Genomic DNA, 72089 nt, shown 5'->3' on the forward strand with positions numbered 1-72089 from the left:
GTAGTGTCAGCTACTTTTGTCATTTGTCTTTTTGATGCTCTTCAAGGGTTGAAGGAGTATAATCAAATTCATATTTGAGCATGGAGATTGGGTGGTATTGAGTTCATAGTATTGGCTCATGGCGCAAAGGGTTCTTGGAGCCATGGCGCACATTGTGGCACACGCCTTTGCTAAGGACGGTGCTAATGCATAAAAATAATTTATATAGTTATATAATTAGTATTTTCATAGAGAATAATATAAACAAGTACATTTTATTTCTCATAAATCATAAATAATACTTAGACTTTTATTAAATTTCTGCACTTCTAAACTAATAATAATAGCATAGATATACTAGTACTGTAGTATTAGAAATTAAATATCCTCAAACTAATTAGCAATAATAATATAATAATTTTAACAATAATAAACAATTAAAACTTGGTAATTTACTAGTACTTACTAATTAAAATAGATAACAAAATATACAAGTAGAAAATAGATCAAGAAGAAAAGAGAAGAAAAAAAAAGACAAAAACTAAGAGTGTGTTTGGTTGGGGTGAGAAATGGAGGAATAAGAGAACTGAAAGTAAAAATAGATGTATAAGAGATAATTTTATGTTTTGTTAGGAGAAAGAGATGGAGGTGAAGTAAAACCGGCCCGATATATATATGAAACTCCTCCCGAGTTCAATTTTGTTTTCATCCAAAATTGGGCGAAAAAGTGAAAGTATAAGGCCAATAAGACAAAAGAAAGTACAATTTTTATTTTTATTTATTCTATTATCCATATATATATAATTTTCCTCCAATTCTTTTCTTCTCTTCGCTGATAAGACGTTGTAATTGTTAGAAAAAAGGTAACAAAATCAAAGAAAAACTACTGCATCAAAGTCAACAATCAAGTAAATAATCTTGTTCCTTCTTCCCACCGCCGACACTAAATGAATTTGTGAGATTTATTATATTCTTGGTAATATCATATCGTATATGCTACTATAATTGGAGTGTATATGCATGTTTTAGATGGATGACACGGATAACTGAACGGATCTAGAGACTTATGGCATCATATAGAAGCATCTGTTATGATGACTTGAAAGAGAGTACTCAGCTGAGAATGTTGAAGAATTGTTCAATCTTCGTCATGTAATGTAATTGAAAGAGTATGTATGCGATTATTGGAGGAACCTGATGAAAAGCATGCATTCTTGAGGAAGTTGATGAAGTTGATTTTATTATAAAGTTTGTTTCTCATCGAATTAATTTTGATATTCAATATAAGTGTGGTATTTTGTTCTTTAACCGATCGTGTTCTATTCTAGTTCCTATCATAAAATTTGTTTTGCGATTGTACGTACAGTGAATATGGTATGGTATATAAAGAAAGCAAGCTGTTGTAAATGAATCGAAAAGGGACAGAATGAACTGGTCATGTAATTGACAAAGAAGATGTGAAAAAATCGCCCAAAAACATTAAAAAATGAATTTTTCATGTCATCTATAATTTATTTTGAAAAAGTTTAGAAGAAAATAATTTGATTTTTTTATGCTTTTTGACATAGAAATAACTGGTGTGGTTGATGCGTTGAAACAAGATAATTAATGCTATAGCTGAACAAGGTTTATTGATTGCCTAAAGATAAGTATCACTTGCAGAAAAATATGAAATTTAATATTGTTTGATGTACATCTCTTTGTATATGTTTCTAATAATCGTAATGCATTGTGTCATGTCTATTATAAGACCATCATTTGTCATGCATTCTTTCTTGTTAGAAATGTATGTAGATTCTCTCTCAAATTCATTGCATTATACTTGATTAGCATGGAATATCATAGTGCTATATACATTATAGATTGGTTTAGAATCGATCAGACTAAAAGGTTCACGTTTCTGAGTGCAGTATGCATTTGCACAAGCAAGTACTGAGAGACATTGGTTATTCATGTGATAATGTTTCTCCACAAACACACGACGCTTAGAGTTTCACATGGTTCCATGGATGAAAACTTGATTGTGAAAATGAATGTGGATTCAAAATAATGTTTCCTGAAATCAAATTAGCCACTATTTCTATTTTATAGTACGTTGTGCATAATCATAAAACTTTTGATAACTAAAAAGCAAAACAAAAAAAAACAATGGATCAAACAGTGTACTCTTTCCACAATAAGCAATTTTAGAGGCATTGGTTCATACCTATATTATGAACATAATTGAGATTGCACCAAAAAGAGGCAGTTTCATAATGAAAAGACAATAGTTACAATAATTCATCGTCAAGTCAGCGCCCTATTTGAGATTTTTACATTTCTCAACTTTCTGACCCTGTCGACATAACTAAATCTCTGGATTTTGTCGAAGCTTAATCTTTGTATGGCACTAGATTTTCTTGCGACAATCTAGAGGAGCAAAAGCCGAGAGAAGATCCAAGACAATCATAGTCTGAGGAAAAGGGGGAGAAGCCAAATAATGAGGACTAAGAATAAGAGAAGTGAAAGAATCGTGTAGGTGGAAAGTCAAGTTGTTAACTGATGTGGTCGAGGTTTTGTTGCTAAGGAATAAATCGGAATTTTACCACGACGGACTTTTACACCAGGTGAAATATTGTTTCCGCAAAAAATGTGTAATAATCAAGGAGGGGTCCTGTCAATGAATAGTAGTCTTGCATTAAAAAATTAGTATTTTGGTATTTATAGTGGTATGGGAGATTGTATGGTGTGATAGGTTTTATGTGCTTATGGTGTGCCTCCTATACATCCAATTACCTCTTTTGACCTTATAATTTATATATTTTTTTTACTAATGTATATCATACAGCCTCCCACTCTCGGACGGAATATGCACTTCGTGGTAGAATATTTTGTGCGAGAGTAACGTCAAAAAAGACTAACAACAAGTAATAAATGGGAGTGGGTGGGTGGTTGGGGGCTATTAATTGCACTTCCTCCACCTACTTACATGTATTTTGCTTTCTTACATTTGGCTTCAATCTATTTGCAATTCCATTTCCAAACTTCTCTCCACCATGGCTAGTAAAGGTAATTTCCTTAGTTAAATTTTGCTCCTCGTTTCATTTGGTGCATGTGCTTTGCATTTTACTTGGTGAAAAATGTGGGGTGGAGAGGGAGATTGTGAGAGTGACCGACGGACGACGGCATTTCCTACGGAGGGGAGAGCGCGACGAAGGTGGGGGGAGGCGCGAGGTGGGACGTCGAGCCGGGGGGGGGGGGGACGCCCCGTCGCCGGCTCGAGGCGGGGCCTCGAGGTGGTGGCAGGGGGCGCCTCCCCCAGCTCGAGGCCGTGCCTCGAGCTGGGCGGAGGAGGCCGTCTCCCCAGCTCGAGGCCGTGCCTCGAGCTGGGGGGGCGAGGCCCCCCTTCCAACTCGAGGCAGTGCCTCGAGCTGGGCGGAGGGAGCTCCCCCTCCAGCTCGAGGCAGCGCCTCGAGCTGGGGGCAGGGGGCGCCTCCCCCAGCTCGAGGCCGTGCCTCGAGCTGGGCGGAGGGAGCCCCCCCTCCAGCTCGAGGCATCACCTCGAGCTGGGCGGAGGATGCCCCCCCTTCAGCTCGAGGCAACGCCTCGAGCTGGGGGCAGGGGGCGCCTCCCCCAGCTTGAGGCCATGTCTCGAGCTAGGAAGACGAGGCCGCCCCCTTCCCAGCCCGCGGCCGCGCCTCGAGCTGGGGGGGCGCGGTTCCCCCTCTCGCTCGCGGCCGTGCCTCGGGCTGGGGTCCCCAGGCGGAGGACTTCGCCTCTAGTGATTTGGCGTCGGGATTTTTTAGGGGGGAGAATTCGAACTTTATTCCGCCTACTGAAAAAGTTTGGGATGATCTTCCTCCGTATTTAGAAGGCTACTCCTCTGACCATATTGCCGCAATTATGAGTTTGCCTAAGTGTCCCTCTTTTGATTCAGGTGAGAATTTAGAGGATTTGTCCGATTTTGAATTGGAATCGACGGATTTTAGGCGTAGCGACCAGTGTGATGACATAGCGTCAGATGGAGCGCCTGGCTCCGAGCGATGTGAGACTGACGATGATGTCGTCAGTGAGGATGAGGAGACTGAAAGCGAAGGGGAGGAAGTTGAAAGCGATAGTGAGGCGGAGATTACCCAAGTGTCCGCCCGGCGGAGCGTAGTTATGGCATTGGGAGTTGACGGGAGACGTTCGGGCGCTGCTGGTCGCCGCGTTCCTCGATGTCGCACGGTGGACATTGGTGCTTGCGACAGTGTTTTGACTAGAGAACAGTTAGCCGGCCTTCGTGTGACTTATAGGGTACCCTCTGCGCATAAGTTTATTCTTCCCTCTCGGGGTCGAAGGATCAGGGATCCTCCTGCTGGGTGTTTTACTGTTTACACTGCCTATTTTGATAACGGATTTTCCATTCCTCCTCATCCCCTCCTTGTCAAGGTGATTCGGAGTTACGGTGTTTGTATTAGCCAACTTACGCCGAATTCGTTTATGTGTTTCGAGGGTTGGCGACGTCGTCTATTAGAGTTGGGGCTTCCGATAACACTAGAAAGTTTTCATGCTGTATGGACCGTCCGCTGAGTGGCGGAAGTGTCTGACTCTTCTGACGATGGGCGGTATTTTTACTTCACTCCGCAGAAGGCTTGTAGGTTTTTGGCCGGGTTTGTCTCTTCCAAGGGGCCTTGGAAGGAAAAATTTTTCTACGTTAGAGATGATGGTCGGGGCTTAGCCTCAGAGTGGAGTAGCTCGCCTATCAAGATCACTCACCGTAAGGAGTTTGGGAAATTGCGTCAGGGGTTTATGGCGGCGGGGTTGTTTAGCTGCTTGGTGGACATCGCCCACTATTCTCCTTCTGGTATTTTTTGTAATTGTTGTACGGCGTTTAAGTTTGTCCGCAATATTTCTTTATGCATTTTGTCTTTTTATGAACTTGGTTCGGGTTTTCTTACGCTAAATTTATTGTGTTTCAGGTAAGAAACTCGAGATCGACGCCGTGCGTGCCCGAAAGGCGGCGGTTAGGGAGCAAAAAAGACGTGATCAAGAATCGGCACCGCCACAGGTGGGGAGTTCCGTGTCCGCCGCACCTCATGGGGCCTCGACTGGCAGCGTCCATTCTGGTTCACTCCCAACTCCTACGGTTGGTCCTTCCCCCCCTCCAAAGAGGCAGAGAGGTGCCGTTTCAGCGGCAGAAGGCGACGCTCGTGATGCGGGCATGAGCAAGGCGGGAGGTTCGTCGTCTTACTGGAGCCGCACCCAAGGCGTCGTGCGTGATGAGGATTTAAGTCAGGTGGCGGATCTCTCAGAGGAGCAGATGGATGAGTTGCTAGCTGAGAACATGGCTCGGGTTTGTGTTGTGTGTTTTTCCCAAGTAATTCGTGTGACATTGTAGTTTTGACTGTTTTACTTTAACTTTGCAGGCTTTGGTTGTGTCAACGGCCGCTGCGCATCGACGAGCCACCCGACTGGCGGAGATACGACGTTTGGAGGCTGTTTTGGAGCAGCGAGAGGGCGACTTTTCCAAACTTAAGGAGGAGAGGGATGAGGCGTTGGGGCATGTGGCCTCTTGGGAGCGTCGCTTTGAGCGGGAGGTCTCCAGCGGGAAGAAATTTTTGGCCTCAGCCTCCGGTGTTGCTTTTGTTTCTAAGACTCAAGAGGAGGCGGTCTCAAAGTTCCAGGAATCGGAGGAGTTCGAGACGATCCTGACTGATAGGGCCGCTCCGATCTATGATGATGCCATTCGGAGGTGCCGCCGGGTCCTTCGTCAGACCCTTCGCGAGAAGGGCCGAATTGTTGAGGACGACATTAGACTACTTGATCCCGACGTGTCCGAGGGTGAAGACGAGGTGGTAGAAGTTGCCGATGGTTGAGCCCCCCAAGTTCTAGAGCTTCATAGTTTCGTAGTTTTCCTAGTGATATGTAATCGGATTCTTCTGTTTTGTATGACTTTAACTTCTTGCATGTAAGCGACATATGGTATTCAAGTTGGCCGCTTTCGCCTCGTATGAGGCATTTTTGTACGTGGGCGGTTCTAATTCACGGTTATAGTATTGTATGTAATCGTCTTTCAAGTTATCCGTGCTCTATATTTCCTGGTTGAGTTTTGTCTTCTTTTTTGCAAAGTTTTTTGCTTGGGTGTTGTCTCAAGGGATCATTTTGCTCGAGTCCTGGAGTTGGATTTCTGCCAACTTCATTTAGGGAGGGCAAAATTTTTCCGGGACAACATCGTTGGGGGATGGTCTCTGGTGGACTTTCGTTTAGGGCGCCCGGGGCAAGTACTGCCTCAAGGGGGCCTCACGAAATCCTTAGTCCCCTTGTCGAAAAGACTAACTACGGCAGGAAAATTAACTTCATTACTAGAGTACGAATTACAAGAGTTTCGCGAGGGGCTACTAGGGGGGGGGGAGGAACATTACACTTCGACTTCGCCCTCTATTACAACTTGTTCAAAAAGTTTCTCTATCTACCCTGACAACTTAACAGTAATACTTCTTCAGATTTTTTATATTCCATGTGCGAGGGATATTTTTTCCATCGAGCTGTTGCAACTTGTAAGTCCCCGCATTCACCATCTCTATAACTTTGTACGGGCCTTCCCATTTGGGATCCAGCTTTCCAATGGGGCCCGAGGCCTCGGCTTTTCGCAGTACCAGCTCTCCTACTTGGAAGTTTCTTGGTTTGACTCTCGCGTTATATGCTCTTGCCATTCGAGTCCTGTACATAGCTGCCCGGACTGCGGCTTTCTCTCTGACTTCCTTGACGAAATCTAAGTTCATTCTCAACCCTTGCTCGTTGCAGTTTGGGTTGTAATATTTCACTCGCCAACTAAGCTCTCCTATTTCTGCAGGCACTACGGCGTCTGTTCCATACGTCAGGTTGAAAGGGGATTCTCCTGTTGGGTTCCTCGACGTCGTTCGATATGCCCATAAGACACTTGGGAGCTCGTCCACCCATGCTCCCTTTGCATTGCCTAGACGCGTCTTCAAATGTTGAAGTATCGTCCGATTTATGACTTCTGTCTGTCCATTCGCTTGGGGATTGCTAACTGACGTGAAGAATTGTTTAATCCCCAATCCCTTGCACCAATCCTTAAGTTTGTTTCCAGAAAATTGAGTTCCATTGTCGAAAATTATGCTGCGGGGGATGCCGAAGCGGCATATGATGTTCTTCCACAGAAACTTAATCACTTCCTTCTCTGATATTTTGGCCAACGGCTCGGCCTCAACCCACTTAGTGAAATAGTCTACTGCGACGATTAGGAACTTCCTTTGCCCCGCAGCTTGCGGAAAAGGCCCGACTAGGTCCATGCCCCATTGGTCGAAAGGGCAGGGGCTTTCCAGGGGGCGCATCGGTGCTGCCGGCTGGTGATAAATGTTTCCATGTTCTTGGCACGCCCGGCATCGCCTAACTAGTTCATGTGCGTCGGAGAGCATTGTTGGCCAAAAGAAACCTTGCCTGAGGGCTTTCCTGCTAGGGCTTTTCCTCCGAGGTGGTTCCCGCAAATTCCCTCGTGTATCTCTCGTAGGACATAATTTCCCTCCTCAGGAGTTAGGCATTTTAAGAGGGGCTGTGAGAAACCACGTTTGTATAACTCTCCGTCCATCATGACAAAGCGGGATGCTTTTCCTCTTAAGGCCTTCGCCTCCTTTTGGTTTTCTGGCATGGCTCCCTTAGTTAGGAAATCGACGATCTCTCCCTTCCAGCTGAGAGGTGTTGGTCGCACATGATCTCCTCTTTCTCCTCTATCGCGGCTCTTTCTGAAGAGAGAAAGGTGATTTTTCTGTTTTGAATGGCCGCCATCGAACTTGCTAGTTTAGCTAGTTGGTCAACTACGGCGTTTTCCGTCCTCGACACCTGAATAACCGAGGCTTCCTCAAACTTTTCGAGTAGATTTTTTGCTTTCTGTGAATACTTAGCCATCTTTTCATCCCGGGTCTCGAACAAGCCTTGGATTTGGTTGACCACCAACTGTGAGTCGCTATAAATGACAATCTTCCTTGCTCCTGCGGCTAAAGCCAACTCACCTCCTGCTAAGAGCGCCTCGTATTCCGCTTCATTGTTAGATGAGGGATATTCCAGTTTTATCGCATACTCAAACTTATCTCCTTCGGGACTCTCCAACACTATTCCAGCCCCGCTCCTCGTCAATGTTGATGATCCATCGACATGTAGACTCCAAGAAGGCGTAGAGATACCTGCCTCATCATATGCCAACTCTACAATGAAGTCAGCTAGCGTCTGTGCCTTAATGGCTGGTCTTGGCTGGAATTCGACACCAAACTCACTTAGCTCCACAGCCCACTTGACCATTCTTCCGGAGACCTCTGGACTTGCAAGCACTTGCTTTAGGGGGTGATTTGTCAGTACCACTACTTGGTGTGACTGAAAATACGGCCTCAGTTTTCTGGCTGCTGTGATCAAAGAGAGGGCTAGTTTTTCAATTTGGGAGTACCTGGATTCGGCCCCTTGCAGCATCCTGCTAACATAGTACACGGGGTGGTGCTCTCTGTTTTCCTGTTGGACCAAGACCGAGCTAACTGCGTTTCCAGAAATTGCCAAGTAAAGGTAGAGGGTCTCTCCGGTTCTAGCTTTTGTCAATAGAGGCGGCGAAGATAAATACCTCTTCAGCGCATCAAATGCTTCTTGGCTAGATTTGTCCCACTCAAATTTTGCCGCACCGCGAAGTATTTTGAAGAAGTGTAGTCCCTTATCCGCAGACCGCGAGATGAATCTATTTAGGGAAGCCAGTTTTCCGGCGAGCTTTTGCACCTCTTTGATTAACTTGGGAGGGCGCATATTCATGATAGCGCTGATTTTCTCGGGGTTCGCCTCTATACCTCTCTCGGAGATCATGTAACCGAGGAATTTTCCCCCTCGCACCCCAAAAGTACACTTGGCGGGATTCAACTTCATGCCAAAAGCTCTTAGGATTTGGAAACACTCTTTCAGATCTTTGACGTGATCTTGTTCTTTGACACTCTTAACCAGCATGTCGTCTATGTATACCTCCATGTTCCGACCTATCTGGTTTTTGAACATGTCGTTGACGAGCCGTTGATACGTTGCTCCGGCATGACATTGTAACAGAAGATACCTTGGTCAGTGACAAAGCTCGTCTTCTCTTGATCTTCGGGCGCCAACGAAATTTGGTTGTATCCTTGATATGCGTCAAGAAAACTTAACATTTCACACCCGGAGGTTGACTCAACCAGCAAATCGATGCGCGGTAGGGGGAATGGGTCCTTTGGGCATGCCTTATTCAGATTGGTGAAGTCAATGCAGAGACGCCACTTTCCGTTTGGCTTCGGGACCAGGACGACGTTAGCCAACCACTCCGGATATTGCACCGGGCGTATGTGCTTCGCTTCCAACAGTTTATCCACCTCTTTTTGTATTGCTTGACTTCTCTCCAGTCCGAAAATCCTTTTCTTTTACTTCACGAGTTTTGCTTCAGGGTTTACGTTGAGCTGGTGAGTGATGACGTTGGGTGGGATTCCATAGAAATCCGTCATTCTCCATGCGAACACTTCCTCATTTTCAACCAAAAATCGCGTTAAACTCTCTTCAGTAGGCAGACACATTTCCGTGCCTATCTTTACGGTCTTCTCACCATCTACGGAGAGATGGATCACTTTCAGCTCTTCCACGGCCTCGACTCTCTTTTCCCCACAAGGTGCGCCCACGTACTCCTCTGGGGGGTTCGTTGTCCCTTGTCTCCCGTCGGTCATTTTCTTCTTCATTTTTTCATCAGTCGCCTCATCCGTCTTCTCACGAGATCTTTTAAGTGTATTCATATAGCACTCCCTCGCCATTCTTTCGTCCCCTATCGCTTCCCCCACGCCGTCAGGAGTGGGGAATTTCAGCTTCAGGTGGTAGGTAGATGCTATTGCTCGGAAGAGGTTCAGGCTCGGTCTTCCCAAGATGACGTTGTAAGCGGATGGGGCTTTCACCACGAGGAACTTCACTAATTTCGTGGATCTTTTTGGAAGAGAACCGAGGGATAGTGGCAGCATCACCTCCCCCATTGGTTGGATCATGTCCCCGCTAAAACCCGTGAGAGGAGTATTGACCTTCCGAAGTTTTGCATTATCAATCCCTAACTGGACATATGCATCGTAGAATATAATATCAGCGGAACTTCCACTATCCACCAAGATTTTCTTGACCCAGAAGTTAGATATTGTGGCGGAGATGACCAGGGCGTCATTGTTCTGATTCCTCGTAGGGTCTAAGTCCTGTTGACCGAATGAGATCTCATCCTCTTGCAGCGATCTGATGGTGTGAACTTGGATAGGGGTTTGCGCGTGACTCCCCCTAGCTGCTCGAGTGAGGGCCCTCCTAGCATTGGCCGAGTCGCCCCCAGCGGGGCCACCCGAAATCACGGCGATGACCCCTGCTGTGGGGAGGTTGTCGCCGTTCCCGGCTTGTTTGGGGGTTGAGTCCCGGGGTTGGTGCTTCGGTTCCTGATTGACATATTCTTTTAAGTATCCTCTTTTAATCAACTTTTCGATCTCATTTTTTAGATGGTGGCACTCCTCCGTGGTGTGGCCTCTGTCTCGGTGGAAACGACAGTATCTGTCGGATTTGAGCCTCTTAGGATTGTCCTTCATCTTTTTCGGCCATTGATTGATCAATCCCTGCCGCTCGACTACGACTAATATCTCTCCTCTGGGGGTATTCAAAGGGGTGTAGCGGGCGAAACCAGCTGGAGGTACATGTTTGCGTTCCTCCTTCTTCTTCGGCTCTTTCTCTTCTTCCCGACTCTTCCTCTTGTTGTTGAAGGAAGGATCCATCGCGTTCGACTCCTCTATTCGGATGTATTTCTGTGAACGCACAATCAAGTCCTCCATAGTGCTAGGGGGTTTACCGGCTATAGATTCCTTGAATCTTCCCGGTTGCAAATTCTGCTGCACGATACTAGCTAACAACTCTTGATTGACGTGAGGGACCTCATGAACTGCATCTACGAATCTTTGCATGAAGTCTCTCAGGGTCTCGCCTTCCCTCTGGCGAACAGTGAACAGGTACGCCGCTGTTTTCGGGATCTTTTTGTTCATTGAGAAATGGTGCAAAAAACGCTGAACCAACTGCTCGAGGTTGGAAATAGTTCCAGCGGGCAGTTGGTTGAACCAAGCCAACGCACGCTTCGAAAGTGTAGTGCGAAAGACTTTACAGTACGCGGCATCACTCAGATCATACCAGTCAATCTTGGCATAGAACTTGTCTAAGTGTTCTTGGGGGTCTCCTGCCCCGTCATATTCCGGTAGATTCGACACCTTGAGACCGGCTGGGAGCGCCTCGGCTAGAATATGGGAGGCAAATGGGCTTCGTCTCGGAGGCGCCACAGCCAAAGGCAAGTAGGAATCTTCGGCTCCCCGCGTTGGTGGGGGGGCGGAAGATTCTCGGTGAGGGAGATTCCGGTCGTGAGTTTGTACTACTTCTGGTCTAGAAATCCGACTGTTTACTTCCTCTCGCCTCTGCTCCTCCTCCTCGGGAGCCGAGGATAGTTCTCGACTTCTGCGAGGGGAAGGAGGGGGCGGGTTCACTGGTTGTTGCGCCACAAATTGGGCCACGGCTTGAGCCGCAGCTCGCGTGGACGCATCTCGAATCAAGGCTAGCAAAGCCTCCTGTGTTAGCTGAATCATCGGCTCCTGGGGGGGGGACCTCTGAGGGGAGTACTCCCGTTGGAGGTACAGCTGGAGATTTCTGCTGGGACGAGGGGACTCCCCCATTGAAGGGTATCTGCTGGTGAGTTAAGGGGATCGCCTCCTGAGGAACTGACTGTTCACCAGGGGGGTTCTGCTCCATTCCGTTTGCCTGGGCTTCTTGGATGGCGTCTAGATCGTGCACGTCACGAGCTCGGGACCTGGTCTGCATGCTCAACGTCGAGGTAAATTTTCCCACAGACGGCGCCAATGATGTGGTCGAGGTTTTGTTGCTAAGGAATAAATCGGAATTTTACCACGACGGACTTTTACACCAGTTGAAATATTGTTTTCGCAAAAAATGTGTAATAATCAAGGAGGGGTCCTGTCAATGAAGAGTAGTCTTGCATTAAAAAATTAGTATTTTGGTATTTATAGTGGTATGGGAGATTGTATGGTGTGATAGGTTTTATGTGCTTATGGTGTGCCTCCTATACATCCAATTACCTCTTTTGACCTTATAATTTATATATTTTTTTTACTAATGTATATCATTAACAAAAGACTTTCAATACAAAAATGTAAGGGTAATTTAGAAAAATTAAAAAACGAAAGAAATCTATCTAGCAATTCATGCTTTTATATAGATTATAGATAGAATACTAATAATAATAATAACAATAATAATAATAATAACAACAATAAAAATAACAATAATAATAATAAACAAAATAATAATATATATACATTTGGGCACATATCTCCTGAATATTTTTTCATACCTTCTTTCTTTTTTGAATTCTTACCATCAACTTAAATTAACGAATCAATCTAGGAAAAATTAGAGCTTATTATGAAGGGGCTCCTCTTGTCAATGATTGATAATGATTCAACCTAATAGAATCAATTGTAACATGAAATAAATGACAATCCATCAAAAGAAAGTTCATTAAACATAAGCATACACAAGATTTGTGCAATATTATATGTAGAAACAAGCTTGTTGTCTTTGTCAAAATGGAGTGACTTTCATTTTTATTATATTATAAATAGACAAATAGAATTGAACATGTCTAAGATGGCGAAATAAAACCTTATTTAAAACGATAAATTGAAAAGAGTCAAGAAATCGCTCACATTTATATGAGGTTACTATACCTAAGACCACCACCATTCAAGAATAGACCATTGTACTTAAAAATAACATCACTCTTGTCGTACTATATCTAACATAAAGTTTATTAATACAATTTGAATTTTCTTGTATATTCTTAATGACTCGCACCTCCCAAATTTATTAGTATCTTCTACATTTTAAAACAACTCTGAATAAGGTTTCATTTCATATACAAATAATTCTATATGTTCGTTTGAATTAGCTATTCTCATTGTTGTCAGTACGGGGGAGTACTCTTCTTGATTGAAACAATCAACTAATACTAAATTGTAAGCAACAAATAAAATAACTAACTTGAATAGAATAACTAGTAGTTAATGAACCAACAACAGAACCACCGACCACCTAGTTATCTAATTGAAAGATTAGGTTAAAAAAAACCAACTACACAAGTCTATCATTACAAATAAGGGTAAATTGCAATCTACCTACCTGTGTTACAGAATATAGGCAAACAACCGCCTTATGAAAAATAATATAACAATTTACCCTCTTGTATTTTTTAAAATGTAGCAATTTACCTTCTTAGGCATAAAGGTAAATTGCTTTATTTTTTAAAATTCAGGGAACAAATTGCATTTATTTTTCATATAGAGATAATTTGTTCATTTTTAATATCGCAGAAAAATAAATAACATTAAACCCTTACAAGCGTCGGCATGGAATAAATATTGTACATGAATAACAATAGATTTGTTATGTGTATGTATTATATAAAAGTGTGATGCATATTATTACATACTGATTTTAGATAAATGCCAAATATGAGTAATATCATGATCGACTAAAACTGATTTTAAATACAAATCATCAAACATTGCTATCAACATAGCCGAGTTTTAAAATTAATTTTCAGAGCTCTAACGCTATAACCAAACTCGGCATTATTAAGTTTTTCTTTAGCAATCAATTTCTTCATCTTAGTGTTTTATATGTTTTTTTGGACACATTTACTATATTTTTACAATTGCTTACGAATTATATTAAAATCTCAATTCTTCATTAGTAGTTTGAGACTTTTATCGAATTTCGAAGTTTATCTTTCATTGTTTTTGGAAACATTTTATCATTAACAATTTAATTTATGATTCTGCTATTTCATATACAAAAGTATAAAAATGTCATGGCCCTTTCTTGCATAACTTATTAAATAACTCCACAGAATTGTACAGTATTTTATTTTTTTTCCCATATAATCAAACAGATTAATTTCAAGAAGTCCAACACGAGAAAGAAAGAAAAGACAAGTTTAGGAGTATTATCGACAAAAAATGATATCATTGTATCACTAAACAATATTTGTGAATATAAAAATGATACTCTTTATTTGTCAAAATCCCAATTTTGCCTAAAAATTTAATTCTCTGAAAGTTACAATATTGTTATAATTATTTATTTATTTCACTATATTTGAATTAGTTCCCTACTTTGGGGTCCCCAAGCGCAAGACTAAGAGCAGCACATACTTGTTACAATTGTACTCTTTTATATCTCATTGATGCATTTTTATCTTTTTTTTTGGAAAAGTGATCAAAATATTATAAGGTTGACATCCAACAAAACCAATGTTAATGACAGAAAGCTTGAAGGAAATATCCTTTGTTCTACTACTAAAACCAAACCAATTAACACTTCCACAAAAACAAAAAATTAATATAAAGATGGCTCACATTAGCTTTTATTTTCAAAATTATCCTATCCCATCACTTATTAAATTCATCTCATTTTGAACTGAATTCAAGTAAGATTGAAACTAATATTTCTTCATATTTTTCTCTTTATAGGAAATTAAAATATACAGAATTTATATGTACTTTTAAAAAAGAATCATAATAAATATGCACATTCTTCAAAAGAAATTTATGTAGTCTTGCTTAGAAAAATATATTCAAATGATTAAATTAAAAACTTGAAAATGGACAACAGAGTTTACATAATTTAATAAGCTCCAAAAAGGACTTACTAAAAAAATTGAAGTATATTAACACCGATAAAAATACATTTTACTAAAACAGAATAATAATAATAACAATAATAAAAATAATAATAATAATAATAATAACAATGAAATCAAAATATAAAATCATATCGACATTAATTTACATTACTATTCATATAAACAATAATATTGCAAAATTAGTTAATCTGAAGCAAAATGGATTATACTTTGACGAGGAGAAAAATAAATATAACCATAGATAATAAATATAGACACGAATTGATTAATAACCACGGTTGCACAGTTAATTCTACTTACTGCTGTACAAGATGGCCACAGCCAGAGTGCTTGCATATTAACAAGATTTACACAAAAAAATCACTGGGCTAGAGGGCCAGAAGAGAAGTTTAAACCGCAAAATATAACAGCAAAAAAGAATTACCAACAGATTAATTCCCAAGATCAAGTGTTGCAGGACCAACTAGACTATATTGGTGAGTGGAAGTGTTACCAGGACACATGATTACTGGCGACAGAGTTCAAAATGGTCGTCGTCTACAAGCCTGAGGCAGGATCTAATTAGTCTGAACAAAATATGATTAGGCTTATGATATGTGTTGACCTTGATAAATTCCACGTAGGTGAGGATCTTCCGGTTGTTGACCTGAGTTTGGCTCCGATTGCATGGTTCCACAAATCTGGTTGTCAGCTTGTTCTGCAGATCTGAGGTTTGAAGTTTCTTTTAGTGTCAGTTTAGAGAAGGTGGGATATTTGCATCGTACACACGCATATGCAGATCCTTTAAAATAGCTAGTTATATGCAATCTTATGGCAACACATGTGACAAGTTTCAAAAAGAATTGAGATCTTGTAAAAAATTCAATTTTGACATTTTTTGACTACCAAGACCCATTTTCCAAGAACATTTCCCCCAAAGACTATGAATGACAAACTGAATCCAACTTGCTTAGCAAAGAGTCGAAAAGGCATGGGTGCCTAAAGAATTAGCAAGAGAGTGATCTCTTGCAAGGTACACTCACAAGAATAGATCCTTGAGATGAGAAACAGCATCTTGTAATGCATGTATAGCCATCTTCTTCACCTGTTTCAAGTTATGCAACCATAGGAGCATTAGTGCGTTACTAGACTTTTTAATCCAACAAGGCAAGAGCTGCTGCAAGTGAAATACACAAAGTTTATTAAATTACATTCACCGATACTCGTGATAAAACATTCTAGACACAATTACTACCGTGTGTTTGGTTGCATATACAATATTAAAACCGGCACAACTCAAAACCAAAAGTTTTCAAGAAGAAGTTTCCAACTCAAGTATCAGCAAAAGTTCACTCTCTGATTAGGCCTTAGATTACTGAATCTAAAACTTTGATGGAGATCTAACAATTGAGAAAAGTTTAGAGACACAATGGGGGCAGGCAAACACAGTACATACCTGCCCACTTCCAGGGGGTAAAAGGCAGTCCAGATTGATCAATAAAGACACCAAGATAAAAGTCCACATCAATTCACTTAGACTGCTCATCAGAAAATGATAGTTTCTCACTGTCATCATTAGAAAATTCAGAAAAGACATCTTTGAGGAAGCCTTTGAATCTCTACAAACCATGCAAGTCATTTCACTATTATGATAGTTTGGCACTTGCTCGACAAGTATAGGTCAATAGGATAAAGTGGGTGAACCTCTAGAAACCAGCAAGTTGTTTCGCAATTATGATTGTCGGCACTTGGTGGGCAAGGATAGGTCAAGACTCAAGAGGATGGATTGGGATGATGATGATGACAATGATAATAATAATAAACAAATAAAAAAATAAAATTAGTTTAACTCATAAATTCTCATCAATCAATATGTAGACCGATTACTAAGCTGAATAAACAAGGTAGCCAATACGCAAGATTTTACTAATTTGACACTCAACAAAATCTGATCACCAGTTTCAGTTAGTTTCACTGGCATAGGCCACTAAAAATTTCTAATCTAGCTTCCACAGATTGACCTACAAAGAAAGCAATACCCAGAAAGAGGAAATATCCTAACAATCAAACCAAAGGCATATGTACCTCCAATTTGTCCTCCTTAGCTCTGTGGTTTTGGGGAAGAGTACGAAACCCCTCAGTCAAGCGAATGCACTCTCCAAGATTTTCCGGGGAAACAAAGTCAAGAGCAACTTTTATACAAGACTGCAAATTGCAAAGGGAACATCAATCAGGAACATTGGTGCCACAATATTAAGAATTATAACAAGGAATGTGAGATCAAATTTAACTAACACCAGATTGGTTTAAGGAAAAAGTTGGTAGAAACCTACAGATTCTCAGGTAACTGGTAAATAACAAATACACAACTGAGCAAGGATAAAAGTAAGAAATCTTTAATAGATCTGAATTTCATCAATAACTGCACTACAGACTTTTCTATCCTTCAAGAGCTTTTGGTAAAATGAAGTATCACTAACTGTAGTTTTAACAGAGGCTTGGCGAAAATAAAAGATTAACAGGCAAATAAGTTCGGCATTAAGACTTGCAGTTCCCAAGGGAGTAAATTTGGATAGGAAATCCAACTAATAGGCCGAACTAGAAATAATTCAAAAGCCAGATACGCATTAATGATATGTAGTCAATATCAATATAATATTGCAACAAGCTAAAATTTCCAAAGGTTGATGTACCTTAAGATTTCTGACTTGATGAGGACATCCAGCAGGAATGAAAACAGCCTCTCCAAGTTTTTGCACAAAGGTCCATGGTTCAACTCCTACATAAATTTTACAACAGAACGTAACTAAAACAATGACAAGGAACAAAAAAAGCACTAGCCAGGGAAGCCCAACAGTACTAACCAAATTCCTCCTTGAGTTTTGCTTTATGATATGAGGTCAAGTACAAACTCTGATCATGAATTGGGTGTACAACCTGCATAAAAACATTTTACAGGGTACAGACAATAAATTACAAAAGAACTAAATAGTCTTAGCCCACATTTGACCATGAAATTTATTACCATAAAGGGGAAAAAAGAAACAAGCACTACTTTGCCCATATACCAGTGCAAAGAATTATTCGTCACTCAAAGAGATGACCAAAGAAGGCGGCCACCCAAGTTGCTACATTTTGACCAAACAAATGTGAACAAAGAGCTTTATTAGGTAAGTGAGCATGCATCAATGGGAGAAAAGAACATCAACCGATAGGGTCTTCAACTACAATCACTCCAACCAATAAGCCCAACCAAACCACAATATAATTGGTGGTTGAAGGTCCTATAGGTGGTCTAGGGTTAATTCGAGAAGTATAGATGACAGCAAACCACATTCAGCTTCAATAAATGAAATCTAAACATTTATGCTTATAACGCATCTCACATAAGACTAATTAATTAGTCCTTATGTAGTATAATTTTGTTGTCTTATCAAAAAATTTAAACCTCAAGTACCAAGACTAGTTCTTATGCCTAATGAATTAGTTACACGTTGAATGACACTGGATATATTTAGAGTGGGAGACCTATGAACTCAGTTCCGCTGATAGTTTAGTATTTTGTATAGCATGAGTGATAGATTTGTGACCTTTGGACTTGCATCTAATGCTAAAAACTTGAATAATGTTAGTTGTGGAGTTATTAACTTCATATGATATTTTACCGGGCTCTATGTTAAATGCTCTAACTATGATTAATTTGTAAAATCTATTGAATACAATTATAAACGAGAAGACAATGAATACAATAGAATTTGAAATAATTAAACATTTAATTCATGATCTAATAAAAGATATAGGAAACCTGAATCATAACACAGAAAAATGACTCCAACCACCGAAAGACCAAATGTTCTACACAGCAAGGGCCACTTCTTGTTGGATTGGACTATTAAGGTGCTTTGGGCCAAAGTTGGGTTGGGAAAAATTAGCAAAATCAGCACAGCACACGCGTATCCTCCTATTAACCAGCAAAGAAAATGAGAAGCTTAAATGTAGAACAAAGAGAAGAAAAGTGCATGCTTCTCCGTGTAATAGCATTTTGCACCTGACTACATTTGTGTTTAGTCTTCCACCTCTCAAGACGAAAATGAGCCAAATTAAATAATGGACTTTAAACTACCAAAAGAGCAACTAAAATATTCAGCAGAACTAATAAGCCAAAATGATTACTTCGCAGGTCAGCGAAATGCGCAATGAACAAATGGATATGACAGAACATAAAATTAAAACAAACATAAGTACAGACTAAATCAGCTGTTAAAACATAAATATGCAGCTCAGCCAACCATATATCCTGGGTTAACAGGAAAGCCGGGATTCAGGTCATGTAATGGAACTCCATAATCTGTGGGATAAGAAGCATAACCTAATGAATAACATATCATTATTTCTGTTTTGGTTACTTCTTCAACTAAGAAAATCACGCAAATCCAAACTCAGTAACATTTATTTAAAATAATCCAATTCAGAGAACATCACATACGCTCACTCTTCAAATGTAAAAAGAAGCTATAAGTTTGTCCCACAATAAAGCAACAGTTGTTTGGTTGTACTTTACTATTATAAGTTTGCTCTTACCTGCTCCACCGGACAACCATGGATATGCCTGAATTCTTTATGGTGTCTTCTAAGATATTCCTCAAGTTTACGGACATCCTCCCGACGGAAAATATCCCAAATGGCACCTCCCTCTACTATATCTGGTACAAATGCAGGACACCTAAAATTAGTCTGACCAGGAAAAACTGACCCGCCTGGTGCACGTGATCCTTGAGCAATTTAACATGAGAAGAAATTACCTTTTTCTGCCCCAATGTTGATTTCCTCTGCATTCCTCACTTCTCGAAGGTTTTGTGAGCCAGTTGCAATATGTGCTGACTTCCCATTCAATGCATTACTTAATTTTTTACTTCTACCGCATCTATTGCCCTTTGTCCTCTTCACAATTCCAACCATCACATCACTGCCATCCTTATTCTGAGATGCCAATCCAGAAGCTTCATTTGATTCCTTAATATTGTTATCAAGCAAAAGGCTGTCTTCAACGTTTATGAGCAGAGAGTCAGTATCTTCCACCTTGGGCTCATCATCATTCACCTTAGTTTTAGCATTTGTACTCTGGTCACCAGAAGACTGAGATTGTTCATTTCTACCTTTAGCAGCAGCAGCAGCAGGAAGCAATACTTCAACAAGCGATGAGCCTGGAGACTCCAAGTTCAGGCAGGCATTAGATTCCTGCATGGCTATCCCGGTCTCTTTGTGATTTGCATTGACATTACAGAAAAGTTCTCTCTGATCTTGTATCGCGTGCTTTTCCTTTAATTTTTCAATTTTTGAAAGTTCACGTTTCTCAGGAGCCACATCAGCAGTGTGCAACAAAATATTCACCTAAATAGTTTGATAAATCCACTCATATTAAAAATATTCAAACTGCAAGTTATTAACTAGCCGTGTAAACAGCACAGAACAAAAAATTAAAAAAGAAAAACTAAGAGCCCTATATCTAGATGTGTCATTCCAATACCGTGCCAGAAAAACTGTTCTCCCCTTTCTATTTGATGATAACCTAAGATTTTTAGAAGAGGGATGACCATCTTGAAAGTTGATATGATAATATCTGTATATTTAAGGAGAGAAAATAAAAAAGAATAATTAATATATTACAAACAGGCGAAAGGGACTACAAGGAAGAAAATTTGTCAAAGATTATGCTCCCTCCGACAGATATGAAAGCTTCTTGCAATGTTCTTCACATTTTGTGCTCGTTGCCAAACCAGCAATCAACTAAAAGCTACTTTTTTTATCTGTCCCATTCCCAACTAAGACCATTTTTCGAATCTTTTTTCCAAATACTCATTTTTTCACAGCCAAAGGACAGGTTTGTTTCATGTCCAATAACATTATTCAATATAATGCAGTATGGACCCACAGATCAAGGGCCCCAGATCTAATTCTATTCTAATTTTATTAATTGTTTTCTGAAGGAAATCATGCCTAGAAAATTATTCTTCAGAATCTCATGGGTGCTTGCCAAACAGAAGTGAAGAGAAAAGGAAAGTGCAGGTGTGACAGGCATTATGCTCGTAATCAAAACAGCATGCTCTTCAGACAATTTCTTAAGGAAAAAACAGCCAAAATAAAAGAAAGGTTTGCCTGTAAATTGTTTGGGATTACACTGCATATCAAGATGGTGATTCCCAACCAATGGTTGTGGGCCCTGTGATATTTAATATGCCTTCATTAAATATTACACACACCCACTGCATATCAACCCAGTGTAACCTGTAAATTATGCAGTGTAATCCCAACCAAGCAGGATTCCACAAGAAAAAAGAAAGGCACATCAAGATTTAAGGGGATAAGAATATCAGAGCCATAGGTTAGGAGCATACAAAATGATATTAATTTTCAGGAGACGTAATATTCTTTGCCAGCAATAACTCTGTACCAGGTAACATGCCACAAAATATTGAAGTAACCTAATAAGCTTCTTTACACTAAACTGAATTACTCCCAACCAAGCTACCTAAATTACTTGGTATAATAATGGACCTCAAGATGCTATTTTCCATCAAGTTACTATACAATTTGGTAATTTGAATGGTGATTTTGACATTTGTGCATATATCTTCCAGTGCAATACTTAGTTCAAGACAATTAACTAAGCAATTTATTAATATTGAAATATCCCTTACCGCATCTGAAATATCACAGTGAAGCTTAGTTACAGAATCCCCACGTCCAAGCTCTTCAGCAAATCCATATGCTATATATGTTTTAGGCCCAAGGTCCGGTTTCAGCATTTCAGTTGACAATTTTGAAGCCAAATTCAGAATTCCAGAACGTGGGTGTGTATACTCTTTATAGGGCAAGGCACTAAGAAATTCTGCTCCATGGCGTGGCAATCGCTTCTCAAATAAGGTGGATGGCGGCCAATCCTTCAACTTAAGCATTTCAGGCCAGGAGTTTTTATAGTTGCGACCGTCTGAGTAACCCGTAAAAAATTTCCGAATATTTATATCAACCTACAAATTCACATTAAAATTGAAATTTTTTTGTGATATTTCCAACAGGTTGTCATCTACATAGAACCACAATAAAGTATGGAGACAATGAAAATGGAAAACATTCATCTGCATGGCCAAATGATAGATCTAAGTTGCAGTCTAGTTGATGAGACATCATAATCTACAAATTTTTTCTACTGGCAAAACCATCATAGCTGTTAAAGAAATAACAATTCACTGAAACTCTATATAATGAAAAGAAAATTCATCAATGATTAGCCGAAGGAACAGGAGAAAGCATTAAATTCATAACACATTAACAATACAAAAAAAGGGAACCTTATTTGGCCAACAGCTTATGATGAAATATCTTTCAGTGCCAAATTAAAAAAACAATTATTATTTTTAAAAAAAAAAAAGGGAAAGGAAAGGAACAACTTTTCAGTGCCAGATTTCTAGGATTTCATGAACTCTACTCCATTAGGAAGTAACTGCCAAAACAACAGACTTTTTAAGTTAATTACTTATTTTTCTTATGGAAGGTAAAGAGAAATAAGGGTAGCTGCTCTTCTCATTTCCATTTCCACTGAAGAAAATCACCAAAGGTAAAGGTGATCTCACACAACTTGCTTTTCCTTTTTGAGGATGCAAATAGTACCAAGAACAGTAACTTGATAAAATAGAGCTGAGAAGGATGTGTATTAGCTAGCACTGGAACTATGATAAGACCATTTATGAGCACGCAATGATTAAATCAAGGAAAAATAACAGCAGCGAAGAGGAGTAAAAAAAGAGAGAATCAGCAGATAAGAGAATGCTTAATCCTCACCGGGCTAGAGTAAAACCAAACAAACAAATTCAATTCACAGAATTTATCAAGTGTATTGGACAAATAGGAATAACCATAGAATTAAATATTGAAAGGATTTAGGCTACAAAAATATTACAAAACAGTATAACACTATCAGATTGTTTATGACAACCTGTATTGAAACAAGTAATAGTGTTTTGAATAGCAAAAATCCAGCTCAGGAAACAATTTCGTGTTCGGACGTTGTTCATAACCAAACAGATAGTGCTTCAGTACAAAATTAGTAGGGAGTTGAAAATAGAGGCCACATTGTAGTACAAGAAAGAGCTTGAGGCTTTTGTCAAGATTAGCATCTAGGCAAGGGCAATTCTCAGTGGATAAAGTGAAACCAATGCAAAGTATCTCAATAAAGACAAAATATAAAAAAATTGGGGTTGCAAGTTACATAAAAAGTTTCATTTCAGATAGAATTTTCCTTTCAATTGATAAGCCAGGCCTAAGCAATATCAATTGCTAAGGAACAAAAATTATCAACATTTACCTACAACCTTCTGGTATAGCATTACAAATTTACAAGAAAGAAGAGAGGAAATCAGAATAAACGAATTATCAGGGATTGGATTCTTTTGTTGATATTTGTGCTTTTTGGTCAAGTAATATTCCTAGAAACTAACATTAGATGCCAACAAGTTATCATTATAAAAAGTCTTTATTTGATTCAACATCCTATATACAACTTCTTGCTTTTCTCATATTTTTGTTGTGTTTTCAAGTAGATTTTGTCATTAGGTACTCCAGGAGCTGCATTGTCCACAAACATTAAACTCATTCATTTAAGGAATATTAAGGATTTCTGTATTGAAAAACGTAAGTGAAGAGTATAATCATCTTAATGCTGCAAAGCTAGTAAACACCATTCCCAACCAAGCCTACAGGAAAATATATCAACACACCTTTAGGATAAACCCCAAGTGGTTTCTTATAAGTGCTTACCTCACATGAGTCAAGGCAATCTACTGCTGTCACCATCAAGTCAGAGGAACCCCTTTTAATTGAAATCTTACGGAATGCACGCCACATTACCATTGGATCCCAACTCAATCCAGATGTGAGTTTGAGAACATCACGTACAACAATTGGCTCTCCCATAATCCAATGTCTCTGGAAGTGCTCCAGTTTCCCTGGCTGGATTTCACTTGCCAAAGGACAGTACAAGTCATTGTCACCAGAACTTCGGTAGGAAGCCTTGCGCAGTTGCCCATCCCAAACACTACCACCGTCATTAGATTCCGAACAAGGACATCGACCAGAAATATGAGATACTTCAGCAGGTCCACAGGCAACAACTAAATTTTCAGCCTTCTCCTTCAACTCTGACACCCAGCTTTCACCAAAAAAACACTTGAGCTCCAACTTACCATGTCCACACCCACCCCTTTCCTCTGGCGGACAAGGAATCTCACCTAATTCTGTCACTTTCCACTCAGGCAATGGCATCTCCTCAGTGCTACAATTCGACTTACTGGATGAAATTAAAGTTCTTCCCCTTTTGGAAGTCACAGAAGGTTCTGTTCCATGTAAGTAGTGTTCACCTCTATCAATATACTGGATTATTACCTCCTGGTCACACCCTCTCAAACAGCCTTCTCGAATCTCCTTGCAGCAAGTGATGCAGAGATCATACGAACATTTTGGACAACTTCGATGAAAATCAACTATAGAGGTCCTGCAGCTATTGCTGCACAAGAAGAAGTGGCATCATTTATTCAAGGACAGTACTAGACTTACTATTAATCCACACGGATAAGAAGCTTACCAATATACACGCTCATTAGGAGAAAAGTCAATTTTCTCTATCTTTAGATCTGATAGAGCTGATCCTGCATGAATGCAAATTATGCCGATAAGGCTAACAATAGAAAAGGTTTATTAATGTACCATAGAGACAATATGAAAGGAGCCAAATCAACTCTCTATAAAGCATTTCTCCATCAACCAAAATAAATCCCATTACATGAATACAATGAAATATGTGCAAAGTTACCACGAATCTTAGCTTCAATATCTTTTTCCGTGATCTGATCATGATTAAAATCTTCAAGAAAAGGCAGGAGGAAACTAAGGAGATACTTAAAGAAACGTATCTTTTCTCTGTTATCTTTTGGATCACCAGAAAACTCACTCTGCATCAACCGTCAGAAAAGTGTTGAGGGAAAACATTTAATCAAAAGTTAAGAATTAGCACATAGCATGAAGACCATAAACACAACCTCAAGAAGATTAACTCTTTGTAAACAAGCTTTACAGTTGCAATTTTGACGACAACATGGGCACGCCTCCGTTAGAGCTTCTTCTGATAGTTCAGGATACCTATAATGAGCACGCCAACAAGAAAAGTAATGAAGTCTCGAATAATAGCAGGTTTAGATGCTTGATAACATCTGCAACAGTAGCTACAACTTCAAACCAATTTAATCCCTTACAAGTTCTAGAAAAGCACTCAAACCGGATAATCACTTTGCACCCACTCAGTGTTGGTGCCCTCTCCTTGTTCCACGGTATAACATATAATAAACCCAAAGGTAGGAGTAGACTTGTAGAAACCAAAACAAGGAAACAAAAGTTTTTACAGTATGCTATTAAATTAGGTCCATCAATGTCTTTGAACTTAATTTGAGAGGGAATCGATGAAATTTGATGATGCTTAAAAGCATTCATGTTAGCCAATATTTCACCATTAAGTTTAGAAGTGCTTTATTGCATTAGACAAAGTAATGATGATGTTGCCTTTAAAAATGATAAAAGCTAGAGTCTCTTAGATATTGATAGGTATAAAGAATGTACCACGCCTCAATGCAAGGAAAACAGTAGCGCCTACGGCGGCATTGGCTGCACCTCACAACTTTCCTATCACTCCTCATGCATTGATGACACATCTGGTAAGGGTCACTGGGATCCTGTTTGTTTCAAGTAAATTTATTTCAATTCCAAACCTTAAAAGTTAAAAAACAAACCCAAAGAGCACAGAGTACAAGCATACATCACTGGTATACTTCCGTTTGGTGAGAACTCCTGGTCCATCCATCGGTTGTGGAGATTTTCTTTTCCTTAGATTGTACCATGAGCCATCATCAGAACTATGTTCATCTGTTCCAGCTCTCTTACTGTGCACTATCTTCTTTTCTTGTGTTCTATGATCTTCGCCCTTCTTCCTATATAAAACCGACCCAGCAGTGACAGTTCTCCCAGGTGTCTTCACTTGTCTATCCGTCAATTCAATTTCTGAATCACCATCAGAATGACTCTCTTCGTTTTCAGTTTTCTTCATCAGCAGGATTGTCTTCTCCCGCACTTTTATGCCTTTACTCTTAATCTCCTCTTTACCGGACTCCATCACATTGTTCTTCGCCCGTTTCTTCACCACTTGAAACCCAAAGTCATCTTCTTCACTTTTTTCTTCTTCCCTTTTCACTTGCATTTTCTTCCCCCGCAATACGCCGCCCTTTTTCTTCAGCAAAGCCCCAGCCTTTCCATCTTTTTTACCAAGTTTCACCGCAAGAACATCATCACCCTCATCTGAAGATTCTGAACTGCCATCAATACCGCTCCCATCCTCCTCAGAAAAGTCTGATTCCTCCTTTCTTGCTGCACCACTTCTTTGTACTGACTCCAGCCTCTTCTCCTCTTCCACATCCTCTCCACTCTCATTCCCCGCAACACTCGACCCTGCCACTTCTGTCCTCGTCCTCAACCCCTTCCTTTTCCCCGTTTTCACTACACCTACATTATCCCCATCCTCTGACTCCGCATCAACTTCCTCCCCTCCCTCATCCCCATCTAAATTCTTCACATTCTTACCATCCTTCTCCTTACTCCGCAACCTCTTCTCCTGAAACACACCCCTTTTCTCCTCACCGCCTTTAGGAGGCCCCTTTGCCACAACCCTAGTAGCACGGGCAGAAGCAAAGGCCTTCCTTTTAGAATTCTTGCTGGTACTAGAAAGCAAATACCGATGCCTCTCGCAGTAGGGCTGATCCCCAACCCTCAGCCCGCGGCACCGCCACTGTTTCCCGTCACTCCTCCGGCACCGGACGCCATCCGGCGGCGTCTTCTCTCGCTCCCCGGTCATGCAGTTGGCGCCTTGCTGGGAAGTTGGTGGTAAACTCGTTGAGCGTTTTAGAGGGAAAATCAAAGGAATTTCAATTTCACTACTACATACATATTTTAACACAACATATATATATATATATATATGTGTGTGTTTGTGTGTGTGTGCAGAGGTGAGATTTTGGCTTTTCATTCCCCCGCCCATGGTTTTGATGAAAATTTCTGGGGGAAATCAAAGGGTTTTTTTTGACATTTGAAATTTGAAATTTGTTAAATATTCACATTTCTACTATATTACATATCCCTAAACTAATAATTATTAGTTTATAATTTGAGTTTAAAAAATTAAACTAATATATTTTAATTTTAATCAAAAAAGTAATTAGCATTATAAGTAATTGTAACTTTAAAAATTAAAAATTAAGTAATATATGACAGATAATAAACTATTTCAAAGGTAAAAATATATTATTAATTTTTTAAACTTAAATTATAAACTAATAAATCTAAATATTTTTTAGATAAAAATGAAAAATTACATCTCTATTTTCTAATATATATCATTTACAAGAATTAGACAAAATGTACGAATTTATTCATTTTTTTATTTGAGTTAACCGAATGTGTTTTATCCATTGTCTAGAAAAGCCAAGTCTCATTTCATTAGTTAGTACTTTTTAGTTCAAATGAATAAAATAAATTCTTCACGATTAATATTTATTTATGATGTATTCTACTAATTTATTATTTTAATTTGATCTACTAGCTACACTCGACGCGATTTCCGCGAGCATAATATTATAAGTGTAAACAAAATAAAATCGTATATTTTAAATTTAAGTGTTCATAATTTGAATACGCGTAAATTTTTAAATTTAAACTCATTTACTGATTCAATATATCATTATTTGTAATATCTCATAATTTATGGATATAAGATTAACTAATAACTCATAAATTAAAACAACAAAAACCACATTTACAAATTGTTCGATATAAAATCATTAAAAATTTCAAAAGAAAAGAACCGAATATAACTATCGATAATAGCTTCTTTTAATCTTGGTGGTTGAATATTAATGTGATTGATTTAATAATCAGTAATCATTGATGTACACGATTTTTGTAAGCATATAAAAAAAATTATGATATGAGATGAAGAGCAAAATGAAATTAAAAATGAGCAAAAAAGAAAAAGTATTTGTGAGAAGAAAGAAATGTGGAGTGAGATGACAGAAAAAAAATATTTTGTAATTGTAAATTTATTAGATATATAGAAATTTGTATTAAAACCAATCCTGTACAAAATTTTTCTAATTAAAAATGAAATAAAGTCTTACATTCTAATTTAAATAGGACAATGTATAAAACTCACCTGTATTTTAAAAAGCCGGCTAAAATTTTTTTTTATTTTAAAAATAGGTTAAAACCCCCCTTTTTTTATTAAACATAGCTCAATTGCCACATCTCCGTTAAATCTAACTAACAGTATTAATTTTTTTAAAAAATGACCGTTGTATTCTTACTTAATATATATTATTTCTTATTTTAATGACTGTTGGATCTTCTTTGATCAAATATTAATCGTTAGATAATTAATCTCAATTGTTATATTTTAAAAAAGTGAAAGATCAACATTCATTAAATTATTTAACTTATATTATATATAAATAATTTAAAATTAAAAAAAATATATTATTATTTATACATATAAGAAAAAAAACTAACTATCCCACCCCACCCCCTCACCCTACCACCATTTCCATCGCGTTAGAATCCGCGGCGAATTTTTCGAATCATTGGATCTCCACAAATACTTTACCAAAATAAGTGGGGCTAATCTCATTAGAATCGTCTTAAAGAGATTAGTCTGATGGTGGTGGTATGCGATCAAGATTCGACAGGACGACAACAAATCGATGGCAAATATGTTCGACAGTCGTAGTTTGAGCCTAGTCTCTTCAGTTGACAAAAACTCAAATTGACGGTATGGAAATGTTCAACTTGAAGAGATGATTCAAATGGTACCATTGGCGGCCGGATGGCGGCTGGAAACTCATCTGTTCACTTTTTTTCTTAATTTTTTAACTAATATTAATTATATTAATGAAAATATATTTTAGTTAATTAAGAATATTTTAAATGATTATACTAATTAAATATTTTAGCTAATTAAAGAATAATTAATAATAATAATTGTAAATAAATTAAATATAATTTAATATTTCAATTTATAATTATACAAAAACAAAACAAAAATAAAAAGGGCATTTTAGTTAAAATATCTAAGAAAAAGGTCATAAATAGTTAAAAAAATACCCCCATATGCACAAAGAGCATGTGTAATGCACCTTCCGCTAATTACTAACGGAAGACGTGTTTGTTGATGAGTTTTACAAAACACAGGGGCGTTTTAGCCTATTTTTAAAAAAAAAAAAAATTTAGCCGACTTTTTAAAACACAAGGGGAGTTTATGCATTTTATCCATTTAAATAAGATATTTTTATAGGGATAAATTCAAATTACTCTCTGAAATATAGAAAAGAGCAAAAAGCACCCTTGAAAGAAAAGGGGGCAAAAAGCCTTTTCCATCATTTTAATAAAGAGTGTATCACCCCCCACCCTCCCTTTCGCTGGGCAGTGTAGTTCACTCGCTTATTTTGTGACTAGTTTAGCTATTTTGGTCTGTAATTGATCACTTTTACTCATATTACTAAACTGCACATATTTTTGTAGAAACTATATAAAATTCATAGAAGAAAACCTCCAAAAGAATAGAGAAGCATGCTGCAATATAAAGAAAGAGAAAGTGCTAATATTTTTCAACTTTTATATAATTATAGTAGGTTAGCTGACAAGGTTGTCAGCTGACTAAACTGACTTGCGTGGAGTTATCATATAGAAGAATTGGAAGCTTGGTCGGTATGACCAGAATTCCTTGCCTCTGATAGTACAGGATTAGTCCTCGGATATGAGGATTCATGGTAGTCGTATGCATATGATGGTTGTATCTTAGATCTGGAAAGAGGTGACTGTATCTTTGAAATGGTCATTATAAGCCTTGTCCTGTGCAGTTGAAGTATACAATAAGGATGGTGGATTCTAAGAGAGAATTTGTTCACTATCAATTTTTTACATCTATTCACTTATGCACCCTGAGATGTTTAAACTTTTTAAGTTTACCGTCGTATCGATTAGTTGAGTAATAGTTCCCTAGGTAGATCAATTGAGTAAACATTTCGAGTATGAAGTATAGTTGTCTAGTCCAAAATGAAAACCGTACCTAATTTAAAATATATATTTAATTTCAATAATAATTATTATAATTATTCTTAATTAACTAAAATATTTAATTATTATAATTATATAAAGTATTCTTAATTAACTAAAATATTTAATTATTATAATTATTTAAAGTATTCTTAATTAACTAAAATATATTTCAATAAATATAATTAAAATTAATTAAAAAACTAAAAATTAAAAAAGAAAAAGAAAAAACTACGCGATTTTCGCCCCTTTTTTACCAGAAACTTGTTTCTAAATTTTCGGCGCCGTCCGGACGATGGTCAGTGGTACCGTTCGAATTCTCTCTTCAAAACAAACATTTTGTCAATCGGAGAGAGTAGGCTCAAGCCATGACCATCAAACATATTTGTCGTTGATTTGTTTTTGTTCGCGTCGAATCTCGATCTCAAACCACCACCATCAGACTCATTTTGGTAAAGTATTTGCAGAGATACGATAGTTTCAAACATTTGTGCCGTCGACGGAGATGGTGGGGGGGGGGGCAGCGGGGGGTAAGGGGGTGGGTAGTTAGTTTAGTTCTACATGCTCAATACTTTTCAATCTCCCTTATCGTTTGTGGGTTACACTAAGGCTAGGCGAACGTTCTGATCCAGCTACCCAATAATTCCTTATTCCAAAATGGGCATTCATCCGCCAATGGGAAACTTCTTAGCCTTTTGCCTCTTCTCAATCTAGGGAAAGAGTAAAGCGCAGGCCTAATCTCATTAAAAGTAAGCGCATCTAGTTGGAGTCCTTCTGTAAGCTATACGAGCGAATACTTTACAATGGGTAGCAGGTGAGTTTGAAAGTGCAGGGATAGAGACTGCTTCAAACAAGCGAGCTCTTAGACTCCTAGAACAAGCTTGGGATACTTTAGCTCTATCTAAGACTGACTTAGGGACTCGGATAGAAGACATAAAGAAGATAAAGCAGGAACTCAAGAGCTAAATAAGTCAATTAATCAAAAGAGAGAGAAAGAGATTGTTGGGGTTCCGACCTCGAGACCGATAGGAATAGAAGCTACATCGGGTAGGTAAGCAGAGTTTCTATGAGTCGCACAAAATGATATGTTGAATTGGAGAATGAATGAGCTGACTACCTCATTCGACTCCGGATTTAACTACCGAGCTAAATGGAGTGTATATATATATATATAATAATAATAATATATTTTTTAATTTTAAATTATGTATATATAATATAAGTTAAATATTTTATTAAATCTAGACCTTTCATTTTTTTTAAAATCTAATGGTTGAGATTAACTAATTAGATCTAACGATTAATATTTGATCAAAGAAAATCCAACGGTCATTAAATAAAAAATAATATATATTATGTAAGGGTATAATGGTTGTTTTATAAAAAATTAACACTATTAGTTGGATTAAACGGAGAGGGGGCAATTGAACTGAGTTTACACAACACAGGAGGGTTTTTAGCCTATTTTTAAAATAGAAATGAGTTTTTAGCCGACTTTTTAAAGCAAATGGGGGTTTTATGCATTTTGTCCGATTAAGAACGAAAGAAAACCAAATACACTATCGATAGTGTTAGTCGGGTTTTGTTTCTTCCATAAATATATCTTTACCTAGCAATGACATAGATCTACTTCCATAGATGTGCGTAGCCTAGCTTTAGAGGGATGCTACATTGAATCCTCCTTGTAGACGAACCAGAGTAGATTTGGAATTAACGAGACTAGCCGAATAGAAATAGAAAAAGGTATTTTTTGTGGTTAAATTTTTGTTCTTCATTTTATTCCTTAGGCACTTTAAAATGCTTGGTTTATTAGTTGTATTTTTAATTTTTGTGTTGCTATTTAGGCTAGTGGACTATATGATCTCAGTTTTTCATGGAACAAATTCTCATGGTGTAATAATCAGGAGCACTCGTATACACTCCGAGAGAGACTTGACAGGGGTTTGTGGGACAACGGGATGGAAACAGGCGTTTTTGGAGGCCTCGGTGCACCATCTTGACAAACTATTGTTGATTTAATTGAAGGACCATGAGAACACTTTTATACAGTCCAAACAACGCCCTTGGAAGTTTGAGTCATGTTGGACACAGTTTGAGAAGTGCCGATCATTTATTGAGCTAAGTTGGCAGACATATCTGGTGACTCTGGGTTCCACTCATGTGCAACAGAAATTCGAAGAGTGCAAGAACAATCTTACCACCTGAAGCAAAACCTGCAGGGGATGGACAGACGGAGAACTTTTTGTAGCATTGTAAAGTCTAGGCCTACCGCAGCTAAACAAGGTGTTACAAAGTATCTGTAACGGCTTGCACAAAAGCTATTACAAATTTTAACGACTGTAGAAAACTCAAGTTGTGGAGAAAGATTTGCTTGATAATTCATTATTATAAGTCAAAACGCTGAGGTTGCAACAATTATGATGATGCAAACTCCTTCACTGGAAGAACAAATCGCATCATTGACAACTGCCGTAGGAAATTTATTGAAACATGTTCAAGCATGCGACAACCAGCTTAACAAACTCTGCGACAAGTTTCAAAGTACCCCAACATTAAATGAATTTTCAAGAGCAAGATTTTTCAGTCGTAATGGACTTGGATCAAAATGGTTTTGATCTGTCCAAGCTTTCTATCCACAATAATATGGTGAGAAAGTTGTCGCTACCAAATGTGGTCTCATGTGTCGTGGCACATTTGGAATAGAGGCAAGCTGCACCATTATTGTGAACAAAGGAACGCGCTCATTGTTTCCCTGTCTCACAAGTCGTGGGGGCGACAATTAAGATGTGATTCAGTTGATAGGCTGAGCTTAACACTAAGTAAATATTAGGCCCGTAATGTACTTGGATCTAAATGGTTTCTTATCTGTCCAGGCTTTCCATCCATAACAATGTGATGAGGAAGCTACCGCTATCCTAATGTGGTTTCACGAGTCGTGACACACTTGGAATAGAGGCAAGCTACACCCCATTGTTATGAACAAAGGAACATGCTCACTATTTTCTTGTCGCACGAGAGGTGGGAGACGATAGTTAAGGTGTGATTTGGTTGGTGGGTTAGGCCTAACACTGAGTAGCATGATTCGTTTGGAGTCCTCGAGATCATGCGAAGAGGTGAGGTAAAATATCTTGGCAATCTGTTCAAAAAATCAATATAAAAATGATTAGAAAATAAAAAAATTAAATGAAATTACTAATATGATTTGAAATACTTACCATCTTCCACTTGTTTGTCCCAACGGATAATGACCCCCCGTGATAGACGGTCACAACTGCTTCCGGGTTGGTGGTCCGGTTGACTTATTCTTAGCTGACTGAGCCTAGAATTTTGGGCTCAACTAGAATTTGGGGAGCTGGTACTGTGCGTCAGCAAAACTTCCATAGGAACTTCCCCGCCTATGACTTGACGAGATTGAACATTGACTCGTCGTCCTACTAGTACGACATCTGAAAAATTGACAAACACAAATTATATAAATATTTAATTTTAAAAATATAAACATTACTTAAAATAAGTAATATTAGTATTACCTTCAATTAGCTGATCTACGATATGTTGGACCAGGGATGCAGATAATTCCCTTTGACCGTAGAATTGATAGCCGTGTGAAAATTACGGTCGAACCTAAAAATTATTATTAATATTAAAATTAATTAAAAAATAACAAAAATATTAAATCAATTAACAATAAATATTATACGTACCTTGCATCCCGGAGGCTGATGAAACCCCTCTGGGCCACTAGGGGAAGTAGTGGCGCTGGTGGTGGTGGGCTGGTGCATCCCACGGCCTCACTGGGGCCTGTGTACTGCTGGCCCATCATTGAATCTGATTGCACTGCATGCGAATCTGTAAGTATCGGCGGGGGCTGGGAGACTCCCTCCGAGGATGGGTCGGTTGAAGGTGCATCCGCTAGCTCATCCCGGGGAGGGCAACTGTTGCAGGCGCTACCCAGGGGTTGCGGAGCACCAATTGTCATTATCTATAATATAAAAAATAATAACATTCAAAACACATAATTGCATTTTATTATTGAATAAAATATATTTTTTTGTAATTTGCCTAATAATTGCAATAAGGTTCGAAATTTGCCTACAAATTGCATCCAAGTCCATATTTATCTGAAAATGCATAATTTTCCTATATATTCCAAAAAAGTCCAAGTTGCGCCTAAAATTTCATTAAGGTTCATAATTTCCCTAAAAATTTCATTGTAGTACTTAAATTTCTAATAATTTCATAAAATTCCTATTTTCCTAAAATTACATTAAACTCCTCTAATTTCCTAAAAATTTCATTAAGGTTCATAATTTTTGTAAAAATTGCATTGTAGTCCTTAAATTTCTAATAATTTCATAAAATTCCTATTTTTTAGAAATTACACGAAAGTCCTCTAATTTTCTAAAAATTCCATTAAGGTTTATAATTTTTCTAAAAATTGTATTGTAGTCCTTAAATTTTATCGAAAACATCTATTTATTTTCTAAGTAAATTAACCACTAAAATAATTTAAATTTTTTTGTATGTTAATTTTATTTCTCTATTTTTATACTTATCAATTACCTTAATTTTAAATTATTTATCATTTTGTTTATGTTTATATCTTACAACTTAAATAATATATGCTTCACGTATAAATTTTTTCATGTCTTGGCACGCGGTACTGACTGGTTTTAAATATATTTTGTTTGAATCTTAAGAATATTCTCTCCAATATTTGATATTAATATATTATTAGATGACAGAACAACAACTAATAATATTTGATACTCTTAACAGATGGATTTTAATCAAAGTCAACTATATATATTCATATTGTATGAGGAATAATAATTTACTTGTCTCACCATATTCGTAGTATTTGAAGTATGAAGATTCTCTCTCTCTCTCTCTTGATCGTGAATCCCTCTTTGGACTCGATATTATAAGTTGATCATCATCGGACCATAACAGACCTACATAAAATTACGAATAATTTATATTTTCAGTGTAGTTTACATCTTTAATACATAACTTTATACGTTGAGTAAGTTTTGAACTCGTAACATTTAAATGAAAATTTGATTACTAAACCATCTCACATAATTTTTTAGTAGGATGCCAATCGATTTTATCAGGGGCGTTAGGTGACCCCCGTTACCCAGGGATGAGCCCTCCTCCACCAATAGATATTTTTGAAATTAATGTTAATTCATTTAATTATTTAAATAAAAATATTGTATTAAAAATATTAATATAATTATATATTTTCATATAAAGTATATTTTATTATTAGTAAAGTATCTATATATTATTTTATATTTATTAAATTATATATATATTATATAACTGACCCCAACTTAAGTGGAAGCTTGAAAGGTAATATAATAACACTATCTCTACTTACCCCTACAATGTTGTTCTATTGAGAAGAAGTTTCCAAGCTTGACATATGGTATTGGAAGTAGGGATGGGCGTCGGGTCGGGTTCCTCGAGTTGGGGTTGGTCGGGTCGGGTACCCGACCTCGAACCCGAGTAGGGCGGGTACCCGGTTAGTCGGGTACCCAACGGATTCAGGTACCCGACAGTCGAGTTCGGGTAGTTGTACTCTAGGTTTTTTTTTTAAATTATTATAAAGCAATAAAATTTTATTCATAAAATAAATTGCAATGGCAAAGAATCACAAGAGACATTCAATTTTTGCAAACATCATTAGCAAACAACATGAACAAAATAATCCATCAAGTCATTACATTCTAAATTTCTAATCATCAATTTACAATTACATGTGAAGTACTAGATCTAAAATAGTCCAAACTCCAAATTAGTCCAATCAAGTATCAATTATGGTTAAATCGACTCCCAATTTTGCCAGCTCTACAAGAAAACAAATAAAAAAAAAATTAAGATGAATATAAATAAAAGTATATAGAATTTAATATAAAACAAAGCAAAAGAAAAAATAAAAAGTACCTTGCTCAAACATTTCAATTTCACTTAAATCTTCTTCTATGCTTATTGGCTTGGAATCTTTACGGATCCAATCTTGAGCACAAATAATAGCTTGAACAATTTTAGGAGATAGTGAGCTCCTAAATGCATCAAGAACACGTCCACCAGTGCTAAATGCGGCCTCTGAAGCAATAGTCGAGACAGGAACCGCCAATATATTTCGAGCTATCTTTGAGAGAATCGAAAACCTCTGAGTGTTCACTTTCCACCATTTTAATATATCAAACTTTTCCCTATACTCTTCGACATCCTCACTGAGATACTTCTCTAACTCTGATTTCACGTGATCTTTTCCCCCTGTCATGTACATCATGTACTCTTATTGTAAAGAAAACCTGCGAGTCTCGTTCTCTTCATCATGCATAAACATTTCCTTTGATGAGGAAGAAGATGAAGAAACACTACTAGACGATGAACCCGGGCTTTCTAAAGTTTCTTGAAGAACGTGTCCATATATTAACTTGTAATCATTGAACAACTCATGAAGACCATCTCGTACTCTCTCTTTCATTACATCACTTTGTCCAATATCCACCATATAATTTATCAAAAAAAATTCTACAAACCACAATTTGTCACGTGGATCAAGTATCACACCATAATACAAAATCATATTCATCTTTTCAATTGATCCCCAATACTTGTCATATTTTTGTTTCATTTTTCTTGCCATATCACTTAATTCAACATCATCACTATTCAACCATCTTCGGAGAAGCAAATCAACTTCACATATTTCATGAAACACAATATTAGATGTGACATATGAAGAACCGGAAATGCACAATGTGAGATTGTAAAAATGCTTCAAAAACTTCAATAACATCTTTGCCCTATCCCAGTCAGATTCAATAGGAACCCCATCAAATGATTTCTTTGAAAGATCAGTCCTATAAGCAAGATTTATATCTTCATAAGCATCAAATGCCCTTTTAAGACATATCGCAGCTTCTAACATCAAGTAGATGGAGTTCCATCTGGTAGGTACATCAAGAGACAATAACTTTTTTGTTTCCATAAATTCAGCATATTCTTGAAATTTTTTGTACCTAGCCGGAGAGTTTGTCACGTACCTAACTGACCCTCTAATACGAGATATTACCTCATGCTCATCCTTCCCTTTCAAACCATCCTGAACCACAAGGTTGATTATATGTGCTATACACCTCATGTGCACATATTTTCCACCTAAAATATTTTGACCCCAGTTTTCAAGTTTTTTTTTCAAATAAACCATAGCTCCATCATTAGAAGATGCATTACCAACAGTAATCGTAAAAATCCTATCAATACCCCATTCAAGCAAACATTTCTCAACACCTCTACTAACTTCTTCACTTTTGTGTCCGATAATTGGACAAAAATTCAAAATTCTCTTATGTTAATTCCAATCATCATCAATAAAATGAGCAGTGAGACACATGTAATTGACTTTCTGAATATATGTCCAAGTGTCTGTTGTAATGCAAACCCTTTGAGCATGATTTTTAATAAATGACTTCAATTTTGCTCGTTCATTGACATACATATGGAAAATGTCTTTTGTTATTGTCCTTCTTGATGAAATAGCAAACATTGGACAAGCCACCGACATGAAATATCTAAATCCAGAATTTTCAACCGTTTTAAATGGGAGCTCATCTACAACCAACATATAAGACAAAGCCTCTCTAATTTTCTCTTGATCAAATCTCCAATTGACAAGAGGGGCCTCTTTTTCGCCTAAACGAATTGATTGAAAAGACAATCTCATCTGATTGGTGGAAATATCATGAGGTTTATTCTTGCAAGATTCAAAGTGGTTCTTTAGAGGCCTAGTTCCATGTACTTTTGGAACGGCTTTGATTTCCCTAGTACAATATTTGCATCTAGCCTTTTGCACTTTTATCTTTTTCACAGTAAAATTTATGAAAATGGTCCCACCAAGGTGATTTAGAAGTCACTACCCTCTTTTTTCTTTTCTTAGAATCAAGTGGAATATCGTCCTCATCCTCTGATATATCCATACCCTTATCAACATCAAAGTCAACATGATCACCACTGATCTGATTATGACCCATGTTCATATTTATGCCTTGATCTTGAGCATCTGATAAGTCTACAGTAGGTGAAGACTGAGATTGAGAATTTGACATCTGCAAGATTAAAACATCCACATGTAAGATACATAAGATCCCATAATCAATGGACGAAAAGTATATTAACCCTAACAATTCATGAGAATAAACAAAAGAAGAAAGGGAAAAGGAAAGAAACATAAAATGGCACGAGAATCGTATTTAACATAAATGCAAGATGAACATGAAAAACACAGGATAATAGGAATACGAGCAAGAAAAACATATAGAACTAATGAACTATCCCATTGTATTTATGAACTCCAGATCTTAAATTACTATTCGACGAGGTTATAGCATGTGCAATTAAGAACTTGTAATGTAATAAGTGAATATTCAAACAGATTCTTACTAGTATATTAACCCTAACAATTCAAGCACAATATAGACCATAGAATGGTAACTTAAGCATTTCAGAAGATAATAAAAGAAAATTTTGTGATATTAAGTGACAAAATTAATAAAGTAATTTACATTGTTTCCTAAGTAATAGTGAAGTAGATCAGTAACCAGAATGAGGGTAAGGATTAATTATCAGAACCTGCAAGCTTGACATAATCAGGGAAGAAGCTAATTCTACCTAAGTTAGCTGGAAACTGCAGTTCTTAATGCATCGGAGGCAAAATTCCTTTGTTAAATAAGATGAAATTATAGTGTATGCCAGTAAGTGTATATATCTAGTGATGCAGATACACCTCAAGTCAAGGAACTTACCCATGTTCATCTAGGACCTGCTATATGTAACCTCTTTCGTTCAACTCAGCTCAAAAGAAAGTTCAAAAAAGTTCCACACTATCAACTATATGTATGAATCCAGGGGATCAGCATGATTATCATTCTTGCAATTATTTCCTTTTCTTAAGAAGAAAAAAACAGAATATCCTTTACCAAACAAGATATGCGGCAAAGCAATTATAAGAAATTAAGCGTGTCCCAACTGCAAAATAAAAAATGCACCAAGTAAATATTGTTACATTTTCCCAAGAGACAACTCCCAACGGAAATATTTTTCTCTTTTAGGTCGTATGCCTCAAACTACATGTACTCAAAGACAAAATCATGCCAGATAGTCCTCTATGTTACAGCAAAAGGCACAGTTGCAACAATGAAAGTTGAATCGAAATAAATAATTTTAGCAGTTGAATGGAAAGACCATATCATCACAGAACGTCACTTAGCCAATACAATATTACCATGTGTGACGGGCCGACGGCAACAGGACAAGCGGCGAGTGGTGGCTGGCAGGCTGAGAGTCTCGTGCGACGGCGACGGCGATGGCGACGGCGACTTAGCAGTGAGAGAGAGGGAAGAAATGAAACAGAGGAGCAGGAAAGTCTGAGAGAGAGGTGGAGACGGGAACCCTATAAAAATTTCCCCCTTTTGACGTCGGGTACCCGATCGGGTAATCGGGTTGGGTTTTAAAACTCGAACCCGATCCGACTAAAAATAGGCGGGTTTCAATTTATCCGAACCCGCCATAAAAACCCGATCAACCCGCGTTGTTTTACCCGATCCCGATCGGGTCGGGTCGGGACCCGATGAACCCGACCCGATTGCCCACCCCTAATTGGAAGTTTGGAGAGTTGGAAATATAGTTGTTCATCTCCATTGGCCTTTCAAGTTGATTTTTGATGAGAAGAGATGAGAGCCAAAGCTTGTCCCACTGGGAACACCAAATTTGTGGGGCCATGGCTACAGTGATGTCTTCTTCTTGTGGGTCTCCTTCTATTCCCCCTTGAGGACGCCTGCTTCCACCATAGGGGCTGAGCAGGTGGGCAATAATACAGCCATTTTCTCTCGAATGGCAGCTGTAACCACCTATTGAATTGCACCCAAGAAGGTCGCGGAAAGCTCTCCTGATGTGGTGTCCGAGGAGGTGCTTCGCCTTGGAGGATCAACCAGTGGGTCCCTCACCTTGGGGGCAACGTCGGGGCAGGCAAAGCTGGGACGGATCCTTCTATTGGGGCTAGAGAGGTTCTCGCAACAACCTATAGAGGCTGATTGTTGTTGGATGCCTCCACGGCCTTCTGCTTGTTAGCAGGGTTGCTGGGGGTTTTCATAGTAACACATGCCTTTAACTCAAAATTTTTCATAGACGGCGCCAATTGATGCGTGTGATTATAGCACGAGTCCAGTGCATTCAAACTTGGGCGCTGGGCCTGGAATGCTTAGAAAAGAATTCGAAAGAAAGAAACCTACAAAGCAAAATGTTAGCACTTCGACGCCCAAGTTAGTATTGGATTCAAAGAATAATAATCCAAAATAACAAAAAGTATTGTGAGAGTGAAGCGTAATGACGTAAAATAGAAAGAAATCGTGTTTGTAGATGCAACAGAAGTGTAACAAAATAACAACCAAATTTCAATCTGATGAAGGTATCCCCCCGCTTGGGGACGAGTTCTCTATTTATAGAAGAGTGTCCTCCTTTACCAAAGAACTAACCGTGCTTCCTATTTTTGCGATGAACAAATAAGATTAGTTAAGATAAGGCATGATCGAGTCCCATTTTAGGGTTCATGTTGTTAAAATCATTATCTAGGTGAGGGAAGGAGTCCGAGGTTGAGAAGGACTCCCAGTCCGCAAGAAGTCTGCTGCATTCAAGAATCTGAGTCCTTGAAGGAAACCTCCTTGCCACATGTGCTCCAGGCTGGTCAGGAGGGCATAAACGGAGTATGCCACATGGACTTGAGAGAGAGAGAGAGTCGTGTGCGAGGAAATCGGGCCAATTGTTAGTGTTTGGGCCAAAATCATTGGGTTGTATAAAGCTGGCCCCTGCCGACATAATAGTTATGTAACTCGTTGGGCCATACCCATCAATATTTAACCCTAATTTTTATAATTATTTAAAAAAATAAGAACAATTTGCCTAAACAAACATTGTACAAGGAGTAAACTATAATGAACTTCGACAATTGTATTGCAATTGACACTTGTGCACATGCTTTCTTCCTATACCCGTGAGGAATCTGTACTCCACAATTGCACTGTTAATTTGTAGTTGAAGAATGTTGTGATTACTTTTATCACAACAGCGTCCTAATCCTATCCTGTAATATTACTATTACCTTAATGTAATCTCCTGTTCTAAGTTCTGTAATCTCTGATACTGAAAGTTTTAATCTTCCGCCAAATTGAGATGGCTTACACTACACTTGTTTCACTTGCGCAAACGCTTGTTCAGCTTCTGAAACAACATTAGTTTCCCCTGTTTCTTGAAGAAAAACCACAACTTAAATCTCTCCTTAAACACGTGAAGTTCTTGCAAGCATTTCTTGAAGATTTTCCTGAGAAAACCAACAATTTGGAAGCTCGAATGAGGGATGCATCAAATGAAGCTGAGGATATTCTTGAGTACCTATTGTTTGAAGAAATTCTTAGCTTGGATTCAAATGGAGGAACCCCAAGTTTTGATCTTTCACCCTATCGAAGTGCAGCGCAAGTTTCAGAAGCAGTATCAGTAGCTACCGGGAGTAGCTGATGATTTGAAATCTATTGTGGAAGAGGTGGTGGAAATTAAGAGCAGTCTTGGAGTCTAACACCTCCAAGTCAGCGACTCTTCTCATCCTACTTCAGCACTGATGCAGTTGAGTGATTCTTTTGCTCCTACTTCATCATCAGTCTTGCGCTCGCCAAAAATGATACCACGGTTGGATTTGAAGATGCTTGATGGCAATTAAGACTCGGCTTTGCGGAGAGTCGCATAAACTGGAGTTCATTCCAATCTATGGCATGGGTGGCATTGGTAAAACAACTCTTGCTAGAAATGCTTATGATGATCAATTGATTATACAACATTTTCATTCTCGTGCTTGGCTTATGGTGTCACAAGATTATAGCATACAAGAGATGCTTTTCGCTATTGTAGATTCCATCAATGCATTCAATGAGACGTTTGATAAAGAAAAGCATAGCCACGAACATATGGCATAACATGCATACAAAGGTTTGAAGGTAGGAGGTATCTCGTGGTGGTGGATGATATTTGGAGTACCAAGGCATAGGATGACGTGAGGAGGATATTTCCTGATGACAATTTTCATAGTCGGATCATATCAATCACAAGGCTACAAGATGTGGTTGCTTATGCCGACCTTCCAGCCCTCTTCATGAGATCCCTTCATGGATATGGATCAAAGTTGGAATCTGCATAGGCAGAAAGTACTTAAACAAGAAGGATGTCCTTCAAAGCTGGAGAACATTGGAAAGATGATTACAAGAAGCTGCACGATAAATTCTTCCATTTTCATAACGAATATGGCCACACCACTAAAGAATGTTGGTACATAAAGAATGAAATCGAAAGACTTATCCAAAATGGGTATCTGCTAGGATATGTCTGTTGGGAAAAAGCTCGAAGAACATGACCAAACATCAAACAAGAACTAAATAAGGGGAAAGAAGTAAAAGCTTCTCCTCCAGAATCCTCACGAAACAAAGAATTCAAAAATACATTTGAAGGAAAAACTGAAGTCAGTGATCCTCCTCGAAAAGGAATCATATGAATGATTGTAGGAGGCCCAAATGGAGGAACTCCCATCATGCCAGGAAGGCTCAGGTTAGAGAAGCACAACGTAACTATAAAAGAAATAAGGAATGTTGGAGCAATGGAGGATGCCCCCCTATCTAGTTTGGAAGGGTAGAACGTTCAGGTCCCAAAAGCCCTCATAATGACACTCTAGTTATCATGGATTATTGGCCAACTATGAAGTAGGACGTATTCTTATATATTTAGAAAGTTCTGCAAACATATTATTCAAAGAAGCCTACGACCAAATGCAGTTAAGGGATACCCCTCTGGAAAAAGTGAACACTTTCCTCTACTGGTTTGCAGGGAATGTAGTCCATCCTAGGGGCATGGTTTTGCTGCCATTGACCTTAGGTACTGGTACCACTCGAAGGACTTTCTTGTTAAAGTTCCTGGTCGTAGACAATGTTTCCACTTACAACGTCATCCCAGGAAGGCCTACTCAATGCATTCCAAGCCGTGATCTCCACGTACCACATGAAGATCAAGTTCCTTACACGCAGAGGTGTAGGTGAAGTGCAAGGAGACCTCCTCCAATCTCGCAAATGTTATGTGGGGGCCGTGCGTAGAGAACAAAAGGGAAGTAGAGTTGAAGTTCCCAGGGAGGCACCCCAACAAACGTGAGAAGGAGGTTATGGGAGATAATGAAGATGAGAAGACATCCCCCAAGGTCCAGCCAACTGAAGAACTAACGAATGTCGAGATCATGCCCAAGGACGCAAAGAATTTACATGTATTGGTTCTCAATTGGAGGACATTACACGTGAAGAAATAATTCAGTGTCTACATCACTGTGCAGATATCTCATGGACCCCCCCAAGATTTAGAAGGGATCGACCCTAATGTCATCACCCATCACCTCATTTTGACCCGAGAATCAAGCCGGTAAAATAAAAGAAAAGGCATTTTGGGCCTGAAAAAGACAAAATAATCCAAGCTAAGGTTGATAAACTATTAGCAGTGTGACATATTGAAGAGATACAATTCCTGAATGGTTATCTAACGTTGGTACCCAAGCTATGGGAAAAATGGCGAATGTAGATCGATTTCAGTGACCTCAATAAGGCATGCCCTAAAGATTTTTACCCTCTCCCTCGAATCGATCAATTAGTAGACTCTACATATGGATGTAGGATTTTGAGCATGATAGATGCATCACAAGGATTTGACAAATCAATAGAGAATTTTTTCCCTCCAAAAATGTTTTAAGTTACACAAAAATAAATCAAAACATACACCAATTTTCAGAACATATCTCTTTTTTTCTCTCTCTATCTTTACAATGCAAAACGAAACACTCAAAACTGAATTTAGACTTTGTTTTCACTATTGACCTCATTACATACATATGAAAGGTTAATTCAAACCATTGAATTTTTTTATTATTTTTATTTAATTAAATAAAAAAGAAGATAAATAAACTAAATGACTGCAACAATTGAATTATGCATAAAAGAATATAGCTACAATAAGTTATAACCCATTAAAATGATAATCCTAATCCCCTCAAGTTCAATAACTAATTAGTTAAATATATCCAATATATTTTAATTAAATGAAAATTTTACAGCACTGATACTACGTCACTATTATCGCCTAAATAAAGTTCAAAATGAAAATGACCATGAAAATACATTATGATAGAGTTTTTCTTTTTAAATCTATCATAATTAGGGGTGTAAAATCCATTTTTAACCCTACATTGTATTTTAAACCGATTATCATAAATCTTATGGCTAGTTAATAAAACATATCCAATTTCAAAGGAAAGAAAAAAGGAGTATATTTTAACCATACAATCAAAAGTCGTGAGGATAAATTAAATTATTATAATTATTCTATTACTGAAAAATATTAATAAAATATGCAAACTTCATATATCATTTAAATAACATATGAATTAATAGAAAATAATCATTATTCAAAGTTTTCAACCCATATCAAACATAAATAACTGCAATTTTTTTTGCAAAATCTAATTAAAGATCCACTCGTAATATGATACAAATAATATTAAACAATTGTCACATATGTCAGATGTCTTTTCTTAGTTTTCTGATGCACTCATAGTTTAGTACAAATAAGATTAAACGATTATTACGTATGAAGGATGTCATTTTTTTATGTTATTCTTTTCTTTCATATATCAATAAATTATTTGTACACCTTATTTTATTTCCTTTAGTTGTCTTCTATCATAGCAATAATCCGTTCATTTATTTTTATGTAAAATGACCATCTTTATAGAAAAATATATTTTTATGCACTTGTAATATTAAATAAATAAGCTGAAATAGATAAATAAATAAATAAATGCACTAAAACTTTGCGCATGAAGAAAATTTAAATATTAAGTGAAATTTTATTATTTAATTTTTCTATATCAATTAATCTTGTAATAAGAGTAAGAGCTAATAAAATAATACGTATATCAAATGATATTTTTACCATTTCATATTATGACAAGCAAAAGTTAATTACCATACGAGATGGAACCTTAATAAATAGCACTAGCAACAATAGCATACTCAATTCGTGTAGATAATGGTATGATTATACTACTCAAAAATATTGATAAATTTGAAAAGTACTTATAGTATGCCATTTTGATTATCTAAAAAAAATAGAAAAAATAAATATATGCTATTCTCTTAAAGTAAAACAAGAATGCATACAAATACACTTTTCAAGTACGATTAAATCTATCGATGATATAATTTAAGTAAAATATTTAATTTAAGTTGCGAACTCTATTTTAACCTTGCATTTTATTAAAATGTGATACTTCCATGGTGACCTAAAATATACAAATGGTTTAATTTAAAATGATGATAGAATTTAAAATTTTAAATGTATTGATTATATCAAAATACATATAAGAATTTTAACCAACCACTAACCATACAAATTAAGTTTATCACCATCAAAATAGAGATTATATACTTAATTATGTATCTCAGTAGGGATATATACTCATAAATACTAAAAATAATATGCTAAATAGTTCGAAACTTTATGCACGATATTCTATCACTAATTTTATAATCTTTGCAAAACAGAACTATTTCAAGTGTTTACAACTTTTTTTTTTGCGTGTTCTTTTATTTCAATAATTATTGACAAAATACATAAAGAAATAATTATTTATTTATTATGTTACTAAAAGTGGTAGTGATGTTTTAATAAATAATTAATTATAGTGAAAGTGATGTGATTAATTATAAATGATATGATTTATGAAATATATAATTATTATGAATTATTTACCACACATATAATTATATATAATTCAATTCACCAACAAATATAAATACATAATGGGGATATAATTTGACAAATCAACAGAGAATTTTGTCCCTCCAAAAATATTTTTAAGTTACCTCCAAAAATAAATCAAAGCATACACCAATTTTCACAATATGTCTCTTGTTTTCTCTCTCTATCTTTAATACGCAAAACAAAACACTAAAAAATGAAATTGACCTCATTAATTACATATAATGGTTAATTCAAACAATTAATTTTTTTATTTGTATTTAATTAATAAAAGAAAAAATAAATAAACTAAATAACTACACAATTGAATTGTGCATAAAAGAATAGAAATTTTAAACAAATATAGCTACAATAAGTTATAACCCATTAGAATATAATTCTAATCTCCTCATGTTTAATAAATAACTAGTTAACAAAACATACCTAATACATTTTAATTAAATGAAAGGGAAGAAAATAACCTCAAAATGAAAGGAGTCTAACAATACTGATAGAAAGTCAACATTATTGCCTAAACAAAGTTCTTAATTTGAAATAAATAAAATGAAAATACATTTTTCAAATATGATGGAGTTAAATTTTTTAAATCCATCAATCATATAAATTAAGCAAGACATTTAATTTAAGGGTGCAAAATCTATCTTTTACCCTACATTCTATTCTAAACCAATTATCATTAATCTTCTGCCAATTTCAAAAGAAAGAAAAAAAAAAGGATATTTTAACCACAATATATTTCAATCCGTGTGGATAAATTAAATTGTTATAATTATACTATTGCTCAAAAATATTAACAAATTGTACAAACCTCATTCTTTCATTTAAAGAACATATGAAGATTAAAAAATGATCATTCTTTAAAGTTTTCCACCCATATAAGTCCTAAACAACTTTGAGGTTATTAAACTATTTTTCAATGAAAAATCCATACATGTACACATAAGATTAAAAGATCGTCACATGTCAGATGTCATTCTCTTTATTTCTAATGAATTTATAGCATGATATAAATAAGTTGAAACAATTGTCACATATTTCAGATGTCATTCTTTTTTATGTTATTATTTTCTTTTGTATATAAACAAATTATTTATATGCCTTATTTTATTCCCTCTAGTTGTCTTAGGTCATAACAACAAGTATTAGTCAATTTGTTCATTTGTTTATATGGAGAATGACATGTTTTTTTGTAGAAAAACTTATTTTAACGCACATGTAAGATTAATTAAATAAGCTTAGACAATTAAATAAAAACACTAGAACTTTGCGCATGAAAAAAAATTTAAATATTTAGTGAACTTTTTATTGTTTAATTTTTCGATATCTTATAACAAGAGTAAGAACTAATAAAATAATAAAAAATATCAGAAGATATTTTAACAACTTAATATTTTTGACAATCAGAAGTTAGTCACCATTGAGGATAGAACCTTAATAAATAGCACTAGCAACAGTAGCATATCAATTCGAATGAATAATTTAATTTGGCTTATAGTACGCCATTTTGATTGCCTAAATAAAGTTTTTGTTTTGAATTTAATAAAACAACTAAATATATGCTACTTTATAAAAGTAAAATGAGAATGGTCATACAAATACATTTTTCAAATATGGTTCAATCTATCAATTATATAATTTAACCAAGATATTTAATTTAAGGAGCAAACTCGGTTTTAATCCTACATTTTATTAATGTATGATACTTCCATTGTGACCTAAAACATATGAAATTTTCTATTTAAAATTAAATTTAATAATTATATTAAAATACATATTAAGTATTTTAACCAAATACTAACCATACAATGCAAGTTTTATCAACATTAACATTGGCATTACATATCAAATATGTATCTTGATAAGCATATACTCTCAAATAATAGAAATAATAAGCTAAATAGTTCAAATTTCACGGAAAAATTATATGAAAAAAATAAGGCAAAAAAGCAATTGTTTGAATTAACCTTTCATATATATGTAATGAGGTCAATAGTGAAAATAAAGTCTAAATTCATTTTTGAGTGTTATGATTTGTGTTGTAGAGATAGAGAGAGAAAACAAGAGATATGTTTTGAAAATTGGTGTATGTTTTGATTTATTTTTGTGTAACTTAAAATATTTTTGGAGGAACAAAATTCTCTGTTGATTTGTCAAATTATATCCCCTTTATATGTAATTTATATTTGTTGGTGGATTGAAATGTATATAATTATGTGTGGAAAATAAGTTATTAAATTTATTTTTTTGAAATAATATATATTTCATAAATCATATTATTTATAATTAATCACATCACTTTCACTATAATTATTTATTAATTAAAACATGAATACCACTTTTAGTAACATAATAAATAAATAGTTATTTTTTTTATATATTTTCTGACTAATTATTGAAATAAATGAACATGCCAAAAAAAACGTTCTAAACAATTGGAAAAGCTCTATTTTGTAAAAATTATAAAATTAGTGATAGAACATCGTGCATAAAGTTTCATGATAAAATTAAATTAAATAATTTTGTATGTTTTAGGTCATGATGGAAGTATAACATATTAATAAAATGCAGGGTTAAAATGGAATTCTCAAACTAAATTAAATATCTTACTTAAATTATATAATTGATAGGTTTAATCATATTTGAAAAATGTATTTGTATGTATTCTCATTTTACTTTTAGAGAATAGCATATATTTATTTGTTATATTGAATTCAAAACTAAAAATTTTGTTTAGGCAACCAAATGGCATATTATAAGTACCTTTTATAATTTATTTATATTTTTTAGTAGTGTAACCATACCATTAAGGTTCCATCTTGTATGGTAATTAACTTTTGATTATCATAATATTAAGTGGTTAAAGTACCCTATGATGTATTTATTATTTAATTAGCTCTTACTCTTATTACAAGATTAATTGATTTTGAAAACTTAAATAATAAAAAATTCACTTAATATTTAAATTCACTTATGTATTGCAACTTATTTAATTAATATTACATGTGCATTAAATTATATTTTTATATAAAGATGGTCATTTTACATAAAAATAAATGAATTACTATGATAGAAGACAAGTAAAGGGAATAAAATAAGGTGTACAAATATTTTGTTGATATATGAAACACAAAAAAAATAACATCCGACGTATGTGACAATCGTCTAATCTTATTTGTACCAAATTAAATGTCCATCAGAAATATAAAAAATGATATCTGATATATGCGACAATTGTTTAATATAATTTGTATCATATCTTTAAATGGATTTTGCAAAATAGATTGATATGGGCTGTAAGACTAATACTTTGATTATACAAAAATCTTTTAATTTAATAACTAAACTATACTAATTGAATTAGAAGAATGGATGACACTTAAGTTTTATTAAGTATAACTTTGGGAGTGAAAATTTAATTATTGACTCACTTCTTATAAAAGAGATTTAATAAGTTAGGCACCAAATCACCACTATTGGAGAAAAACTTTTTTGAACTAACAGAATTTTATTTTCAAGAAAAATTTATACACAAAATGATTAAATTCATCATAAATTTAAAAATCAAAAGACAAAGTTCATTGGGATTAAACATTTACTGATTCATTAATATCAAATAAATATAAAATATCGTATAAAAAATAATTAAAGAGTAAATAATAATGATATCACAAGAAATTCACAGATGAATGTTTATTTCTTAATGAATTTATAAGTAGATATTACATAAATTTATGAGTATTAAAATAAATATTTAAATTTATTAAAATATAGTTAGATACAAGCCGAGTTTGAGTATGGATTTGTTGGGCCCAACCTAATACTATTATTTTTTCTTGTAATTTGATATTATTTTTTTATTTTTCTCCTCCTAAAAAAATAATAATTATTTTTTTAAATATATTTATTTGAATATCAAAATACTTTAAAAAATAACATATAAAAAATTAACCCCCACCCTCCATCTATCCCCATAACCAGACCTCGCCGCGCAACGCCTAGTCTAAGACTGGGCGCTGGCGGTGGATGGAGGTGGGGGAGGGAGCCTCAGATTGATATAAATTATTTTTAATATAATAATAATAATAATAATAATAATAATAATAAATTAACCGATAACACCAATATAAAAAGGTTTAATTCACACAATTGAAGTAAGTGAAGTAAACTGAGAATGATAGCGAGAATATATTTTAAAAAGATGATTAAATATATCAATTATGTAATTTAGTTCTGAACCCCAATTTCACCCTAATTCAAAAATATCCAATTCAAAACAAAACTAACAAAGTGTATTTTAACCAGACAATGAAAAGTTAGTTATACTGTGAATAATTTGAACTTGATATAATTCTACAATTACTTAAAAGATGTTAGTAAATCATACAAACTAAATACTTCTTTAAAGAACATATGACTATTAAAAATAATTATTATTCAAAATTTTCAACCCGTCATAAATAACTTCCTGATTTTTTAACTATTTTGCAAATAAATGAAAGATCATAATATGATACAAATAAAATTATATGATTGTCAAATGTCATTCTCTTTGTTTTATTATTTTCTTTCATATATCAACAAATTATTTATACGCTTATTTTAATCCCGTTAATTGTCTTTGTCATGGAAATTAGTCAATTTGCTCATTCTCTTAAACTATTTATTTTTATGTAAAATGACAATTTTTTTTATAGAAAAAATCTTTTAATGCACATTTAAATTAATTAAATAAGCTGAAATAGATAAATAAATAAAAGTACTTCTCTTTATTAAGAACTTTGCCCACGAAAAAAAATTAAATATTTGAGCGAATCTCTTATCATTTATCTTTCAATATCAATTAATCTTGTAATAAAAATAAGAGTTGATTAAATAACAAACATATCAAAAGAAACTTTAACCACTTGATATTATGACAACAAAAAATTCTTTACCTTACAGGATGAGCGCTAACAACAATAGCATACTCGATTCATGTGGATAAATTTAATTTGTTATGGTTATACTACTCAAAAATATTAATAAATTATGAAAAGAATTCTACAATACTTCTAGTACGTCAATTTGATTGCGTAAATGAGTTTTTAGTTTAAATTTATTAAAACAGATAAATATATGCTATTCTCAAAAAGTAAAATGAGCATGACCATACATTTTATTACATTTTACTTTAAATGTAGGGTTAAAACTGAGTTCACATCTTAAATTAAATATATTGGTTAATTTAAGGTGTGAACTCCATTTTAACCCTACATTTTATTAATATGTCATACTTGCTGACCTAAAACATAAGAAATGGTTTAATTGAAAATTATGATAGCATTTAAAGTTTAAAATCCAATGATTGTATAAAAATACAAATAAGAATTTTAAGCAAACACTAACCATACAATGCAGGTTTATCAACATTAAAATAGACAGCATATATAAAAGCAAATAGTAGAAATATTAAGCTAAAAGTTCAAATTTCATAGGAAAAATTATATGAAGATGAGGTAAAAAGGCATAAATATGATAAGTATTCAACCATAATTAAAATTAACAAGCAAAATATTAAAAATCTTGTCAAAGAATAAACAACTAATGGTATAAGACTAACCTTGAGCCCAAGTGTAATTTAATCCCTATGGGTTGCTTCCAAAGTACCACCTAAGAGTCCCTCCAATAATGGCGCCTTTTAAATATTTGGTTTAAACAAAAGTGAAGAGAAAGCAACAAAACCAAATATAACTCCCATTTGTCTATTATTTCTCTTCAAGCAAAAGCTCACATGTGGACCTAACTTTTTTGTTTCACGTGTATTTTTGGACCCTGATCCAATTTACCCATCTCAATATTTATGCAAGTCAAACATTCCTAAAAAAAAATTTGATGTTTACAGTTTTTTCTAAGCAAATAGTTATTCACCTTTATTCCCCATTCTAATGGGTCCAAAGTGAGCACTGGTTCCTAAATCTCCACCACAGCTTGAATTAAAAATGCATGGACCATATCTTGGATTCTTCTAACCCCAAAACCCCCTTCGTTGTCGGATAGCACACAGATTCCCATGAAAACCAGTTCAGTTTTCTTTGATCACCAGTATTGCCCCAAAGAAACTTGTTAAAAATTCTTTCGATGCATTCCATAACATACTCAGGAGGCTTCAGGACTTGTAGCAGGTATGTCGGCATGGCACTGAGGATGCTTTTGATAAGCTGGAGCGTCTTCCATGGAATAGGAGTGCTTTTTCCCATCCTGTGATCTTATTCTGAATTTTCTGAATGAGTTCGTCGAAAAGAACTCCCTTCTTGTTTCCTTTGAAGAGAGGCGCTCCTAGGTATGTGATCGGAAGGTATTTCAACCTAAAGCCAGTGACCTGTTGGATGCAGCGAATTCTCATGTTGGAGGTCATTTTATTGACCGTGAAGGAGCTTTTCTCCTTGTTGATGCGCTAACCAAAAATGAGCTCCGTAGTGCCTATGAAATTCCATGATGGTCTTGAGATCCTTGCGGGTCCCTTTCGAGAAGATAATGATATCTTCTGCAAAATTCCAGGTGGGAGATGTTCTTGCTGCTCCTTACAAAGAAATTCATTCGGGGCTGCCATTGGAAAAGCCAATCAAGTCCTCTAGATAAGCATTCTGCTGCAATAACAAAGAGCGTTGGGGATAAGGGATCCCCTTGTCTGAGGCCTCGCGTCGACTTGAAAAATCCCAACCCTTCACCGTAGATCAAAATACTGAGCCAACAGTTTTCGATGAGTTTCTTGGTCATGTTAATCCAGTGCGTTGGGAAATCCACTCTACTAAGCATGTGGTAGAGGAATATCCAGTTGACTCGGTCATAAGCTTTTTCCATGTTAAGTTTGAATATGGTGTTGCTTAGACTGCTATTTTTTCGAAGACAGTGGGAAAGTTCTTGTGCAAGAAGAATATTATCTGAGATCATGCATCCCTGGACAAAACCGCTCTGGGAAGGGGAGATGATTTTGGGAAGCAGTTTGACCATTTAATTGTTGATGATTTTGGATAGGATTTTCCTCGTGACATTACAAAGGCTAATTAGCCTGAAATCTTTCCAAGTGGATGGGGCCTCAATCTTTGGAATGAGAATAATGGTAGTCGTTGTGAAATTTTTTGGAGGAGTAGATCCCGAGAGGAAATCCAAAACAGCGTCGTAGATATCTTGACCAATAATTTCCCAACAACATTGAAAAAAGTGTCCCAAGAATCCATCAGGGCAAGCCGTACTATTTGGGCACATATCAAAGATAGTTGCTTTCACTTCTTCAATTATGGGGATAGCATTAAGATGATGCTGGTCCTCCTCCGAGAGAATGTTAGGGACCCAATGAAGGTCGTCAACACTCACCCTGTAATCCTTGTGAAGGCCTGCTTGAAGTAGTCAACAACCGAAATTTTGATATCTTCAAGAGATAAAGGAAATTGGCTATTTCAAGTAGATAGCTTCTCAAACTCAACTCAAGGGGGAGCAGGGATAGTCCTTAGAGATCCCAAAAGTACTGAGATTGAGTTAGCAGTAAAACTAAATTTTGCCGTAACGAATAATGAGCCGAGGATGAGGCACTAATAGTAGGGTTGAAGTGGCATTGCAACTGGGGGCTACGGAGATAATCGCCTACACGGATTCTCAGCTGGTTGCACAAAAGGTACATAACCTCCAACAAGCTTTTGAAATGTTTGAATTGCATAAAAATCCAAGAGAGGAAAATGAAAGGGCAGATGCCTATCAAAGTTTGCAAGCACAGCTTTTGGGATAAAACACAGGAACATCACTTTGTTGGTACCCAAACACAACAAAAATAGAGATCTCCCCGATCACAGAGAACTTCACGTAACCCAAGAGGATAAAAGTCTTCCATTACTAAACGTTCAAGTACCTAATGACGATTGGAAATCTTTAAACATAAGATTTCTCCAAGGGGAAAGATTTGCAGATGAAGCTCAAAATCGGCAAATGAGAATACAATCTACCAGATTCACACTGTATGAAGCGGAGTTGTACAGAAGAACACCACAACGTATACTGTTTAAATGTGTCAATAGAGACGAAGCAGGGTACATACTTAGAGAAGTGCATGAAGGAAGTTGTGGGAATCACTATGGAGGAAGAGCACTAGCTCAAAAGTCCTAAGGCAAGGATACTTCTAGCCCACATTACCTAAAGACGAATTTGAATTCTCGAAGAAGTGTAAAGGTTGTCAATAGAACTCCAACCTATCTCATGTACCTCCCACTAATTTGCTAAGCATCCCAGTAACATGCCCTTTTGATCAGTGGAGGATTAATATTCTATGAAATTGTCCCCCTAGCTCCTGGACACCGAAAATTCGTCATCGTAGCAGTAGAACACTTCACCAAATGGGTGGAAGCACAAGCTGTAGCCAATATATATGTAATGAACTGATGAAGTTCCTCTGGAAAACATAGTATGCAAATTTGGGATTCCGAGGATACTGATCTCAGATAATGGTACCTATTTCAAGGAAGAAATATATAAGATTGGTGCTGAGAGATGAAAATACAATAGAACTTCACCTCGATGTCAAATCCGCAAGCAAATGGGAAAATGGAGGTAATAAAATAGAATCATATTGAAGAACTTAAAAACTCGCCTGGAAGGTCTTAAAGAAAACTAGGCAGAAGAGTTACCAGGTATGTTATGGGCATATTACACCACTGCTAGAAATAACATAGGTGAAACCCCTTCTGCTTGATGTATGGTTAAGAAGCAGCAATTCCAGTTGAAATTGGGGCAAAATCTGCGTGTGAAAAAATGTATGATCAAGCGTAGAATATTGAGCAACATGTGATGGACTTGATAATGCTACTGAGAAAAGAGAGCTGACCTATGCAAAGATATTAAGTATAAAAGGCAAGCGTAGAAAACGTATAACAAGAAGGTGAAATCAAGAACCTTCCAAGTGGGGGTACTTGGTCTTGAAGAACTGGGAAGCCTCCAAGCATGTTGGAAAACTGGACCCGAACTGGGAAGGTCGTTCCAAAGTCGTAAAAATAGCCAAAAATGGAGCATACTGCATTCAATAAATGTGAGGGAAAGATCTACAAAAATGGAATGCACAAAACCTTAGGAAGTTTTATGCTTAGTTCTATGATGTGAAATTCTCCTCTAAATAAAGAGACCTTGATTATACTACAAGGCATTTTATCTTGGACCCTCAAAAGGCCCATGTCCGTAGTGGACCTCTATTCTAAGTCCGAAAGAGCTTACTCTGTACAGATATTTTTATTCTAAGTACCAAAGGGCTTAGATCTAAATAGATACCTTTATATTAAGTCTGAGAGGGCTTAAGTCTGAATAGACACCATCCAACTAGCCTAGGCCTTCAACTCCTTGGAATCTTACATTTATTCAAAATAAATAAAACCTCACTTTCCTAACTACAATCAATATAATTGAAATTGGAAACCCTAATCAAAAGTTGGGGGGAGTACAAAGGAGGGAGAAAGCAAGCGTTATTATTTCAAGGCTAAAAAACGAAAGAAGGAATTATAGCAAAGAGACACACAGGCCTCACCCAACATAAAATGAAACTATGCATTCGGCCACTAGGCTTTGTGATCAACCCCATTGTTTATTGAATAAACAATAATAAAATATATATCAAATATAAACATGTTAAACAACTAAATACAATCCATGTATTTAACAATAGATATCCAATATCATATACCAAGAACATGATTAAATACAGAAAATAACATGCTAATAATATAATTAAAAAATAGATATTAACCATACATCCAATGTACAATTTCTTTTTGTTTGTTTGGAAACTATTTCCAAATTAATTTAAGGCACAATTTAATTTAAAAAAATTCAATTTAACTAAAATTAAAATTTTCCAAAATTAATAATTTCAGAAAATTGCAAAAAATAGAAAATTCAATTTTTCAGAAAAAAACGCATAAAACGGCTCATCCGTTCGACAGCAAATGGTCGTCTGCTGTAGGCCGCACTGCCGCCCTGTTGGCACGCACGCCAGCTGATGCGCGTGCCAGGTAGTGCGCAGGCTATTGCGTTTTTCAATTTGTTTTTGAATTTTTGCAATTAAAAAACTGAATAAAACTATGGATTTATTGAAAATTCAATTTTCAAAAAATGCATAAATATCCATAATTTAAAAGCAAAATTAATATGAATTTTCTAAATATATAACCATGCTTCAAAGCCATAAAACATGCTTTCCAAAAAGAAAATTAAACAAGTTATTCATGCTCAACACACAATAACATGTTAATCCTAAAGCCACAACACCGAACTGAGCCCTTATACCATTGAAAGAATTGGTATGGCCCGGGAATGCGGTGGAAGCATGAAATAAAAATTATTTAAAACGAATCAAAGGGGTGTTCCCTTTGAAATTTTCGAGCGTTTGGTGTTTGTCAAAAGCATAATAATAAACGAAATAAGCATGCTAGACATGTGACTAAAGGATGAAATGCTCATCACCATGGATGGCCATCTAGGAACGGTCCATGGCACTACAAACTAGGTAAATGTTGGCATGAATATTTAGGCTCTCGAGTTCCATACAGGTACGGTCCTTCCATGGACCATCTCCCGATCTTAGTTTAGGGCATGGAATTGGACATCTGTTCACATCCTGGACCAGGCAACTATGCTGAATACTTGAGATGTGTTTATTCTATTGATCGACAATGGAAACCATTTCCTATTCGATCAATTGCCGTGGCCATGGAATTAGAGAGTCTAAACCATCTCAAAGCGCATAGGAGATATATATCCATCATATACTGATAGGGGATGAATTCTATTTTGAAATCCACTGTCCTCGATACATAATCCAACTATACTGGACAAGGCTTGTAATGACCACATCAAAGATATAATCATCTCTTGCCAGATTCAAGATATAGCCATCATATGCATGTAACTGCCATGATTCCTCAAGTCAAAGGACTAATCCTGTATCGGAGCCAGGAATTCAAATCATACTGACCAAGCCTCCAAGGCTTCCATATGAAGATTCATGCGAGTCAGTTCAATCAGTTAACAAACTTGTGAGCTAATCACTAAAATTGCATAGACATCCCATGTCTATCGCTGATGAATTACGACACTCATCTAATGAATGCAATACTTAGTGCAAGTCTTTATAGAACTCTTGATGCACAGTCTTGAGGTCCTCGACTTGGAATGTTCCAGACCAACTTACAGAAGTTGGTTTCACTGCTGCCATCCAATGCGCAGCCGAACTACATAGGTTATTCAATGGCTATATGGGCATTTGTTTTGACATTAAAACACCGTTCAACGTAATTAGTAAGCACAACAAACACATGGTGCCACATATGAATGCGTACTATATTCATCATGATAATATCACATTCATAAAGATTGCTAAATGGTTCCCAAAATCCCCAATTCAACTGGCTTTCTGGTCACCATTTCTAACATATTTGTAAGTTTGAAAAGACTTATGTCTGAATAGACATGTTTATTTCTAAATCCGAAAGGGTTTAGGTCTAAATAGACACATTTATTTATAAGCCACCATGGCATACGTTTAATAAGGACCTTTGATTTCAAGGCATACGCAAACTGAATCAAGTAATCGCCTAAGTCCTAACAAGACTCTACTTTGAGCTAAGGACATGGAAAACATGAAGCTAGAAAAATAACTAGGTAACTCTACTTATTAAATGCAACTCTCATTGGATTGACATTCATCCAGGGATACATCAAAGCATGTAAAGAAGTCAACCATAAAGAAATTCATAACATCAAAACAGAGTTGGACATCATTGGCACTAGATTACCGAAATAAGCACCCAACATCATCTAAAATATTCAGATTTCATACTAAATATTGAAAGGGCGGAGCCGTCCAATATCCAAATTACTCTGTATTCTCAACAAGATTCTCAGAAGCACCAGCACCTTCAAAAGTAGGTTCAATATCCGCAGAAGGATCAGGTCTTAGACTAGCACTCACCTCGATATTTGGGGCTAGAACATCAACAGGCAGTATTTGATCGTAACCCTCGACAATCATAGGCTCCACAGATCAAGGCATAATCATTTCACCTTCGGCAGTAGCAACTTCAATTTTGATCCATTCCTCTTTAGCCACTTTGGCAATCGGGCGCTCCTTTGCTTCTTTGTCCAGGGCATCAAGAGGTGTACGAGGCAACTAGAGTAAAACTCATCAGATAGAGGAACTTCTACGTCATCAGGAGCATCAGGATAGTCCTTGCCGTCACATCCTTGGTGATGCTTAGGAGGCTGGTGTCAAAGCCCTCTTTAAAATTGTTGAAAGACCTTACCTAGCTTATACACCTATTCCAGGTTACCACAAGCTCACGTATACCTTCATATCCATAAGTTGGTCAACCACTGGAGACTTTATGAAAGCACGGGCACCTTAGAGCCTACTGTTCGCCACCACCTCCTTATACTCGTCACTGGATAGTTCAATACCTTCCGCTACATTTCCCTGATGATATAACTAGCAATTCGCCTCCCTAGTTCAAGAAGATTCTTCCTCTCCAGATCGTGCACCTACTGATCTTTGGCAACCGACTCCCGATATAGGCACACAACATCTCATTCTGCTCCTTTAACCCCCTCACTCAAGCCTTTGCTGCCTCAGTTTTCTCTTTCGCTTTGGAAGCTTGCTCATAGAAATTATCAACTTGGAGAGTTACACCATGTAAGATCTAACTCACCTGGTAAAACTGAAGGTTATAAGGTATCAGAAAGAGAGCTAGAAAGTGAACAAGAAGAAATCCTTACGCCCATTAGAAATTTGGCCCCATGAGATTCCATCTAAGGTAGAGGGCTCAACGAAAGCTTCAGTTGGTCCAGGACTAGAGAATTTCACAATATAAGTCAAAGAAACATCACCCGTAATAGAACCCAAAATAGAAGAATTTTCATGAACTTTCCAGTTGGGGTGAAGTATGGGAGCAAGATTTGCAAACACCGCAGGAGATTCCCTGGTAGCCAACCAGGCCTCCCTCATCTCTTTGGGCAAACCTTCCATAATTTCCAACTGCCTGTTCATAGGTGTGTATTTCTCCACGAGGACAGAAACAAAGCTTTCTTACAGTTCAGCGATTATTTAGGGTTCTAAATGAGGAGAAATCTTGGCCTTTCCCTTGCCAACGTCACCCTTCAGGGTCTTACTAACTTTCTTAGGAGGGGCAGTAATCTTTGACAAAGAAATTAAGATTCCTATGGTGGCCAGGGAGCTGCAGGGAAGGTTTTCACCTTCTCATCCGCCTCATCGGAGTCTTCAACGCCTATCAGCTTCCTCTTGTGCCTAGTAGAGATACCAGAAGTGGGAGAACTCCCCCTCTTACACCTCGAGGGGTAACCTAGAAAAGAGAGGGCACCCTTGCGGAGACAAGGGCCACAACAATAGGAAGCGATGGAGTAGAGCCGTAGGAAGAAGATGCTTGCAGACGATAGTGATGGCTCATTCGAAGACTACTCGAAGCCATCACAATGTTTGCGGAGACAAGCGAACAGAAGTCGATAAGAAAAATGAGAAAACGAGGCCAACATCAAAAGAACAAATGAAGAAATATACCAAGATATGAGGTATCCAAACAAAAAGAGGCTGGAGACAAGCCAACTACAGAAAACTTACTCAATCATGACAACCTTATAATCATATTCGTATTTAAGAAGCCTTTCCGTTAAGAAAGTATCATCTCACGAAACAGGCCCCACAAGTTCAAAGGGAGGTTTGGTTAGTTGCCACCTATTCTGGCTAACCCGAGGCTTATGAGGAGGGGAACGAACATAGAAAGAACTATTTTTCCAGTCTATATATGATCTCTTACTATTACTCACTACCTTTAGCCCTTTCCTACTATTTAGGTAGAAAAAATTCTTCTCTCCTATACTGAGAAATTGTCAACCGAAGGGTCAATAAGTGAGCCATCAAAATTACAAAGGGGAAGATGGTTCCAGAAGAGCATGGAGTAAGTTGGGTTATGCACAGATGTGAACGATCAAGAATCCCCTCAATCAATGGATAAGAGGGTAAACGAAGGCCAGTCTCAAAATCAGCAAAGAAAAATGTCCTACACTCAGAAGGAGGAAGGTATATACGATCATTAGGCATGGGCTGGATAATGGTATAACCATCAGGTACATGAAACTTGGAACACAGAAAATCAACTTCTGGTCCGTCAAGGAAGACAATAAGGAGAGGAAAGGATAGTCAGAACCCTTGGATTCATCAAGGAATAGGTCCCCTTTTTCATGGTCTGGTGGGTGTCGAGACCACCAAAGATAATTCCTACAACACTTGTGAAAGTTAGAGTAGGGTTGATTCCACAAGGACTGGTATAAGTTGATTTCTTTAAGATAAGGAAAATAACTGGGGGGAGATTTGATGATAAAAAGAAATAATTGAAAACTAAATAAACTAGAAAATAATTAAAATTACTTGACGAGGATATGAGAGAGAGATTTTTCGATTAAGACTAGGATCATGCTTGATTCTTGTGAGTTGATCATTGATGCAAAAATAATACTATGTAAACAAATAAAGCAATTATGGTTGTTGGTACGACCTAACAACCTCACATTTTCTTACCTTTTCGTCAGCCAAGGTACGACCGTTGGCTAGATCTCTAATTAACAGACAATCCTGGGAACGTCCACAAGATTTAATCTATTAACAACACTAAGAAATAGAAAAGCCCGATTCTAGACAACAAATTCCTACAAGGATAATTCGTTTAAACTACATCATGCATTCCCCATAACATAACTATTTACTATGACATAATTAATCATGCTATGTTGCCACTAAGTGTTGAACTTAACAAACAATTGCACGGATTTGTAAAGTCCAATTAGCTAAGCAAACCTTTTTGATAATATACAATTGGCCATATCATTCAAAAATTAGATGTTTGTAATAAAAGCACAGAGAATAGCATGAATATTCATTTAACAAGTGTAAAAAGAGCAGATTAGATCTCACAATATGTTACAAATTAAGAAATCACCATACCTTAATCAGAAAATAAAGAATTTAGCTGGACATATTAATGGAAAACACACTAAGAAGTGGAATTCCATTAACAGTGGCAATAAATTAAAACTAAAGGGGAAAGTATGAGAGTGAAATAAGCTAATAAAATAAAGTATTCTATTCAATTCCAAGATCCTCTTCTCTAATGAAGAGACCTCCCCTATTTATAATAAAAGTCTCCTATGAATCTAGACGTGAGGGGGGGGGGGATAAGTACATAATTAGTTCTAAAAAGGTAAATAAATCACAAATAACATATTTTAAGAAATCCTTTCCAAATCTAATCACATCGTTCCTAATTTTCTCTTGTGGAAATCACGCCTTTCCTTTCTTCATCTGTGTTGACCAAATCACTAAGTGTGGGCACGTTTAATGAAATCAGCAAATCTGTCTTGAGATCTTTTCTTCCCTTTTTGATGCCTTCAGTTTCTGGTTTTAGCTCTATTTTGCCATCTTTATCCTATATCATCTCTTTTTAGCTGGACATGCAATAAATTCACATGATTAGGAATATTTTGCCTCAAAAAGGAAGATTAAATCACTATAAAATTGTGGCGATTTGTGCAGTTATCAAATACCCCCACACTTAACTCTTTGCTTGTCCTCAAGCAAAATCAAGATGGATTATGCATTCAGAACCCCCTCCAAATTTTGATCATACTAAAGGCAAATTGTAATCATGTGCAAACTAAAAGATAATTCAACCAGTATCAAACAAGTTTTGACGTAGTGACTATCATCAATACTAATTGTATAAAACTAGCAGACTATTTTCTCTCCGCTTTCCATTCTCTCAAGTGTATATATGGCTCGAGTGTATCTCTCGACACTTACTACGGCAATGTTTCACCATAAGCTCGCCTATACACCACTTTTCCACCACTTTGAAATATGCACATATATGGATCGAAAGGTCTTTGATTTTGGTTATAATGAAGCTTTGGTTTGGGTGTAGGATATAAGAATAACGAGGTTAAATTTCAAGAATCAATTAGAGCACCAAAAAGAAATTTGAGTGAACAACAATTTGAAGTTCTCAAAGTTTACTCATCTACCCTCAAAATTCCTTGAACTATGCCCTTTTTATTTCTTTTGGAGAGTTCATACATTTTTTTCTTCTCTTTTTTCTTTTTCATTTTTTTTGGTGGCAAGAAAATTGCTTTCTTTTTCTGTTTTTGCCACTTGGGTTTTTCCTTTTTTTTTCTTTTCTTTTCTCCTCTCTATTTGTTTTTTTTTTTGAGATAGGCATAGAACAAGAAAGTTGATGTCGGCTCCCATAAATTAAAGAAGATCACAATTTTGGAACCCCCACACTCATTTCGAGATATATCTTTTAATCACATAAATCATAAAGGTCAATCCCCCATTTTGAGAACTTATTCTTTTGAACATAAATCCATTTTCCTTGATGCTCCAATAATCCTTGGAAGGGTCAAAATCAATGGGTTAAACAATGACGGGATAGTTTCGTATATGATGGGTTATATCAACAAAACAGGTCAAAAAGGCTCAAATGGGTTCTTTAAAGTTAAAATGTGTTGGGTGGTTAAGAAGGTCGAAAGTAGTTTCTAATGCCTTTATCATATCCAAATAAATGCACATTTGTGTGGCCTCGATATGGTTCAAGGCAAGTTTTAGGAAGTCAAAGCCATAGAAGTGTTTCTCTATCAAGAAAGAATGAAATTTAACATGAATGAATATATCAAGCTCAAAATCTCACGAGGTATGTTTTAGTCCACTAATCCTATATCAAAAGATTTTAACTCAAGTCATTTTGGTAAAAACAACTTTTCAATTTGTGAATTATCCTTAAATATAAAATACGTATTCTTTTGCAGATAACATCATTAAGCCAAGAATAGTCCAAAATTCAAAGGGGTTTCATCATGCCACAATTTTCCAAAAATTTGTCAAAAAATTTTTACGTAAAAAAGAAAAGGAAAATTTTCACAAGGCTCATTACTCAAAAGTTTTTGATCAAGCGCATTTCCATTATGCATCAAGCACAAAAAATCTTATCAAGCAAATTCAACAACCATATTCAACAACCAACAAGACCACCAACAACCGAATTCAACAAGCATGCTCAACAACTATACCCCCACACTATAAATCCACATTGCCCTCAATGTGGACCATGACATGCATCTCAAGGATTAAAATTAAAATGAGAGAGAGTTTAAGGAAACGTCCCTTAGTGTATGCCGCGAAGAGCTCATGGCATGGGTGGGAGCCTTGGTGTTAGCCCGATGTGCTCGAACAAGTCAATCAAATTGGCCTCCATTCGAGCGATTCTTCGAGTGATGTCATCCAAGGTTGTTTGTCTTAGGTTTCGTGGTGGTGCGATGATGAATGGAGAGGGAGAAATCGAGCGACGGTGACGTGGGGTAGGTGAAGGAGGTGGAAAAGTGCAGCAGCGAATCAGCGACGATGGATCTGGAGTTGGCAGAGATAGGCTCCGGCAAACGGCGACGGGGAGCAACGGTGGTTTCAGAGACAGAGGGTGACGGTGAAGCAGCGACGACGAGTCTGGACTATTTTCCGGCAAGAGAGTGATGGCAGATGGTGGTGGAATAACGACTACTTTGCTGTGGGGTAAAAAAAAATTGAGAGAGGGGGTCAATGCTTTGGAGAAAGATGAAGATGTGGTCAAATATTTTGACCTACTTTACCTTTTTTATTATGATTTTTTCGATTTTCTGATTTTTTTTATTTTTTTCTATATTTTTTTAATAATTAAATGAAAAAGAAAAGTAAATAAGGGCTGGTGATGTGATTTAACAGCCTACGAAGTTCATTTAAGCGTGGGCATGTTTAAAGGAAACTTCAAATCTGTTTTGGTGAATTGAGCCAAACAGATTAGGAAGACCCTTTAAGCATGGGCACGCTTCTCAAGACTCAATAAAAACACTAGCACTGAAATGAAATGAAAAAGAGGAGAAGGGATAGAAATTCATGGGTTGCCATGTAATGCCTTTCTTTAATGTCTTTGGCTAGACATTGTTGTGCCTCAACTTGAATAAGTTGGGCACTTTAAATCCACTCCTTTTTGTCGTAGTGCACCAAAAAATGGTGTGGACCGAGGAAAACTTTGATGTTAATGAGAGAATTCTTCCTCGAACTTATTTTATCGTGAAATGTTTTGTTCTTATAAGTTCTCGAACCAGAGACCTTGAGGAACTTTGCATAGTGAGGTACTCTTTTGATTGCGTCGATCAATGGAATGTTTACCACCACTTTGCTAACAGTTTCAAGTGTTCCCTTCGTTTCCCCTTCTTCCTTTACAGCAAATCCTTCCGGTAATGGAGGTTTGACCATCAATGCCTTGTGATGTTCACTGTCGGTTGTTTTAGGCTTGTTGGTCTACTTTTGAGAAATTTTCATCTTTTGATTTGGTTCACCTTGCTGGACATGCGCATGCTTGGTGTCATTTTCGTCCATGTTTGGTTGCAACTCTTTTTCACTGCGAAGGACAAAAACACCAACATTTTGTTTGGGGTCAACAACAGACTGGGAATGTAATTTACCTTGGGATTCCAATTCAATAACAGATGACGCCAGTTAACTGATTTGAAATTCTAGATTTTGAATGCTCGTCTGGGTCTGCTGTTGAAACTGTTGTTGGAACTGCTGTGTTTGTTGTTGGAATTGTTGTGTATTGATCACTAGTGCTTTTATCATGTCTTCGAGAGATGGACCAGGTGTGGGATTAGGCGAAGGAGGTGGTGGCCAGTTTTGAGATTGAGAAACATAGCTAAGACTGGGGTAATCTGTCCTTCCTGGATTGTACATGTTGAACTGAGGATCATATCCTCTTTGTGGTGGTCTAAAAAGTCATCCAACAACATTGGCATGCTCGATGGTTTCTTCTTGAAGCATAGGGCACAAATCGGTGGGATGTGCCATAGAATTACATATTCGACAAGCCTTCATCCATTGGAATTCTTCTTCGATAACTCTTTCAACAAGGGACAAAAGTTTATCAAAACAATCATAAATGGAAGATACATTTACCTCATTGACAGGAGGATTATCGTATCTAGTCCCAAACTGTTGAGTATTGGCCCACATGATTGCAATTGGGTTGTGTGCTATGGTTCACTCCAAGTGTCTAACATCGATTGTGCTAACTATGGTTCACTACAAAATTTGGTGGGTGTCGAGACCACCAAAAATAATTCCTACAATACTTGTGAAAGTGGGAGTAGAATCGATTCCACAGGGACTGGTATAAGTTGATTTCTTTAAGAAAAGGAAAATAATGGGAGGAGATTTGATGATAAAAATAAATAATTGAAAACTAAATAAACTATAAAACAATTGAAATTACCTGACGAGGATATGAGAGAGAGATTTTTCAGTTAAGGCTAGGATCATGCTTGATTCTTGCGAGTTGATCATTGATGCAAAAATAATACTATGTAAACAAATAAATCAGTTATGGTTGTTGGTACGACCTAACAACCTCACATTTTCTTACCTTTTTGTCAGCCAAGGTATGATCGTTGGCTAGATCTCTAATTAACAGACAACCCTATGAACATCCACTAGGTTTAATCTATTAATAGCATTAAGAAATAGAAAAGCCCGATTCTAGTCAACAAATTTCTACGAGGATAATTCGTTTAAACTAGATCATGCATTCCCCACAACATAACTAATTACTATGAAATAATTAATCATGCGATGTTGCGACTAAGTATTGAACTAAACAAACAATTACATGGATTTATAAAGTCCAATTAGCTAAGCAAACCTTTTTGATAATAAACAATTGGCCATATCATTAAAAATTCAGATGTTTGTAAGAAAAGCACAGAGAATAGCATGAATATTCATTTAACAAGTGTACAAAGAGCAGATTAGATCTCACAACATGTTACGAATCAAGCGATCACCATACCTTAATCAGAAAATAAAGAATTTAGCCGGACATGTTAATGGAAGAACACACTAAGAAGTGGAATTCCATTAACACTGTCAATAAATTAAAACTAAAGGGGAGAGTATGAGAATGAAATAAGATAATAAAATAAAGTATTCTATTCAATTCCAAGATTCTCTTCTCTAATGAAGAGACCTATCCTATTTATAATAAAAATTTCCTACAAATCTAGACGGGGGGGGGGGGGGGATAAGTACATAATTAGTTCTAAAAAGGTAAATAAATCACAAATAACATATTTAAAGGAATCCTTTCCAAATCTAAGCACATCATTCCTAATATTTTCTTGTGGAAATCACGCCTTCCTTTCTTCATCCGTATTGACCAAATCACTAAGCGTGGGCACATTTAATGAAATCAACAAATCTGTCTTGAGATCTTTTCTTCCCTTTTTGATGCCTTCGTTATCCGGTTTTAGCACGATTTTGCTATCTATATCCTATATCATCCCTTTTTAGCTGGATATGCAATAAATTCACATGATTAGGAATATTTTGGCTAAAAAAGGAAGATTAAATCACTATACAATCGTGGCGATTTTCGCAGTTATCATGCTCTATAGTAGGAAATTCATACATGGCATTCCTAATTAGATCGGGACCAAAAAAACCTACAAGAGCACTACTGATCGTCCCGTCACTTGAAGAATCAGACTGCGACATAGCTAGTGGATGATCTAAATACTTAAAGACAAGGGGCGAAAGGATACTAACTTGATTAGAATAAAGGGAAAAAGGATGGCCTCAGAGAGTTGTAAACCTCATAATTGTCACGAGCAAGAGAGTTTGGAAACAAAATTTTTGTTAATAAGGAAAAGTCAGCATTTAAAGGAAAGAAGTGACCCAAAAACGAAAAAATCCACAATGATTCCTATTGGATGCGACCCTGCCAAAAGTATCCCTCTGCAGTGGCATCTGTTGATAAATGATTGGTTGGCAAACCAAGGTGCACAATGGATGACGAAGTTGCCAGAATGTTTTTTGATTTCACCGCCAAAACTAATGAAATTGAATTATGCAAAGAGACACGACTGTGGAAAGAAAAAAGTTCGAAGGTCTCGTGATTCCACTAACCCAACCTTAGTATAGACACACTTGGTATGTGGAGGGGCTTCTGATGTGGGGATATTTCCTACATCCCTTATTGAGAGCTTCATCACTTCAGATGAGGCCTAGAGAGGTTAAGGCAAGCAACATCACGGAAGGAATATGTAACAGGAAATAGGACCTTGGAGGACCTATGGAGTAAAAGTATCTGTAGGTCATTAGAGATCTCTTAAGAAAAAGGACAGAGTGTCAGAAAAGCACTATCAGAGCCGCCTCTACTACCCTATCCGCACATTGTTGGTCCTTTGAACCACCTCCTATCTTCCGCCAAATGTCTCTTCTATTACGAAGACCGCCTGGTCGTGAAGCTTATCCAGGGGATGTTTTTTATTTCAGGGGATCTGTGTATTTCTTTGCATTCATATACCCTATATATATAATATAGGATATAGGATAGATAGAAAAAGTGTATTATCCACGAATTTTCAAGCGTGGATACATCTGTATCCTTAACATACTGAAACGACTACCAATATTGGTATCAAACCAATAACGATTCATACAAGCTAAATCTTCTAATCGAAAATTAGATAAAATTTAAATATTGCTTGAATATAATTCTAATGTATTATAAATAGTGAATATAATTCTAATGTATTATAAATAGTTTTGCATGTTAATCAGTTCGAGCTTGAGCTCGAGCTCGACTCTTACATGATGAGCTCGGGAGCTTGGTATTTTTTTATTTTTTTGTTGTTATTATTAGATTAAATCATGGGATCGAATCACCAAATTTTGGCATAAATTTATAAGTAATAAAATAGATTGCATAATATATACTATGTTATAAATATACCAAAATATAGTATGAAATTTTAATTTATTGTTATAAATATAAACTATTAGTTAGTTTAGTAGTAATATAATTAGTAAAATATACCAAAAAGAATTCATACTGAACAATTTAAAATTATAAAAAGTATCCATTATCTGAAATAATGCAATCGAAATACATAAAAATATTTTATAGTTGAGATTAATATATGTACACAATCTACAATAAATTTATATATTTATAAATATTAGTATTACATTGATGTAACTATCATCATACATTATTGAACAATATGGATTAATGGGGATATCAAAATTTAGATCAAACCGTTAGATATGATCAAACTTACAGAAATTTGGTAAAGTTTTAGACTTATTGGATATACGGATGTCAAGATATCGTACTCGGAACATAAGAGTAATCATTCAAGACAGTGTATCGTTGAATCAGGCTGTGTGATTTTAAATCATACCGTCTGATATGATCAAATGGACACAACTTTGTTTATATTTAAATTTGGTATAAATCGAGTCACCCGGATTTTAAGATATTGTAATTATTATTTAAACTTTTTTTTATCTCATTATATATAATAAAATAATAATTAAAATAATTTAAATTGTTTAAACATCATCATTATTATTATTATTATTATTATTATCATCATCATTATTCTTAGATTAATTAATAAGAATAACTAAATTTCGATATAAATTTATAAGTAATAAAATAGATTGCATAATGCATAGTATGTATCTTTAAATATAAAACTCAAAAATTGATAAAAAAATTATAAGTGAACTACCTGTCAATTAAAAAAAGTATAACACAATACAAGTATATAATAAAATATGACATAAAATTTATATGTGTCATATTAAATAATAATTTTAATTATAAAAAATATTATAATATACTAAGTTGTTGATTAAATTTATTTTTGTATAAAGATTAAATGAATAAATAAAAGTACCATAATTTATTATTATTCAATTTAAAATGTATGAAATTGATTAATAATTATAATATATGGTCAATTTTGAGTATAAAATTGATAAAGTATTGAATATGAATTTAAATATATAAAAATTTTAAAAATAAAAATATATATAAAAACTAAAAAAAAGCTAGCGAGCCGAAGACGATTGAGCTCGAGCACAAAATCGAGCCGGCTCTCTAAGTTCGCGAGTCCGCTTGACTCGTCTGCCACCCCTAGGAGCAACACCTCTCGTGCGAATGGGCGATCGAGGCAAGCATTCTAAAACTTCGTGATCCAACTAGTGACACATGCTGTTGGGGTCTAGCCGTCCACAAGGTCCGTTAGCTAAGATGAGCGGTTGTGGGGCAACGCTGCACTGTGGGCAAAGTATGAAGGTAGACCATAAGGCAAGAAGGCATGTTCGGCATTCCGTGTGGGATCAATGCAAGATGTTGGCATATTAAATGGGCCTCGGACTTAAGAAGCGGCCCTACTCAAGCAAAGCATACAAGATGGTCACAACCAAGGCGTGCGCTGAGGATGGACCGAGTGAGCATGTACATGAGACGAGCGTTGGGTGCATGCGGAGCATCGTAATGCCGAGGCGGAGCGAGGATGCTCTTTGCCATTGAGGGATGCGTTGGCGGATTCTAAGATTATGGGCAAGACGCATGGCAGCAGACTAGCTAGTCGGGGCTAGCCGTGAAGAGACGCTAAGGCGTGGGCCAAGAACCTCGACGAACATGGGCACTTCGAATAGGTAAGCGCACAAGGAGGCGTTCAGATATCGTGCTAGCGAGCTTCAGTGTCGAAAACACGCTATGGACGGTCGGTAAACTTTGTGATGTCCAAAGGCTGGTCGAAGGTTGGGTGTAACAAGAGAAGCTGCATGGGAGAAAATTTCGCTGTGGGACGAAAGAGTCCGCCCGTGATAGATCTGGGCGGTGACATCGTGCCCAAATCTGGGAGGCTGACGATGCTACGTGCCCAAATCTGGGAGGCTGACGATGCTCGTAGCATCGTCAGCCTCCCAGATCTACGTGGCGACCGCATGTTGTTGCGGCCCCAAATGCCGCAGAGAGGAGGGAGAAGGATGTGGCCTGGAGATGTGATGCAAAGAGGCGGAAGGTGGGGCGGCGAGGGTGCTGCAACCTGGAGAAGTAGAGGCGGAGGGTGATTGAGTCTTGGGGAAGATGATGTATTTTTTCTTTATTTATTTTTATTTTGTTGTATTATTCTGTTTGTAAATTTTAGTATAATGGTTTCATTTAATTATATCTTGTTTTGGTGTAATATAATTATATTGAAAGCTTAAAATTTATTTACTATCAAATAATATATTTTTAAAACATATCCACACAAAATTAAATTAACTAATATAATTTAATTTGATGTAATAATATGCATAAGAATTTAATTTGATATAATAATATTTTTGTATGAAAATATTGATGAATATTAATTGTTAGTATTTTATATTTTTTTCTAGCAAAATAGTAAAAAAATAAAGAAATTGATTAAAAAATAAAGAGAGATGATAAATGCGTAAGGTAGGGCTAATTTTGTACATTTAAAGTGGCCGAAGGCTGAAAATAGATCAAAATATTACCTCACTCTCATTTCTAGCGCGTGTAAGTAACTCTCCATTTTTTTTTGAAGGAAAGAATTTATTTTGCAAGATTTATAATTTTAGGGTTTTATTTTTTTTACTATTTAATTGACACAAATAAATTTTTAACACTTTTCCTATAACACAGGAGATATTATATAATTTTCCCTTTTTTGAAATTGGGATTAATTTGGAGATTTGAAGCTAACCCAGCTCCCACTCCCAAAAAATAAAATAATCATCATACACACATGACAGACAGACAAACAGACAATCAACAGACGGGAAATAAAAAATATAAAAAAAATAGAGTTGTAGGTAGTTATTTAGAGAAAATTAATGGTGGAAGAAAAAGAAACATGAAAGTTGAGGGAGAGAGATAACTAAAGTTGAGAAAAAAAAAAAAAGATTGTTGAATTTTTTAAAAAAAATAAAAAACATAACAGGCCATAAAAAAGTTAAACGCCAATTTGGTGCTCAGCAATAATAATAAGGTATATAGATATGCATACTTGATACGTAATATTTATGTGAGGGATGTCGTGTTTATTAAATAATAGATATGTCATTTTTACTGAATAGTAAGTATTGTTTGTACTGTAATAGTAGGTATTAATATTATTTATTAGAGTATAATTGTTGTAATGATTTTTGTTAGATATATTGATATCTTGTAGGAATTCTTGTAATCAATTTATTTCAATGAATAATAGTTTATCGCTCTTACTTCAACAAAACTTATATAATAATTACACTCCTCTTTTATGAGATTTGATTTAATTACACATAAAAATTTTGTACTTTCAAAAATTATATTTACTAATCCTGAGTTTGCTTTCATCTAATATATAAGTTTCTTTGTTAGTAAAAAATTATCGAATTTGTTGATATTAACTAAAAATAAAAATCGGATAAAAATTCATACATGTATCCTCGATTGGCTCATTACAAATTTATTATAGGTCAAAATAATTTTTTTTTGTCCAAATTACTCTTATACATCTTCACACGTTAATGCATGTGAGAAGATATATCTTCACCATTATAAGGCTAATCTAGTTAGAATAAATTTATTTGATCAGCAATAAGTCAATCGAAAGTAAATATCAATTTTTATTTAATTTTTTGTTAATATCAATAAATTTAGTTAATTTTGACTAACAGAAAAACCTATTTATTAGACGGGTGCATATGTTTGAGGTATCAGGTGTAATTTTTCGAATCACAGAGAGTTTATAAATAATTATACCAAACTTAGGTGAAGGGAGTGTAATTATTCTTAATTTTATTTTTTTGTAATTGGTATTTTTTTTAATATCTTAGTTAACTCTAGGCTACAACCACCCATCCCCCATTTTGAAAATTCAGTTAAAAAGCCCCTTCTATTTTAAAAATAGATAAAAAAAAAATTCCAACGAGGAGAAAGGAGTGGTGGAAGCAAAATTAAGTGAAAAAAGAAGGAGAATCCCCAAATTATGTAAATATAAGGATTTCAGTTTCTGTATTTTATATATTGGAGTATGAAATGTTTATTCCCATAAAAAATTGATTTGATAATTTAGCCCACTAATTTATTATTTTTATGGATTGAGGACTTGTTTTCTCCAAATTTTTACATGGGAAAATGGGACAAGTATGAGAAATCCATTGAAAAAAGTCACGGCTCAAAAATAAATAAATTGAATTTTTCGGTAACGGTAAATTGCATTAATGAAAAAATCGTAATGTGTAGTCTCATATAGCTGATGTTGTGTGCCATGAAATTTGCCATAATCTATACAAGGCTATCGTACTTATTTTATTCGGCAACTCTGCACTAAA

The 72089-nt window shown here is 36.0% G+C and overlaps 1 protein-coding gene, 1 non-coding gene and 1 pseudogene across 2 annotated transcripts; 2 read left to right on the forward strand and 1 right to left on the reverse strand.

Annotated features, from left to right (window-relative positions):
- The first annotated feature begins 3778 nt into the window (after positions 1–3778).
- On the forward strand, positions 3779–6021 carry LOC110011428 (uncharacterized). Its single transcript, XR_016066139.1, has 3 exons — positions 3779–4804; positions 4920–5293; positions 5367–6021. It is a non-coding gene; the product is annotated as an uncharacterized LOC110011428 (transcript).
- An 8946-nt stretch (positions 6022–14967) lies between these two features.
- On the reverse strand, positions 14968–26824 carry LOC105179295 (lysine-specific demethylase JMJ27). Its single transcript, XM_011102905.3, has 14 exons — positions 25566–26824; positions 25370–25482; positions 24796–24895; positions 24570–24708; positions 24342–24405; positions 23519–24263; positions 21403–21732; positions 19507–20095; positions 19286–19407; positions 17569–17641; positions 17398–17483; positions 16790–16909; positions 15748–15809; positions 14968–15430 (listed from the first exon to the last, which is right to left on the reverse strand). Exons 1-14 carry the CDS (start codon positions 26652–26654, stop codon positions 15313–15315), a joined length of 3750 nt encoding a protein of 1249 aa, XP_011101207.2. The 5' UTR covers positions 26655–26824; the 3' UTR covers positions 14968–15312.
- A 14322-nt stretch (positions 26825–41146) lies between these two features.
- On the forward strand, positions 41147–43050 carry LOC110011316 (putative late blight resistance protein homolog R1B-17; annotated as a pseudogene).
- The last annotated feature ends 29039 nt before the right edge of the window (positions 43051–72089 follow it).

The sequence above is a fragment of the Sesamum indicum genome, linkage group LG6 (assembly GCF_026168435.1).
Source record: "Sesamum indicum cultivar Baizhima isolate 11 linkage group LG6, ASM2616843v1, whole genome shotgun sequence".
NCBI lineage: Eukaryota > Viridiplantae > Streptophyta > Magnoliopsida > Lamiales > Pedaliaceae > Sesamum > Sesamum indicum.

What these genes read in the sequence shown, in the direction of transcription:
- LOC105179295 (XM_011102905.3), bottom strand. Translation starts at nt 26,654, where the DNA reads ATGACCGGGGAGCGAGAGAAGACGCCGCCGGATGGCGTCCGGTGCCGG. An exon ending in CCTAATGAGCGTGTATATTG is followed by an intron (nt 24,264 to 24,341) that starts GTAAGCTTCTTA and finishes CTTCTTGTGCAG; the next exon opens with CAATAGCTGCAGGACCTCTA. An exon ending in CATCTCAAGGATCTATTCTT is followed by an intron (nt 15,431 to 15,747) that starts GTGAGTGTACCT and finishes TTCAAACCTCAG; the next exon opens with ATCTGCAGAACAAGCTGACA.